General features: G+C 42.7%; 2 protein-coding genes across 2 annotated transcripts; one reads left to right on the top strand and one right to left on the bottom strand.

Annotated features, from left to right (window-relative positions):
- Positions 1-1,401: 1,401 nt before the first annotated feature.
- Positions 1,402-10,297, bottom strand: LOC128380153 (hyaluronan and proteoglycan link protein 1-like). The gene is made up of 5 exons (XM_053339859.1): positions 10,195-10,297; positions 5,680-5,843; positions 4,839-5,037; positions 2,698-3,000; positions 1,402-1,691 (listed from the first exon to the last, which is right to left on the bottom strand). The coding sequence occupies exons 1-5, from the start codon at positions 10,295-10,297 to the stop codon at positions 1,402-1,404; spliced, it is 1,059 nt and encodes a 352-aa protein (XP_053195834.1).
- A 48,911-nt stretch (positions 10,298-59,208) lies between these two features.
- Positions 59,209-63,178, top strand: cetn3 (centrin 3). The gene is made up of 5 exons (XM_053339883.1): positions 59,209-59,332; positions 59,576-59,711; positions 60,932-61,046; positions 61,122-61,313; positions 63,030-63,178. The coding sequence occupies exons 1-5, from the start codon at positions 59,316-59,318 to the stop codon at positions 63,071-63,073; spliced, it is 504 nt and encodes a 167-aa protein (XP_053195858.1). The 5' UTR covers positions 59,209-59,315; the 3' UTR covers positions 63,074-63,178.
- The last annotated feature ends 8,320 nt before the right edge of the window (positions 63,179-71,498 follow it).

Here is a 71,498-nt window from a genome sequence, read left to right as displayed (position 1 = left end):
TAATTTCTGCTGAGTCTGTTCTGCTCGATGCCACTACATTTTTCACACTGGTCCTTTAAATTCCAAATGTCCACCCACTGTGTTGGCCGCTGCTGCTGCTGCTGCCAGCTCAGCCAGCAGAGAGGAAAAGCAGAGTGGAGCAAGAAAGCCTGTGAAGGAGGGCTGAGGTCACAGATTGGGGCTATTCCTGGCTCTAATCATTCACTATAAGAAACTATGTAGTATCAAAAATAGCAGTTTATCAAGGCGCTAGATAGATAGTGTTTGTGTGTGTGTGTGGATCTACACTGTGTGCCTGTAGAAGCTAAGTCATGCTCTGGAGTCTAAGTTCAAGCCAAACAGAGATGCAGCCACGAGGTCTAATTAGCTGTAAAACTGCAGAGTAACAACACTCTCCAGCACAGAACTGCTTTTATTGATGCCAGGCATTTTTTTTTCTACTGCTGCATAGGCTGAACTACTGTTTGCCCCCTCTTGGCATCTTCTATATGTTCAGTGCAAAATTTCACATCTTTTTTATTTTATTATTTTTTAGGCTTGTGGAGTTCTTGTTCTATGTTTTTATGTAAACCAAAGAGACTTGGATAGACAGTTTGGCCAAAAAGACAAAAAATAATAAATCGTAAATATTACTATATATCAAAAAATAGTCATTAACAGATTTCTAGATAATCACATTCTACGTACTTAGAAAACATAAACAATGCTAACAGTTGGATTTTTCCTATTTCTTACTCATTTTGGTGACGAGACTGACACATTGGTATAAAAACGTAAAATACTGGACGGTATGATGAAAGTACAAACTACCAGTCGTAGCACCTTGTAAAGTTTGGACAGCAAAGATCGGTTTAGTATCACAGGTCAGATCTAATCTAATCTTCCTTTTCCGTGTGTTTTCGGCGGTGTTTTCATGGCTTTCGTTGTTGTTCCAGGTCCTGAACAAAAAAAACTTAGATAAGTGCCCAAAAAGTATCAGTCCAACCACAAAACTCTCAGCTCGGATGTGTCGCTCCTTGTTTCGTGCCCAGTTCGTTCTTGATTGACCGTATTGTTGTGGCTGTGTGATATCTTCCAACCCTCAACCCCTCCCACACAATAATCCCCCTCCCCTCCAACCCCCCCAAAAGGCATTGATTAAATAATATGAACCTTAAATATGTGTAAACTATCCCTTGTAGAATATCAGGTCCCAGATTACAAAGCAACAACATGACTCTGTCTTAATGTTTCCATGAAATTAAGCATCACAGTTTGAATGTGTTTCTTCATACCTCCTCTGTCTCTTTTTCACTCCACTAGTGTGTTCACTAGTGTGTGTGTTTTTGTGTGTGTGTGTGTGTGTGCATGCTAATGTGTGTGTATGTGTGTGTCTGCAGGTTGTCAGTATGTGTTTGCAGCTCAGTTGTTGCCCTTGAAGCAGTAAACTCCGTACAGCTTGTGCTTTTTGTCGGGGAAGCCGCTGAACCTCACGGCGGCTTCTGTGGGACTGCAGCGTCGGCGCGGGTTGGCGATGGGATAACGGACGCTGCCGTCGGCCAACCAGCCGGCGTCGCAGCGGTCGAAGCCCAGTAGCTTCCAGGCGGCGTACATCTGGCCAACCTTAGCGATCTGAGCGCCGTCTTTTTGACAAGCACTGACCGCCTCGTCGTAGGTCAGCTTGGAGGGGTGGATCAGGTAGTAGAACCGACCTGGGAAGACAGAAGAAAGGACGATAAGCACAAAAACACATGAAGGCAAAACTATAAAAAAACAGTCAAAACAACTGGAATTCATAACGTGACAGTGGTGCTAAAGGAAAGATGAAAGGTTATAACCAAAATTAAGTTCCATTCTTTGGAAACAATCAATATCCACAGAAAAAATCATTAATATCAGGTCAACAGACATTTAGACTTGAAGGTGGACTAACTCCATAATCCTGCTGTCAGGTTGTTGAAATTCATATTGCTGTCCTTTACCAACATTAAAATACTTCCTGCATGCAAACTGCAAATTAAAGAGTCATATGAAACATCTTATAAATATATCTACATGTGCAGCCATGTTTTGTAAAATAGTGAAAGTGAAAAATGTAAAATATAAGAATGTCCATTTTTGGAGGGAGTTGTTACAGCCACATACATCCCATGTACCCACAAAGTCCCTGGTTCGAGTCTGGCAAGGAACCTTGGTTACATGTCATAACCATCTCTCTTTCCCCTTGTTTCCTGTTGGCCTGACTGTCCAATAATAAGGGCAAAGAAACACCCCAAAAAATAAAAGAATGTCCTATTTTTTGTGTACTTTATGTTAACAATTTTCCAATCACAGCCAACCATTAAACACGCTGGTAGTAAATTCAAGAGAAAATTCAATGAGCTTCACTTTCCTTTTAGTTTACCTTTACTTTCCATTTGTAATGCATTTCAAATCTCTGGAAATCTCTGTTTGCACATAAAACAATGCTGTTGGTGAAAATACAACCACATTTTTAACCAAAAATCTTAAAAGGAAGTCTGGAAACATAAAGCTTTCTCTTGCTAGTTGTGAAGCCGACTGCAAAGCTTTACTTCTATTAGCAACTGTTTTTTATGGCCTGATCCATCAGTCTGCTGGTTTTTATTGGACTGTTGTCTTTAGGAGGAACCTTAAATAAAGGCTTAAACACACACACACACACACACACACACACACACACGGGTATAATGTCCTCACCTTTGTAGTGTGAGGTGAAGCAGAACACGTCGTACTGGTTCTTGTCTTTGTCTCTCACGCCGTAGTTTCGGATGCCCGGCACCGTGTTCTTGCCTCCGCAGGGTTCTCTGGGGGTGGTGATGGGATACTGGACCGAGCCGTCATTCAGCCAGCCGGCATTGCACCAGTCCAATCCTCCTCGCCAGGCGTCATACAGCTGGTCGAAGGACGCTACGATGGCGTCCTGGGAACGACACGCCCGCTCCGCGTCGTAGAAATTGAGGTTGTAGCGACCCAGACGTGGGAAGTATGGGAAGAGAACACCTACATGTAGAAAAAGAGAGCAGAATAGGGGTTAACATGTGTTCCATTTAGAAATGTACTTAGCTGACTAATGGCGCTTTTCCACTACACAGTTCCAGCACTACTCGGCTCGACTCAACACGGTTCCAGGAACGACCTTTTCCATTACAAAAAGGTACCTACTCAACGTGGGCGGGGTCGTCATAGCAACGGCTCAGCGAAACTGCTGTGACTTCGTTTTATACGCGACACAAACACATAAACAATGGAGGACATGGAGGCGATGGTGTACTTGCTGCTGTATGTGTCTTTCTGTCACACACAAAGCAAGAAAATTGAGCTGTATGGCTGTAACGCTGTTGCTGGTATTTAAAAATGGCGGGTTTGATTCTTGTGTGGGACGGCTCATGACTCTTCCAGCGACAACTCTTCTGACCAATCCGGCAGGGTGGCCGGCAGTCTGATGACGTCATATTTTAGTATCGGCTCGGCTCGCTTGGAACCTCAGCAGAGCAGATACTAAAAAAGTACCAGGTACCAGGTATTATCCCTAGTGGAGACGCAAAAAAACCGAGTCGAGTCGTGCTGGAACTGTGTAGTGGAAAAGGCCCATAATAAACATGAGCATATCCTCTGTGTTACACTTCAAGAATAGAAATGTACAAGTAATTGATATTTTATCCACACACAATAAACAGTGACCTGTTTGTGACTTCATGACCTCAAAGTACTCTTCATGACCTCAAAGTACCGTACTGACACAAATCTTTAAAGCAATTGCAGTTCAGCAGCCAAGATGCCACTTAAACGCTCTAAAGTGAGTCTACACTACACGCCTGTTACACACGATAAAAGAATGATGGGTATCTAATGAAGTACTCAGCTGGTATCAGTATCACTTTAAGGAGACTTGGATTGGTGCTTGTACCATAATTTTTTCAACTATACCCAGCCCTAATGAACTCATACTTTACAAAACTGTGCCACCTCTAAAGAAACTGACTGTAAGACACCCTGGACTCATCCTCTGAGGTTGGTATCCTGGTGTTTAACTGAATGAGTGAAAGTAAAACCAGGTCTCACTGTGCAAACACAGCTGCTCCCCTGTCCCAGTCTGGTGCCAGCATGTTTGACTTCGGGCAGTAATGGCTGATGTCTCCGGCTGCTCTCAAACATAAAGAAGCTGCTCTGACACCAACGTACACGATGTTAAGAGAACATCTGACTTTCCCCCGAGCGCTCTCTGCTCACGTTGCTAATTTTAGCCCAACTGCGGCCCGTTACAGTCCGGTACAGTTTAACAGTCTTTTTATTTTTAGACATTACAGCCACACATTCTCATTCTTTGACATTTTTAAGAGACATTACACCAAAGGTGCCAAACTCATTTTCATTCAAGGGCCACATACAGTCCAATTTAATCTCATGTGGGCCGGATCACTAAAAGGAAGGAAGGACGGAAGGAAAAGAAGGAAGAGAATACAGGAAGGACAGATGGAAGGAAGAGAAGATCGGAAGGAAGGAAGGGAGGGAAGATCGGAAGGAATGCAGGAAGGAAGGAATGAAGGGAAGAAGGACAGATGGAAGGAAGAGAAGACAAGAAGGAAAGAAAGGAAGGAAGGAAGGAAGGGAAGATCGGAAGGAAGGGAAGATCAGAAGAAAGGAAGGAATGAAGGGAAGAAGGACAGATGTAAAGAAAAGGGAAGATCGGAAGGAATGAAGAAAGAAAGAAAGGTAGGAAGGAAGGAAGAGAGGAAAAGAGGAAGAAATACACTGGGCCGGATTGGACCTCTCGGCAGGCCGGTTCTGGCCCACGGGCCGCATGTTTGACACCCCTGCATTACACTAAAATATCACACCTTCCAGGTCAAGTGCCACCACCGTCGTTCCGTCTTCCAGCCCGTCGATGACTTCACATTTATATTTCCCATAATCCTCCAGGGTGATATCTGTGATGACCAGAGACGCGTCCATCGGAGAGGATCCTTGTAGGTGGACTCGTCCGTGAAAACTGCCGTAACTCCTTTTGTGGAAATCCATGGCGACAAAAACGTCCACCTAAAGAACGATGGAGAGAGGTCAAGATGCTATCGAAATGTCCTGGAAGATTTAATATGTCCACAAAGACATTCACATATATAAAGTTACTGTTGAAAGCCTCCTGACTTTACTTTTAGAGCAGAGGTGTCAAACTCATTTTCATTCAAGGGCCACATACAGACCAATCTGATCTCATGTGGGCCGGATCATTAAAAAGATGGAGGGAAGGAAGGAAATAAGAAGGGAAGGAAGGAAAGACAGGCAAAAGGAAGGAGGGAAGAAGGAAGAAAGGAGGAAGGACAGAAGGAAGAAAGAAGGGAAGGACAGAAGGAAGAATGGTAGGAAGGATAGAAGGAAGAAAGGTAAGAAGGAAGAAAGGTAGGAAGGACAGAAGAAGAAAGGAAGGACAGAAGGAAGAAAGGAAGGACAGAAGGAAGAAAGGGAGGAAGGAGTTTATTCCTTCCTTCCTTCCTTCCTTCCTTCCTTCCTTCCTTCCTTCCTTCCTTCTACTTGTCCTTCTACTTGTCCTTCCCCTTTTCTTTCCTTCCTTCCTTCCTTCCAATGGTCAGGCCCACATTGGATCAAATTGGGCTGTATGTGGCCCTTGAATGAAAATGAGTTTGACACCTCTGCTCTATAATGTGTAATATAGACTTTAACCTCTTTCAGGTAGTCTGAGGTCAGCTTGGTCCACTTGATCCTCATCTTACGATTGGGTGCCAGCGTTTGGTCCCTTTGAATCTTGCACGGTAAGGTGGCGTTCCCTCCTCGCCTCGACACCACCTTCGATTGTTCTGCCATCACTGAGAGTCGAGGGCCGTTCTCTGCAACACAGGCACGACATTACACACACAAAATTACTGACTGTTACTTTTAAATAATCTACTTCTTGCTTCGTGATGCCTCGTCGGCCCACAGACTTTACATTGTGATTTATCAGCTTGAGGAAAGTTTTATGAATATTAAACCACCATGGGTCAAAAATTCATGACATAAAGAGTCATAATTGAGCTTGTTTGTAATTCCAGGTCTCCTATCAATGGTTTGGGCTGCAGGGTGATTCTTATATTAATACCAACTATCACCAATACCAACTATTACCATCTGCCAAATGTTACAGAGCCCCCATATGCAAGTTTTAACAGATTTAAATATTCATTTATCCCTACCTCCATTAGAATAATAAATAAGATTATGTAAACTGGGTGAGGTATGCATTACTGTCATGTTGATGCTCTGCTCTGATTGGTGTAGTCCCCTTACTGTTACCTTGTATGGACATTTGTGGGAATGTGCAATATGTGTACTTATTATATTTATGTATTTATTGAGGCAACAGGTAGCATTGTATGGGTTGAGCATAGCCGAGTGGTCTTATCCTGCATGTCATTCCTACCTCTCTGCCTCCTGTTTCCTGTCTCTCTCTACTAAATATACTATACCAAAAAATATACTTAAACAAAAAAAACAGGTAGCATTGTATTATTTATTGTTGTGCAAATGTGCAACCTTACTTTTACTTTCTTTGTTCTTTTTAACTATGGCGGCAGCTTGTCTCAGCACTTAAAGACAAATTTCCCTTCAGGGACAATAAAGTATCTATCATCTATCTATCTATCTATCTATCTATCTAGAGCACCAAATGTGGATTCATCCGCCACTGAAAGTAGTCCCTAACAAATGCAGCTTTTTCTCACAATCCAAGAAAACCTATTTAAACTGCTTTATTTTATCCAAACCAAAAGATACGAAATCAATAAAACAAAGAAAAGCAACATTTTCCTCACATTTCATTTTATGCTAGAACCAGCAAATGATTTTTAATATTTCAAGCAAAAATTACAATAACTGAAGTAGTTTTCTGCCTTCTGCCCTCTATCTATCTGCAGTACTGTGAGTGACCACTAGGGGGAAATTGGCTGCAAGGCTAAATAGCAGCATTGTATCCAGTTCTTGTAATAGATCCAGGAGTGTAGCCAATGTGTTAGCATTAGCCTGCCGAGCTAACAATCAAACAATCAGTAATGGATGAAATAAAGTCAAAACTTGCAAAGAGGGAGCTTTTTAAAATCCCCAATGATTCGAGGAAGGCTGCTGCATTGTAATCAATAGTCAATAAAGTAAATGCCAGAAAAATTATTGGCAATTATTTTGATTGACGATTAATCATTTTTTAAGCTAAAAATAATGCTTCACAGTTACAGGTTCCAGCATCTCAGACTTACAGTATATACAGTTTCTCTTTATCACAGTAAACTGAATATTTATGGATTTTTAACTTTTGATCAGGCGAAACAACTGAAGAGGTCACCTTGGTCGCAGAGAAGTTGTCATGGGTATTTGACCCTTTTTTGGACATTTCATTTTATACACCAAATGTTTAATCAATTAATCCGAAAAAATTGCAACATTAAGTCAATAATAAGAAAATAATAGTTAGTTGCAGCCTCGTAGGAAACATGATGACCTTCTAAAAACCTCCAACCTTCCTCCACAACTCCTAAAAGCATCATTTTGTGCCCGTCTGTTCTGGATTATAAATATTTGGACTGTTGACTGTTGAAGCTCAGCAGGAGAAGCCGTTCATCTGGACCATATTCACCTAACCAGACAGATTATTTATTACTTTGAGAGGCTGCAGTGTTCATGCTGGTTGACTGCAGTGTGTGTTCTGCCACTAAAACCTACAGCTCAGATTCAGATTCATTTTATTCTTTGTCCCAAAAAGGCACTTACTGTAGTCTGCAGCAGGAATACAGATTAAAACACAACAACAAATGTATTGATTGGAATTAAAAACATGAATTTATAAAAGGGGAAAAAAACTAATAAATACAAATAAATAAATACGTCCAAGCCAGGGACGGGTGGGGGGACCAGTGCGCTCAATGCTTGGATGGAAAGAGGGATAAAGGAATTGTTCATCAGTTATAAGGCTTTCTGTTTGGTGCTGTGTCTTATTCTATATTCGCTGTTGTCAGATAATTAGTTTTTTGGGTGTGAGAAAGCCTTTTTATATATAAAGTAATCATATAACCTTGTCTATAAGGACCTTGGGTTGGGTCTGAAAGGTGTGGGTATGGGCCTGGTTCAGGTCTTTTTGAATAAGCACCCAAAATACTAAACAATCCCGATAACATCAGGTTCATCTCAGCTAATTATCTTGGATCTGTGTGGTCTCTGCTTCGAATCGATAATGATTATCTCCACTGGAACTATTAAATGTCCTATTGCCTGTCAACCTGCCAGCAGAACATCTTGAGCTTAAATGAGAATATAAATAGTGTGTGTGAGAGCATTAGTATGTGTGTGGGACTGTGTGGATGCAGCGTGTCCACATTTCAGTCAAACCCGCTGCGTCCTGTTCAACCTCCATCAGTAACAGTGTGTTCAGACTCCCTGCCTCCTCCCACGCTGTCAGACCACCGCAGCATTTCTGCTGCATAAGCATCTGAGCTTATCAGTTCACCTGACCAACCAGCTGACGGCACATTGATCCTGCTGTGTGGAAGTGTGCTTGTCAGAAGGAGAGCGAGCGTTTCCTTTACACTGCACCTAAAGGGACTCCCTGAATCATCACAGCGCTGTCTGTCACTAACAGTCTGCAGCATCATATGTGATGTGGCAATGTGTCTTCTGTTCAGAGAGTTTAAGGTTTACTGTCACTGAAACTCTGACAGTCAGTCAGTTAGCTAGTTAGTTAGTTCCTTAGTTGTTTTGGTTTGTAGTTAGTCATTGGTTTCAGGTTAATAGTTAGCTATTACTGTTTGTGAGTAAATGGTTACTTTTTTTAAATGTAGAAGTTAGTTAGCTAGTTAGTCAGTTAGTCAGTCAGTTAGCTAGTTAGTTAGCTAATTAGTTAGTCAGTTAGCTAGTTTGTTTGTTAGCTAGTTAGTTAGTTAGGTTCTCAGTCAGTCAGTCAGCCAGTTAGTTAGTCAGTTAGCGAGTTAGTTCGTTAGCTAGTTAGTTCGTTAGCTAGCTAGTTAGTTAGCTAGTTAGGTTCACAGTTAGTTAGGTTCACAGTTAGTTAGCTAGTTAGTTAGTCAGTTAGCTAGTTAGTTTGTTAGCTAGTTCGTTAGCTAGTTAGTTTGTTAGCTAGTTAGTTAGTTAGGTTCACAGTTAGTCAATTAGATAGTTAGTTAATTAGTCAGTTAGCTAGTTAGTTACTTAGTGAGGTTCACAGTTAGTCATTGGTTTTAGGTTAATAGTTAGCTATTATTGTTACTTTTTAGTTATTATGTAAAAGTCAGTCAGTTAGTTAGTTAGTTTGTTAACATTAGTAAGTTGGCTATTTTAGTTAGTTTATTTTAGTTTTAACTTAATAGTTTGTTAGTTAGTGGCTTCTGTTCATTTTTGACAAGTAGTTAGCTATTAGTTATGTAGTTATTATTAATTATTAATGACTGGTGAGCTTATGAGTTAGTTGGCTATTTTTAGTTAGCAGTTAATCTTTTGTTTTTAGTTAATAGTTTTTAGTTTATTTTAGTTATAATGTGGAAGTTAGTTGTGTAGTTAATAATTGGTTGCTAGTTAGTCATTAGTTTTAAGTTAATAGTTACCTTTTAGTTATTATATAAGTCGTTTTTATTGTACGAAACAAAATGTTGTGTGGTTTTTTGGTAAAAAAGGACAACATGAATCAAATCAAACTTCCTATATCACAGAGACACAAGTGGTAAAATATCATCTCCACCTCTTAACTCAATTATATACGACACAATTATCTTTTAACATTGCGAGTGGTTCTTTATCATTTTAATATACGGTCATTCACTTTCTGTTTATACAGCAGCCTCCAGTTATTGATTACATTAATAAACACTTATATCTGCTTATAGCTACATTATAGTGTGTTAACGACTTATATACTGATTATAAATGTTAAATAGGTGATCTTGCAGGTATCTCTTGTGTCTTCCTTACATTTTTTAAGACTTGACATGTAGAAACTTTTCATGTGTGAGTGCTGATAGCCACATGAGATAACTCTGCTGTCCTGCTGAGCGAATGACCCGCCCACATAGCAGCCTTATCACCGAGATAAACCGAGGAAACTAATGACACTGCAGAGTGAGTGTCATGAACGAAACACAGCGAAAGACACAGCAAAAGAAAAGAAAAGGTCTCGTGTGATTCGGCACTAAAACAGAAAGAGAACCCAGCCTGTGTACTCACCGACGACATAGATGGTTCTGGAGTGCTCCAGCTCAGGATACAAGGAGTCTAAGTTGTCTGCTACACCGAGCGAGATCAAAGCACAGATCAGCACAGGAATCATCTTCACTCACCAAAGAGGGGGTCCGATCACTGCAGAGACAGAGAGAGGAGGTGGTGGTGGTGGTGGGGGGGGGGGGTTATGTACAGTAAAAAGGTCCTTTTAAGAGTAGTTCAGTCACATCGGAGGAAGTTCAGGTTATTACAGGCATGATCAGTATAAGCTAGTGTTTCTATCTGCAGTGCTGTTTCTGCCTCTGAGGAGCTCTGATTTTACTGTGTGAGTGCAGAACAGGCTGCATCCTCATGACTGGACATCTACACACACACACACACACACACACACACACACACACACACACACACACACACACACACAGTTTAAAAATCAAAGTTGTAACACAGATACAAGCAAACTCATCATAGAATCAGCACATAGATCAGCATCACTGTCCTCTGTGTTCATACCGGACGTCCCATGAGCAGCTACATGCTACAGAGGACTACACACACACACACACACACACACACACACACACACACACACACACATACATACATACACACATACATACACACACAGTTTAAAAATCAAAGTTGTAACACAAATACAAGAAAACTCATCACATTAGCATCACTGTCCTCTGTGCACATACTGGACGTCCCATGAGCAGCTACATGCTACGGAGGACTACACACATACACACACACACATGGTACAGCTGCAACACACACACACACACAGTTTAAAAATCAAAGTTGTGACACAAATACAAGAAGACTCATCACATTAGCATCACTGTCCTCTGTGCACATACTGGACGTCCCATGAGCAGCTACATGCTACAGAGGACTACACACACACACACACACACATGGTACAGCTGCAACACACATACATGGTACAACTGCAACACACACACATGCATGCAAGCACACAGCACCAGAGTAAACACACATAAACATAAACACACATATATAAATACATACTGTGCAGTAAATAGTCTGTGTCATCCAACAGAGCGAGAAGGCAGCATGTCCCGATGACACTGACAGTCCACAACTTGAGGGGGGAGGACTGTGGCACAGTGCAGCGTCACCCCTCCACCCACCCACACCCCCCCACCCCACCTCATGCTTCATTCACACACACACACACACACACACACACCTCGCTGCAGCACATCTACACATTCTGATCCCCCCCCCAAAAAACAGGGATTCACCTCCACTTGAGATGCAATTTATGGAAGTCCAAAGATGCCAATATTAAAAATTAAAAAAAAAAAAATACAATTATAATTATACTATTAATCTAAATTTCAGTATGTAAAACTGAAAATTGACAAACACTCCGCTGACTAATGAAAGTTTAATTTCCGTGCTGTGTTGCTGGATGGTTTTCCTGGCAGCTGGATTCAGGTGAGCTGAGCTGCCAGCTGGCTCGAGACCATGAACCCAGTTTCCAAATAAAGCTCAAAACAAGAAAAAACCCTGATGCTTGTTCCATAAACCTGCTTCTGTTCTGTGTGGAAGTACAATGAAACACAAGTACAACTGTATAACTGACAAGAACCAATAAATTAAAGAGTCGATTAAATCACATATAGCTAGATGATATTATATTAATGATTCCTTTAAAGCAGAGGGGTCAAACTCATTTCTGTTACAGCCAAATTTGATCTCATGTGGGCCGGATCAATGAAAAGATGGAAGGGAGGAAAGGAGGAAGGGAAAAATGATAGGAAGGAAGGAAAGACAAAAGGAAGGAAGGAAGGAAGGGAGGGAGGGAGGGAGGGAGGGAGGGAGGGAGGAAGGAAGGAAAGGAAGAAAGGAAAAGAAGATGATGAAAAGATGGAAGGAAGGACCGAGGGAAGAAGACAAGGAAGGAAGGAAGGAAGGAAAAGAAAGTTAAGGAAAGATGGAAGGAAGGAAGGATGGAGGGAAGGAAACAGAAGAAAAGAAGTAAGAAAGGAAGGAAGGAAAGAAGGACAGATGACAGGAGGGTAGGAAGGAAAAGAAAGGAGGGAAGGAAAGACAAGGAAGAAAGGAAAAGAAGATGAAGAAAAGATGGAAGGACAGAGGGAAGGAAACAGAAGGAAAGAAGACAAGGTAGGAAGACAAGGAAGGAAGGAAGGAAGCAAGGAAGAAAGGAAAAGAAAATTAAGGAAAGATGGAAGGAAGGAAGGAAGGATGGAGGGAAGGAAACAAAGAAGGAAAGAAGTAAGAAAGGGAGGAAGGAAAGAAGGACAGATGACAGGAGGGTATAGGAAGGAAAAGAAGACAGGAAGGAAAGTGGGCCGGATTGGACGCCTTGGGGGACCGGTTCTGGCCCACGGGCCGCATGTTTGACACCCCTGCTTTAAACTATCCAAAATGTTCCAAAAAAAATTTAAATTAGAGGCATGAACAGTTGTTGTAAGGAAATTTAAAAGATGTTAAACAATAAGTTAAATAATCATTTTAATATAATTTACTGAGCAAATATAACACTTTATAACTGGAATTAGTATTATAGATTACAAGATATAGCTAAATGTGTTGTTTGATGTAACCTCATGATGTTAAATAAGGCCTGTGATGTAAAAAAGCATCAATTTATTCACAGTGTTATGTTAAATATAGTTAAATAAAGTTAAATTATAAGTTCATATAGTTTGTGTTTGTTCATATTGGTGTTGATGATACTCATGATTGACAGTTTTTGGGATTATAAGGGTGAAAATCATTGCAGCAGAACCAGAGATATCATCTTTTTTTTATCACACACATTCATCTTTCTTGTCAAATCCCAGCGCCTACATTACCCACAATGCAACTCAACTCATGCTGGTAGCAGCTAATGTAGCCTGGAGCTGCTAACCTCACTTCTTTCTAACTTTACACCAACAGATTATTTTACTGTTCAAGCTTTAAGTGTTTAAACCCAAACTGAGGTAGCACAGAGTAGACACACACACGCGCACACACACACACACACACACACACACACACACACACACACACACACACACACACACACACACACACACACACACACACACACACACACACACACACACACACACACACACACACACATTTGAATCTATACAAATGGAAAAGTTTTTATTATTGGCAGATTCAAACTTCCATACTATGTTGTTTTCTTTTTAGGCTTGTGTGTGCATTTGAGTGTGACTGTGTGACTGTGTGTGTGTGTGTGTGTGTGTGTGTGTGTGTGTGTGTGTGTGTGTGTGTGTGTGTGTGTGTGTGTCTCTCTCTCTGTGTGTGTGTGTGTGTGTGATAGTCATTCAGATTGATCCCCTCCTCCCTCCCTTATCTTCATTCACTCCATCCCCAAATTGCTGATGCCTCGGCCGCCTCTGCCAGGTGGAGCTCCTGCAGTCAGCAGAACAGCTCTGCAGCGCACACACACACACACACACACACACACACACACACACACACACACACACACACACACATCACTTAGTTCACCCTCCCTGCCTGAAAATAGTCATTACGCATACCAGGACCGAGCAGGACGAGGGGAGGAGGGGAGTGCAGCGATAAGTGTGTGGAGCGAGGGGAGCTGTTATACGTCCTTTTTAAAAAGGAGAATAACTTTGAGTCAGAACATTTAACTCAGGTCACTTTTATTTGTGTAGCTCAAATATTACAAATGTGCCTCAAGGGGCTTTACAGTCAGTACAGCAACATACTGTAACATCCTCTGTCCTTCATGTGAAAGAGGAAAAAACTCCCCAAAAAACCTTCAACAAGGAAAAAAGGCAGAATCTCTCCCAGGACGGACAAATCCAAATTACAGAGCTCGGCATTAAACACAATTAAAATGGATTTGTACTGCTGTTCCCTGCAGGACTGGAGGAGAGCAGGTGATGTGTGAAATGAGAATAGAGGAGAAGAGATGAAGACAGTGAGATACAGCGAGAAGAGAGGGAGGAAAAAAAAGAAAGAGCAGAGAAAGCTGAAGCAGGGAGGGAGGGAGGCTGCAGCAGCAGGAATGATGCAGGAGAGCAGTTTCAAGCTCCATTAGCTCCATTAGCAGGTGTTAACTCACACACACTCAGCTGTTTATGATGGAGCCGTGACACATGGCTAACACATCATCGGTGTTTGTGTGTGTGTGTGTGTGTGTGTGTGTGTGTGTGTGTGTGTGTGTGTGTGTGTGTGTGTGTGTGTGTGTTGATGTGTCCTTTACAGACACAACAGAATTCCTCAGCGTCCATCTGTGTGGAGGGTAACGTGTCTTTATAGGCCAGCTGTGTGTGAGTCACCTATTTGTCCTCAAACAACATGTTGAAGGTTTCCCTCTTAGCCGGTTATTAAAAAGATCTGCAGAAAGTACAGTTAGAGGTACACAAAGCAGTGTGTAGTCGGCTCACATCTCAGATGTCTATGAGTTGTTAACAGCTCCACCAAATACTGATTCTTCCCTCTAAACTTCTCACATGCTTTCATTTCAATAAATGTTCAAATGATCCAATATTTCAGCAAAAATCAAAGATTAGAGAAAAAGTCCAAAAACTGAAATCACATTTGTGTATCGGAACTTTGTTTTTTCTTCTTTCCCATTAATCATCTCAGCAGCCCTCACATTTATCTGCTGACCCTTTGGAGGGGCCCCCACCCCTAGGTTGGGAACCACTGGACTAAACTAGCTAACTGTATATAAAGTAGTATAAACTAGCTAACTGTATATAAAGTAGTGTAAACTAGCTAACTGTATATAAAGTAATATAAACTAGCTAACTGTATATAGTAGTGTAAACTAGCTAACTGTATATAAAGTACTGTAAACTAGCTAACTGTATATAAAGTAGTATAAACTAGCTAACTGTATATAAAGTAGTATAAACTAGCTAACTGTATATAAAGTAGCGTAAACTAGCTAACTGTATATAAAGTAGTATAAACTAGCTAACTGTATATAAAGTAGTGTAAACTAGCTAACTGTATATAAAGTAGTACTGCAGTACTTTTACTGTAATACTGCATACTACATCACTCATAATACTGCAGTACTTTTACTGTAATACTGCATACTACATCACTCATAATACTGCAGTACTTTTACTGTAATACTGCATACTACATCACTATAATACTGCAGTACTTTAAGTCTGGAACACATGAAGGTTTGTTAACGTGGCTGAAATGAATCTGTGGTTGTTTAGCTCTGGAGTAATTTATAAAGTCTAAACTGATCCTGAAGGAGAAGAAAACATCGCTGACTGAAGAGTTTGCCACGTTAAACATCACAATAGGACTGTTTCTTCACTTCTGTCTCTATCTACATGTGTCCGACACGTGTGTATACACAAACACACACGGATAGCAGAGTGTGTGTGTCTGTGTGTGAGTGTGTCTCCATGTGTGTGTGTGTGTGAGTCTGTGTCTGTGTGAGTGTGAGTCTGTGTGTGTGTGTGTGTGTGTGTGAGTGTGTGTGTGAGTGTGAGTCTGTGTGTGTGTGTGAGTGTGAGTCTGTGTGTGTGTGTGAGTGTGAGTCTGTGTGTGTCTGTGTGTGAGTGTGTCTCCATGTGTGTATGTGTGTGTGAGTCTGTGTCTGTGTGTGTGAGTGTTTGTGTCTGTGTGTGAGTCTCTGTGTGTGTGTGTGTGTGTGTGTGTGTGTGTGTCTGTGTGTGTGTGTGTGTGTGTGAGTGTGTCTCTGTGTGTGTGTGTGTGTGTGTGTGTGTGTGTGTGTGTGTGTGTGTGTGTTTTGGCCTGTCCACAGCTCCAGGCAGGGATTGGGAGGAGTCCTGTTGGTCTCTCCAGGACAATAGATTACTTCAATTCAGGGCCCAAAGAAACCCCCCAAACCCCCCCAACCCCCCCCCCCCCCCAACCCCCCCCCCCCCCCCCCCTCCCCTCCTCCCCCCTCTACGGCACAGAGCAATGAGATAAATCAGCTTTAAATACAAACACAGCTTTTTGTAATTTGTTGACACTGAGAAAAAAATAATAAAGAAAATAACTGTCAGATTGAGCGATAATGAAAATAAACTGGAGCCTTAATGCTTTGAGCTGCTGCTGCTAGGATTCAGATGCTCAGATACAATGGGGAGGGGGGGGGGGGGGGTAAATATAGTTCACTATGTAGTAACTCAGATATGATATGAGACACAGACACATTATAGTTTGATATCTAATAATGTAGCAAATACCTTCCCATTAACCCTCCTGTTGTCCTCAGGTCAAGGAAGGACAGAAGGAAGGAAGGAAGGAAAGGAGTAAGGATGAAAAGAAGAGGGAATTTAGGAGAGAAGGAAGGGAGGAATTTAGGAGAGAAGGAAGGAAGGAATTTAGGAGAGAAGGAAGGAAGGAAGGAAAGGAGTAAGGATGAAAAGAGGAAGGAATTTAGGAGAGAAGGAAGGAAGGAAGGAAAGGAGTAAGGATGAAAAGAGGAAGGAATTTAGGAGAGAAGGAAGGGAGGAATTTAGGAGAGAAGGAAGGAAGGAAGGAAAGGAGTAGGGAGGGAGGAAAGGAGGTAGGAAGGAAAGGAGTAAGGATGAAAAGAGGAAGGAATTCAGGAGAGAAGGGAGGAAGGAGTAAGGAGGGAGGAAAGGTTGAAGGAAGGAAAGAATGAAGGAAGGAAGGAAAGGACTAAGGAGGGAGGGAGGAAAGGAGGAAGGAAGGAAAGGAGTAAGGATGAAAAGAGAAAGGAATTTAGGAGAGAAGGAAGGAAGGAGTAAGGAGTAAGGAGGGAGGAAAGGTTGAAGGAAGGAAAGGACTAAGGAGGGAGGGAGGAAAGGAGAGAGGAAGGAAAGAAGGAAGGAAGGAAAGGAAAAGAGTAGGGAGGGAGGGAAGGAGGAAGGAAGGAAAGGAGTAAGGATGAAAAGAGGAAGGAATTTAGGAGAGAAGGAAGGAGTAAGGAGGGAGGAAAGGTTGAAGGAAGGAAGGAAGGAAGGAAAGGACTAAGGAGGGAGGGAGGGAGGGAGGAAGGATGGAGGGAGCAAAGAAAGAAGGGTGCAGAGGATGAAGGAAGGAAACATTAAAGAAAGAAGGAAGGAAGGAAAGAAGGAACAGTCAAAAGAGAGATGGGGTCAATTTGACCCGTGAGGACGACACAAGGGTTAAAATCATAATAAAAACTGAATCAGATACACACACACACACTCACACTCACACTCACACTCACACTCACACACACAGACACTCACACACACTCACACACACAGACACACACACACACACACACACACACACAGAGAGACACACACACACACACACACACTCACACACACTCACACACTCACACAGAGAGACACACACACACACACACACACACACACAGAGAGACACACACACACACACACACAGACACTCACACACACACACACACACACACACACACAGAGAGAGACACACACACACACACACACACACACACACACACACACAGCATAACTATTAATAAGCATCATATTTATAAGATACGGTCACATTCCTGTCTGCTTGGTCAGAAAAGTCATTTTTGGCAGAAATGGAGAATAATAAAAGTATGAATAAATGTTTTCACAACAATCACGAGGGTCTAACGTGGCAGCGGTTAACTTTCATACTACTTTACGTTGTAGTGTAATAAATAATTTCTTTAGGGGTTTATTTTGTGTTTTATTCTCTTTTTACTGCATTTGTTTTAGACTTGAGTGTCATTTAAAAGAACTGTATGAATTACAATGTATTATTTATAGAGCTGTCAGCGTTAACGCGTTAATCGTGATTAGATTAATGCAATCCATAACACGTTAATTTTTTAAAATTGCATTTTAATGTTGCAAGCCTTTTTGTCCCTTCTCCTCCCCCGTAGACGGCTCCTCTAGCTGTAGCGCTATGCTTTGAAGTGGCCTCCTGCAGTAAACCTACCGCGCTGATGGAAAGTAAGAGAGCTACTGGACTTTTGAACGGCTTGTTTAACTTTAAAACACTTCCAGACGCTTCAGTTGACAAGTCAAAAGTAAAATGCAACCTGTGTCAAACGGAGTTTAACTACCACCGGAGTACGTGGAGTTTGAGTTAGCACCTCCACTCTAAACACCCAGGTGCAGCCAAGCCAGCCTCAGCTCCACCAAAGGACCATTTTGGAGTGTGGGAGTCGCAGCAGAGCCGTGATTGATTCCCAGTTAAGACACTCTGGTAAGAAATGCTTTACATTATGGGCTTAAAACTGCCTTCAAATGGAAAATAACAGGATTTTAAACATGCTATTCAAAACGCGATTAATTGCGATTAACTATGGAAATTATGCGATTAATCTCAATTTAAAAAATTAATCGTTTGACAGCCCTAATTATTTAACATATTATTTTCATATATTACTAAGAAGATCTTTAATGTATAAGACTGGTGTTATTCTGTTATTCTATACACTTATTATTATTCTCAATACTTTGAAGTATTGTCCTTCCATCTGTCCTTGCTCCCTTCCTACCTTCCATCCATCTATCTTCCCTTCCTTCCTTCCTTCCTTCTTTTCCTTCCTTCTTGTCTTCTCTTCTCTTCCTTCCATCTGTCCTTGCTCCCTTCCTTCCTTCCATCCATCTGTCTTCCCTTCCTTCCTTCCTTCCTTCTTTTCCTTCCTTCTTGTCTTCTCTTCTCTTCCTTCCATCTGTCCTTGCTCCCTTCCTTCCTTCCATCCATCTGTCTTCCCTTCCTTCCTTCCTTCCTTCCTTCCTTCCTTCTTTCTTTTCCTTCCTTCTTGTCTTCTCTTCTCTTCCTTCCATCTGTCCTTGCTCCCTTCCTTCCTTCCATCCATCTGTCTTCCCTTCCTTCCTTCCTTCCTTCCTTCCTGTCTTCTCTTCCTTCCATCTGTCCTTGCTCCCTTCCTTCCTTCCTCCCATCCATCTGTCTTCCCTTCCTTCCTTCCTTCTTTTCCTTCTTGTCTTCTCTTCTCTTCCTTCCATCTGTCCTTGCTCCCTTCCTTCCTTCCATCCATCTGTCTTCCCTTCCTTCCTTCCTTCTTTTCCTTCCTTCTTGTCTTTCTTTTCTCTTCCTGCCATCTGTCCTTGCTCCCTTTCTTCCTTCCTTCCAGCTTTCCTTCCTGTATTCTCTTTCTTCTCCTCCTTCTTTTCCTTCCTTCCTTCTTTCCTTCCTTCCTTCCTTCCTTCCTTTTAACGGTCCACCTGAGATCAAATTGTTCTGTATGTGGCCCTTGAATGAAAATGAGTTTGACACCTCTGATTTAGAGTATCAGCAGACTCCTTTAACGATGAGGTCATGTATGAATGCTTGAGCCTGGGTGTAACTGTGAAAGCAGGGTAGAGGTAGAGGACCTGCAGGATCCTGGCTGAGTTTGAACCTCACACATCAGGAGAAGAACAAACCTGTCGAGTTAAACCGTCATAAAAACGACGTACAGCTGGAACATTTAGAAGTTTCCATTCCTTTTTTGGTGATTCCTCTTCATTTGGTCTCTATAGTTTCTGTTAACAACAGCAAAAAAAAAAAAAAAAGAAAAGAAAAGAAAAGCTTGGCACAGTAAAGTGCTCCATTAGAGCCAAGTTTACATGACCTTTGACCTCTTCTCCAAATAATAAACACTTAGCAAGTTCGGGATTATCTCGGGTAACTTTCAGTCCCCTTATTTAGCATTTATGAGCAGTGTGACTGAGTCAAGCTCCAAAAAGACTGGATCCTACATTTCCCATGATGCAACTCAGCAGCATCAAGCTCCAGTTAACTTTAAGCATTAATAATCACTATATAAAGAGATTAAAAAGTAATATAAAACACTATAATGAACATAAACCTCTTTACATTTATACCTGCTCAGTAACAGTAGTCAGTTTGTTTAACCCAGGGTTGTCAAACATGCGGCCCGTGGGCCAGATCCAGCCCACCGAGGGGTCCAATCCTGCCCACTTTCCTTAGGGAGGGAGAAAGTAAAGGAAGGAAGGGAGGAAAGAGAGAAGGAGGGAGGGAGGAAAGAAAGAGAGAAGGAGGGAGGGAGGAAAGAGAGAGAGAAGGAGGGAGGGAGGGAGGAAAGAAGGAAGGAAAGGAAGGAAGGAGGGAAGAAAGGGGGATGGAGGAAGTACAGACGGAAGGAAGGAAAGGAGGGAAGGAAGGAACGAACAGTCAAAACAGTCTGGGTCAATTTGACCCGGGAGGACGACACGAAGGTTAAAGTAGCTGCTCAGACTGACTCCCATTCAAAAAAAGCCTCAACTTCTCTTTACAGAAACTAAGTCAAACATTGTTTTTAATGAGTCATTCTGGTCTCAATCTCTAACTTCAGGCCCTTTAATAAGTCAGCTGATGGTCATTTAGGAAATTATTGCTCTCTTAATAAGATTTGAAGACTTTGATATCTGTCCTCAGAGCGTTGATTGACAGCTGTGATTGACAGGAGTCGAGCTATTGTTGCAATATTTCCCTAAATGTAATGCTATTGAAATATTACATCTGCCATATTAGCACAATTTAGCAAGAGTAGCTAAAGTACTAGATATATAAAGTTAATTTTCTTTCTGTATCTGATTCTTAGCATCCAGAAACAAAACCTTTACTCTCTACTGCCCCCTGCTGACCGCATGTTTAATTGCACCACACTGGTTTAGTTTAGTGTTTTTATTCTGTCGTAAAATCCTTCTCTACAGAAATAAAAACATTGTAAACCACATATAAAACAAAGTGTTATGCATAAAAATGAAGCACGGCATAAAATAGAAAGACTTAAAGCTATAAACTCTATAATCTGTTTACTGAAATACTAGAATCACCAATAAAAAGCTCAATGTCTCACACGAAGCCTCGCTGACTCACTCAAATGATTCACTGTTTGGAGGAGCTTCCTGTTTGTATTAATGAATATATGCTTTCATTTAACGAGCTCAAGAAAGATAACAAAGCAAGGATTCAAGTGCAGTGTTGAGAGACCCTCAAGGATTTCACAAATTGCTCTCTGAGGTTACAGTCGGGACATTTCTCTGGTTGATTCTCACATTCTTTCAAATGTCAAAGAAACCCACCGCTCTATTCTGGTTCATTTCTCTGGTTTAATTCTCTCTGAAACACACTTTGTTTCTTCTCTTTGTCACTTTCTGGCCTCTGATGTACCTGAAACTGAATCTGACACAGCAGGTTCTCATTTACCCTGTTTTATAAAACTCAACGCTGGTACCTCACAAACAGAGTTCAAAGAGCTTCATTGTTTTATTAAAGAGGACAAACTCAGCACATCTCCAGCTCTATATTAATATTCTGAGTCTCTACTGGAATATCTTTACATGATTTCCAGTTAAAAACTTCTTATTTATCTTCTACTGGTCCTTTATGCAGCCGCTCAGTTCAGCCTCTGTCTGAGCTCCTGTCTCTTTAAGAGTGGAAACACCTTAGCAACCACCTTAGCAACCACCTTAACAACAAAGATTCCGGAATGGATGGTCGTTGCTAACGAAGCGTTCAGAGCAGGTTGAAGCCCACATGGAAACACCTTAGCAACCACCTTAGCAACCACCTTAGCAACCACCTTAGCTAAGTAACAAACTAATAAACTATGTAACGAAGTAATTAACTATCAAACTAAGTAAGTAGGTAAGTAAGTAATGAACTAACTAAGTAAGCATCGAAACTAAGTAAGCAAGCAACGAACTAGAAAACTAAGTAGGTAATTAACGAAGTCTGTTCTGATTGGTCGGCTTCAGGAAGCTTCTACATAAACTAGCTGTACTAGCAGGATTTCAATACTTTTTCTCCTTCTTTACTCCAAAAGTTCAACTTCTTAAATAAATCACATCCGTACATGTTGGAGCTGAATCACAACTGAGATACAAGAGTGGAAACACCTTAGCAACCGCCCTAGCAACCACCTTAGCTAAGTAACGAACTAATAAACTAAGTAACGAAGTAATGAACTATCAAACTAAGTAGGTAGGTAAGTAAGTAATGAACTAAGTAATAAACTAACTAAATAAATAAGCAAGTATCGAAACTAAGCAAGTAACGAACTAGCAAACTAAGTAAGTAATTTACTAACTACTGAGATATGAGAGTGGAAACATCTTAGCAACCGCCCTAGCAACCACCTTAGCAACAAATATTCCGGAATTAATGGCTGTTGCTAATGAAGCGTTCAGAGCATGTTGAAGGCCACATGGAAACACCTTAGCAACCACCTTAGCAACCAGGGGCTACAGAACGGACACCCATTTGTGGGCATGTGCAAGAAGTTAACGTCAGCTTGTCAACTGATTAAAACATTAACACAGACAATGACTCATTTTACCAACTAAAAACCACAACTACCACCAATGAAGAGTCATGTGTGATCACTTCCTGTTAGCTGTGATGACACAAGTTGATTTGACCATTTCATGTGGAAAAGATTTCTTCAATTTGCATTAATTATTGCGACTTATTGCAAAACCAGCGTCTCCCTGAAGGGCCTGAATGAAGTATTGGCTCACAACTGTACAAACTAATGTTTCAGGATTTTAGGATTTTAGGATCTTTTTCTCCTTCTTTACTCCAGATGTCAACTTTTCTAAAAACAAGCTAAAGGACAAACTCCACCCGTTCATGTCATATCAGTTTCCAACATGTAAACAGTGTTGATTTTAACTGGAACAATCACATTTAGTTTTCTTTTTTTTTATTGTGTGAAAGCTCTGTGGTAATACACCTCTAACATCTGGTCATATGAAAACTTATTATTTCATGTAACATCATCTAAAATCTATAAAAGAAATTAAACAGATAAAAAGGTTTCTACTATTTTGTCCATCCCATGAACACAAATAAGGTAAAATATTAATATTAACCCTCCTGTTGTCCTCGAGTCAAGGAAGGTAGGGAGGGAGGAAGAAGGAGGGAAGGAAGGAAGGAAGAAGGAAGGAAAGGACAAAGGAAGGAGGGAGGGAGGAAGGAAGGAAGGAAGGAAAGGAGGGAAGGAAGGAATGGAGGGAAAGGAGGGAGGAAGGAAGGAAGGAGGGATGAAGGAAGGAAAGGAGGGAGGGAGGGAGGAAGGAAAGAAAGGAGGGAGGAAGGAGGGAAGGAAGGAAGGAATGGAGGGAGGGGGGGGGAGGGAGGAGGGAGGAAAGAAGGAACAGACAAAACAGACGGGGTCAATTTGACCCGGGAGGACGACACAAAGGTTAAATCACCTTTCTGACGATGGTCAACTAAAACTGGAAATGTAGAAGCTTCATAAAAGTAGAATTTATGTTGGAGCTGCTGTGTTGGATTACAATAGAGAGCACAGATGTTCCTAATAAAGGGCTCAGTGAGTGTATCACCCAATCCTAAAATTAAAAACTAGGAATCAGGCTCTTTTTATGACACATAGGCGGCTGATACTAGGCGGCTTTGATTGAGCTACTTTAGCGTCTCCATGTAGATATTTATGTTTTATGTTTATTTTTCTGAACAGAGCCTTTCCCTCTCTGACATGACTGACCCAGAAACTCGATCCAGACCTTGACATCATGTTCTTTCTGTCTTTTTCAACATATATCAGTGTTAACGTCACGTGTAATGAAATCCATACGTGTATCTGAGCGCCTCCAGAGCTGCTGTGGCCTCTGCTGTGACATCGCTTAAAAATAAAAGGGGCACACCTCTCTCCGCTGTGATATACTGTCGGCTCTTTTATGTCCGGTGTCCTTTCTGTCTGTAAATGTCCCCTTGGGGGTCTCTCAGATTTTAAGGTTTTGGGTGTTTCACAGCTCGTTTAGTTCTCCCTCTGAAGCAGGTTTCACGAGGGTCGAATGTTGGCTCGTTGCCTCTGCTGCTCCATCATAAATATCTGTCAACAACGGCCTCAAACCTGTGAAAGTCTGCCGTGTTACTGAGAACCGAGGAGGTCTCCAGGGACAGATGAGGCTGATCCTAAAACATTAGTTTGTACAGTTGTGAGCCAATACTTCATTCAGGCCCTTCAGGGAGACGCTGGTTTCGCAATAAGTCGGAACAATTAACGCAAATTGAAGAAATGTTTTCCACATGAAATGGTCAAATCTACTTGTGTCATCACAGCTAACAGGAAGTGATCACACATGACTCTTCATTGGTGGTAGTTGTGGTTTTTAGTTGGTAAAATGAGTCATTGTCTGTTTTAATGTACAGTTGACAAGCTAACGTTAACTTCTTGCACATGCACACACATGGATGTCCGTTCTGTAGCCCTGGTTGCTAAGGTGGTTGCTAAGGTGTTTCCATGTGGCCTTCAACCTGCTCTGAACGCTTCGTTAGCAACGACCATCCATTCCGGAATCTTTGTTGCTAAGGTGGTTGCTAAGGTGTTTCCACTCTCATATCTCACATGACTCTTCATTGGTGGTAGTTGTGGTTTTTAGCTGGTAAAATGAGTCATTGTCTGTTTCAATGTAGAGTTGACAAGCTGACGTTAACTTATCGCCTTCCAGTGAATATCAGTCCGTCTCCACAAATATGCAAATAACTCAACAAATGGCCAAAGCACCCACCTAGTACTGTAGATATACTTTTTAATCCTCCAGGTATAAACAAGCATGGAAGCAAGTATGTTACTAATGATGCTGGGTCAAAGCTAACCCTGTCTTCTCTTCCTTCCTTCTTTCCCTCAATCTGTCTTCCCTTCCTTACTTCTTTCCTTCCACCTGTCCTTCCTAACTTTCTTAGTTCCTTCCTTCTTTTCCTTCCTTGCTTCCTTCTTGTCTTCTCTTCCTTCCTTCTCCTCCTTCTTTTCCTTCCTTCCTTCCATCTTTTCTTCCTGTATTCTCTTCCTTCTCCTTCCTCTTTTCCTTCCATCCTTCCTTCCTTTTAATGATCCGGCCTACATGAGCTCATATTGGGCTGTATGTGGTCCTTGAATGAAAATGAGTTTGACTCCCCTGGTGTAGAGACTAATAATGAGTCAGAATATGGACAGCATGTAAAGGGTTAAGTGCCTAGAAAACACATTGATTTGGAGTTGAAACAGCCTTGGATCAGAGAGGTGAAGCATGCTGTCAGGACAACCTGTCTGTAGGACGGATGTGATTTCTGTGTCTGACAGCAAACTGAACGATCACAGATAAACACAAAGTAGTGATATCAGGATCTTCTCGTTGGACGGACAGTTTCAGTCGCTGTAGATAAAACCAATCAGACTTTAACTGAGCTGCTATCTAACAGGAAGTGATGAAGACTACAGCCGTGCAGAGCTCTGGAGAACATTTCAGGTCACCTGGATGACGCTGATGCTCCTGCAGGACAGATAAGACGTTTCTGCTGAGACTCAAATAATCAACACCATGAAAGTCATTTAACGTCTGTGTTTCCTGTCGCTTCTTTTCATGACTCTACTTCTTCATTTTAGTCTTCATTTAGATGTTTTGCCTTAGTACACATAGAGAAAGTTTCATTATTTAGTCTCACAGCTGTTAACCCTTAAACAGGCAACGTGCACCAGGAGATACACACTCTTTAATCTTCCTGTTGTCCTCCCGGGTCCTTCCTTCCTTCATCTGTCCTTCCTTCCTTCCTTCCTTCATCTGTCCTTCCTTCCTTCCTTCCTTCCTCAGATCTAAGTTCAGCTGTTAGGGTAAATGTTCCCTCCTTCTGTCCTTTCTTCCTTCCTTCATCTGTCCTTCCTTCCTTCCTTCCTTCCTTCCTTCATCTGTCCTTCCTTCCTTCCTTCCTTCCTTCATCTGTCCTTCCTTCCTTCCTTCCTTCCTTCATCTGTCCTTCCTTCCTTCCTTCCTTCCTTCCTCAGATCTAAGTTCAGCTGTTAGGGTAAATGTTCCCTCCTTCTGTCCTTTCTTCCTTCCTTCATCTGTCCTTCCTTTCCTTCCTTCTTCCTTCCTCCCTTCCTTCCCTTCCTCCCTCCTTCCTTTCCTTCCTTCTTCCTCCCTTCCTTCTCTTCCTCCCTCCCTTCCTTCCCTTCCTCCCTCCTTCCTTTCCTTCCTTCTTCCTCCCTTCCTTCTCTTCCTCCCTCCTTTCCTTCCTTCTTCCTCCTTCCTTCCTTCCCTCCTTCCTTCCTTCCTTCCTTCCTTCCTTCCTTCCTTACTTTAGGTGCAAATGACATAACTAGTAAGGCCTGTTTTAAGGGTTAAAAGAGTTGGCTGGTCAGTTTCTGTATTTATCTGAATGTCAGCTAATCTCATGTTTGGATCCAAATAACAATGAACTGATCTACTAACAAGTCTGATATATATTATTCAGTCTCACCGCTGCACTGGGTTACATGTTTCTTTATTATGAAGAGTTTGGTCATGTTTTCAGTCTCTGTAGAGTAGTTCTGTGTAAAGCAGACGCTACTGAGCATGTGCAGAAAGGCAGCTCAATTTACAGCTTCACTCGCTGGTTGTGCTTCATATTACAACCTCTCAAATGTTTAATGTAGTACAAACTAGTTAAGTATAAATTCAAGATTCTCTTCATTTGTTTGGTTGACTATAATATGTTTAATTTGTTTTTATATCACTATTATCATTATCATTTATTTATTTGTTAAATTGCTCATAAATGTTCATGTATGAGGTATGCCATCTCATTTTCAAAGACACACAAAGGGCGGCTGTGGGCAGGAGGTAGAGCGGTCGTCCTCCAATTGGAAGATTGGTGGTTCGATTCTCGGCTCCTCCAGTCCACATGTCGTGGTGTCCTTGGGCAAGACACTTAACCCCTAATTGCTCCCGTTGCTGTGCCAACGGTGTGTAGATGTGTATGAATGGTTAGATCCCCCTGATGAGCAGGTTGGCACCCTGCGTGGTAGCCCCTGCCATCAGTGTATGAATGTGTGTGAAAGGGTAATATGACATGTCATGTAAAGCGCTTTGAGTGGTCGCACAGACTAGAAAGGCGATATATAAGTACAGTCCATTTACCATTTACAAAGGGTTAATCATCAAATTCAATAAAAAAAGATGAAAATAGCAAAAATAAAAAAGGAGTAATCTGCATCATTAGTTGAACTAAAGCTGCCTTGTACTGTAAATCTCATGAAGCGGTCCTCCCTCCCTCCCCTCCCTCCCCTCCATCCAAACACCAGTCTTATTTTGGGCGCTGTGGTGAACCCCCCCCCCCCCCCCCCCCCCCCGTAATAAAGTCAAGTGTGTTTCCAGGTCTTTGCTCCGCTCGCTGTTCTCAGGCTGATGGGAAATGATGCAGGGGAGATGCTATATTCAGCATCTCTCTGAGAACAGGAGCAGAGTGATGTAACAGGCTTCAGCAGCTGCTCTGGAAAAGCACACACGGGTGGGTGGGGGTGGGCGGGTACCAGGTACCAGGTACCACATGGAAACACCTTAGCAACCGCCTTAACAACCACCTTAGCTAAGTAATGAACTAATAAACTAAGTAACGAACTAATGAACTAACTAAGTAAAAAAAAAGTGTTCAAAATAAGAAAGAAAAGGCTTCAAACTTTAACCCTTCTGTTGTCCTCGAGTCAAGGAAGGAAGAAGAAGGAAGGGAAGAGGAAGGAAGGAAGGGAGTGAGAAGGAACAAAGGAGGGAAGGAAGGAAAGGAGGGAGGAAGGAAGGGAGGAAGGGAAGAAGAAGGAAGAAAGGAAGGGAGTGAGAAGGAAGGAAGGGAGAAAGAAGAAAGGAGAGAAGGAAGGAGGGAGGAAGGAAGGAGCGAAAGATAGAAGGAGGGAGGGAGGAAGGAACGAAGGAAGGAGGGAGGAAGGAAGGAGCGAAAGAGAGAAGGAAGGAAGGGAGAAAGAAGAAAGAAGGAAAGGAAGGAAGGACGGAGGAAGGGAGAAAGGGAAGGAGGGAAGGAAAGGAGGGAGGGAGGGAGGGAAGGAAAGAAGGAGGGAGGGAGGAAGGACGGAATGAACAAACGAAACGAGAAGGAAGGAAGGGTGGGGTTAGGGTGGATGGTGGGGGGGGGTACCAGGTGATGGGTGGGGGGTACCAGGTGATGGGTGGGGGGGTATTTACTGTACACACGGGGCCAAGGATAATCTAAAATAACTTGGTTGCCTCGTTGCTCAGCACGTATGTTTTCCTGTGGCGGGTTCAAACCGGTTCACTCAATACAAACACACTGTCACACACACACTGCTACACACCTACACACACACCTCAGTGTGAAGAAACACAACTTCCTGTTCACTCACTAGACCGTCCTGCTGTAGGAGAAGTCTTTAAAGTCTTATTTTAGTCATGAAGCTTCTCTGTTGTCCAAAAACATCAATGGGTCAAAAACCAACTGCATGGATGACAAGTTCCTTCATTACCTTCAACACACACACACACACACATACACACACACACACACAGGGACAGACACACACACACACATATACACATATACACACACACACACACACACACACACACACACAGGGACAGACACATACACACACACACACACAGGGACAGACACACACACACACATATACACATATACACACACACACACACACACACACACACACACAGGGACAGACACATACACACACACACACGCACACACACGCACACACACACACAGGGACAGACACATACACACACACACACGCACACACACACACAGGGACAGACACATACACACACACACACACACACACACACACACACACAGACAGACAGACAGACAGACACACACACACACTGTACTTTATTTTGACTCAACACACACACACACACACACACATACACACACACATACATACACACACACACACAGGGACAGACACACACACACAGTACTTCATTTTGACTCAACACACACACGCACCGGCATACACACACAAACACACACACACACACACACTGTCCTGCTGCCAGAAATACTCACTCATAGACATCAACTGTAGATTCATCCACCGCTGAAAATAGTCCCCAAACAAATGCTCTATTTCCACCCATCAAGTTTTCCCAAATTAAGCGTCCAAATATCTAATTTAACCGTCTGGCTCAAGACCGACACACACAGGAGCATTTTATTATAACAATGACATAAGAATAAAGATGTTTTATGATGTGACAGCGCTGTGGTTCAGATCTGGTGAGGTTTAGTTTGGGTTAGAATGAGCTAAACCTACTACTTCCCTAAAGTTAGGCCACCTTCGTCGTCATGGTTACAGTAATAACTAAGTTGGTTAAGGTTCAGGGACGATCATAGTACTGTCTGTGTTTGGTAAATTACTGAGCCTTTTCTTGTTTTACTCAGGCGGGGAGTTCTGGTCCTCTGAAATGAAGCCAACCAGGAAGTAACTTAGAGCTGCATTCTATCAAAAGGCCACCAGGGGGCGACCGTCTCTATACAAGTCAATGGAGAATTCACCAACTTCTCACTTGATTTCTAACCTCAGTAAACGTTTTCAAAATGTGTTTATGGTCTCAATCGCTAGTTTAAAGCCTTCTTCAATGCAGTATGATGTTCATTTGGGACATTTTGGCCTCCCTGATTTTATATGTGACGATAAAGCAGGGTATGCATTAGGGCGTGGCTACGTTCTGATTGACAGGTTGATTGACCAATGTCCTCGAGATCCAGCCCTCGCTACCATAGCAACCTTTGATATTAACCTTCCTGTCGTCCTCCTGGGTCAAATTGACCCCGTCTGTTTTGACTGTTCCTTCCTTCTTTACTCCCTTCCTTCGTTCTTTCCTTCCTCCCTCCTTTCCTTCCTCCCTCCTTTCCTTCCTTCCTCCCTCCCTCCCTCTCGCTTTCTTTCCTTCCTTCCTTCCATCCTTCCTTCCTCGCTTCTTTCTTCTTTCCTTCCTTCTTTCCTCCCTTCCTTCCTTTCATCTGTCCTTCCTCCCTCCCTCTCTCTTTCTTTCCGTCCTTTCTTCCTTGCGTCCTCCCTCCTTTCCTCCCTGCCTTCCTCCCTCCTTTCCTTCCTTCCTTCTCCCTTCTGTCCTCCCTCTTTTCCTTCCTTCCTTCCTCCCTCCTTTCCTCCCTTCCATCCTTCCTTCCTCCCTTCTTTCTTCTTTCCTTCCTTCTTTCCTCCCCCCTCCATCTCTCTTTCCTTCCTTCTTCCTTACTTCCTTACTTCCTCCCTCCTTTCCATCCTTCCTTCCTCCCTTCCCTTCTTCCCTCCCTCCTTTCCTTCCTTCCTTCCTTCCTTCCTTCCTTCCTTCTTCCCTCCTTTCATTCTTTCCTTCCTTTCGTCTGTCCTTCCCCCCTCCCTCTCTTTTTCTTTCCTTCCTCCCTTCGTTCCTTCCTCCCTCCCTCCTTCTTTCCTCCCTTCCCTTTTCCGTCCCTCCTTTCCGTCCTCCCTCCTTTCCTTCCTTCTTCCGTCCTTCCTCCCTCCTTTCCTCCCTTCCTTCCTTTCATCTGTCCTTCCTCCCTCCCTCTCTCTTTCTTTCCGTCCTTTCTTCCTTGCGTCCTCCCTCCTTTCCTCCCTGCCTTCCTCCCTCCTTTCCTTCCTTCCTTCTCCTTCTGTCCTCCCTCTTTTCCTTCCTTCCTTCCTCCCTCCTTTCCTCCCTTCCATCCTTCCTTCCTCCCTTCTTTCTTCTTTCCTTCCTTCTTTCCTCCCCCCCTCCATCTCTCTTTCCTTCCTTCTTCCTTACTTCCTTACTTCCTCCCTCCTTTCCATCCTTCCTTCCTCCCTTCCCTTCTTCCCTCCCTCCTTTCCTTCCTTCCTTCCTTCCTTCCTTCCTTCCTTCTTCCCTCCTTTCATTCTTTCCTTCCTTTCGTCTGTCCTTCCCCCCTCCCTCTCTTTTTCTTTCCTTCCTCCCTTCGTTCCTTCCTCCCTCCCTCCTTCTTTCCTCCCTTCCCTTTTCCGTCCCTCCTTTCCGTCCTCCCTCCTTTCCTTCCTTCTTCCGTCCTTCCTCCCTCCTTTCCTCCCTTCCTTCCTTTCATCTGTCCTTCCTCCCTCCCTCTCTCTTTCTTTCCGTCCTTTCTTCCTTGCGTCCTCCCTCCTTTCCTCCCTGCCTTCCTCCCTCCTTTCCTTCCTTCCTTCTCCCTTCTGTCCTCCCTCTTTTCCTTCCTTCCTTCCTCCCTCCTTTCCTCCCTTCCATCCTTCCTTCCTCCCTTCTTTCTTCTTTCCTTCCTTCTTTCCTCCCCCCCTCCATCTCTCTTTCCTTCCTTCTTCCTTACTTCCTCCCTCCTTTCCATCCTTCCTTCCTCCCTTCTTTCTTTCCTTCCTCCCTCCCTCCCTCCTTCTAGTTCTAGTTCTCAGTTAAAAACTCAAATATGAAGGTTAGAAACTTGGCAGAAATGAATCAAACTGAACTAAAAGGCTACAAAGGGTTAAAAAGAACTGACACACTCTCAACCCCTCACCCTAAATGCCCCCTCTCTCTCCCTCCCCCCCCCCCCCCTCTCCTCGCCCCCCGATGCCCCGCTGTGAGGAGGTAATTTACGATGCCTGCTCTGACCTGCAGAGTTAACCTCATACAGTTAAAAGTTAATCTGCTTCTCTTCTGGAAGGAAGGCGGTTTATATATTAGCTTTCTATCTTCTCTTTATATCCTCGTCTCAAGGTGTCAGAGGTGAGAGCCACACAGGTCAAAGGTCAGCAGAGTTCACGGTCTGGTGGTGTGTTTGATATGAAGCAGGTTAATAGTCTGAGCTCCAGGGTTGAATCTCTTGGGTCTCATTTCATGGCTTCCTTACTCTCTAAACGGTGTGAAATTACATATAACTCATTGTTCTTTAGCTACTTTTATTAAATGCAGCAACTTGAACTTTAGAAAGTGTAGTTCATATGTTTGGAAAAGTGTAATTATCTGCAGTGTTATAGATATTATAAATATAAATTCATTGAGTCTGAGCTGTTAGCAGATGTTTGACTTATTTTACCAGTAAAGTAAATGGAAGTATGAGAACCTTAAAGAAACTATTCATCCATCCATCCTCTTCCACTTATCCTGGTCGGGTCTCGGGGGCAGCAGCCTAAGCAGGAAGCCCAGACTTCCCTCTCCCCAGCCACTTCGTCCAGCTCTTCCCGGGGGACCCCGAGGCGTTCCAAGGCCAGCCGAGAGACATAGGTTAGTCTCTCCAGCGTGTCCTGGGTCTTCCCCGGGGTCTCCTACCGGTGGGACGTGCCCTGAACACCTCACCAGGGAGGCGTCCGGGAGGCATCCTGATTAGATGCCCGAGCCTCCTCATTTGGCTCCTCTCGATGCGGAGGAGCAGCGGGTCTACTCCGAGCTCCCTCCGGATAACTGAGCTTCTCACCCTATCTCTAAGGGAGAGCCCAGCCACCCTACGGAGGAAGCTCATTTCATCCGCTTGTACCCGCCATCTTGTTCTTTCGGTCACTACCCAAAGCTCATGACCAGAGGTGAGGGTAGGAACTATTCAAGTCTTCCAAAAGTAAGATGAGAAGAATAAAACCACTCGTACTGGGTATCAGTATGTAATACCTCTAAGGCAGGGGTCTTAGTTCAGGGTTCACATAAAGCCCAGTTTGATCTCATGTGGGCCGGATCATTAAAAAGATGGAGGGAGGGAAGGAAGGAAGGAAATAAGAAGGGAAGGAAGGAAAGACAGACAAAAGGAAGGAGGGAAGAAAGGTAAGGACATACAGAAGGAAGGATGGACAGACAGACGGAAGGAAGGAAGGAAGGAAGGAAGGAAGAAAGGAAGAAAGAAAGGACAGATAGAAGAAAGGGAGGAAGAAAGGGAGGAAGAAAGGGAGGACAGATAGATGAAAGGGAGGAAGGACAAAAGGAAAAAAGGAAGGTAGGAAAGAAGGTAGGAAGGACAGATGGAAGGAAGGAAGGAAGGAAGGACAGATGGAAGGAAGGAAAACAAGGAAAGTGGGCCGGATTGGACCCATCGGTGGGCCGGTTCTGGCCCGTGGGCCGCATGTTTGACACCCCTGACTTACACAAAGACAGCAGCAGAAGTTAAGTGGATGTCATTGAAGACTTTAACAGGAGCAGACTCAGTGTTAACACATCAAAGAAGTAGTTCAGCTGTTGACTTGAAGCAGGTGATCAACTCTAACCTGGTTTTATCCAAAGCTCTAAAACACACCTACGAGCAGCAGCAGCTCTAACCCTAACCCTGATCAACCTGCAGACAGGAAGATACTATGTAGTCCAGGGGTGTCAAACATGCGGCCCGTGGGCCAGAACCAGCCCGCCGATGGGTGCAGTCCAGCCCACTTTCCTTCCTGTGTTCATTTCCTTTCTTCCTTCTGTCCTTCCTACCTTCCTATTTTCCTTCCTTCCTTCCATCTGTCCTTCCTACCTTCCTTTTATCCTTTCTTTGTTCCTTTCTTCCTTCCTATCTTTCTTCCTCCTTCCTTTTACCTGTCTTTCCTCCCTTCCCTTCTTATTTCCTTCCTTTCTTCCCTCCCTTTCTTCCATCTGTCCTTCATTCCTTCCTTCCATCTTTTTAATGATCCGGCCCACATGAAATCAAATTGGTCTGTATGTGGCTCTTAAATGAAAATGAGTTTGACTCCTCTGCTGTAGAACTAAACCACTGCTGCTGTTCATGCTAACACTAACCCTCGTTAACCTTCCTGTCGTCCTCCCGGGTCAAATTGACCCCGTCTGTTTTGACTTGTTCCTTCCTTCCTTCCTTCCTTCCTTCCTTCCTTCCTTCCTTCCTTCTTTCCTCCCTCACTCCTTTCCTTCCTTACCTCCTTCTCTCTTCCTTCCCTCCCTCCTTTCCTTCCTCCTTCCTCCCTCCTTCCTTCCTCCTTTCCTTCCTTCCCTCCCTCCTTTCCTTCCTATCTATCAATCCATCCATATGTGTATTCCTCCGCCACTGAAAGTAGTCCCTAACTAATGCAACTTTAACTATTGTGCACATTTTATCACAATCCATGAAAACCTATTTAAATTTAAACTGCTGATTTTATCCAACAGTGCTGAAGCCGAAGATATGAACTCAATAAAACAAAGAAAAGCTGCATTTCAGAAGCTCAAAGCAGCAAACGCAAAAGTTACAATTAACTGGTTATCAAAATCCATCATATATCCATCTCCATCTATCCATCTATCCATCCAACCAGCCATCCATCTATCTATCTATCTATCTATCTATCTATCTATCTATCTATCTATCTATCTATCTATCTATCTATCTATCTATCTATCTATCTATCTATCTATCTATCTATCTATCTATCTATCTATCTATCCATCCATCCCTCCCTCCCCCCCCCCCCTCTCTCTCTCTCTCTCTCTCTCTCTCTCTCTCTCTCTCTCTCTCTCTCTCTCTCTCTCTCTCTCTCTCTCTCTCTCTCTCCATCCATCCCTCCCAGCCTTCAGTCGTTCATCCTTTGATCATGTGACCGGTTCATCTGAGGCTCGTCAGTGTGAGCGGAGAGACGTGTGGAGGCTGAATAAATGTTTTTACTTCATTTATAATTTCTGCTGAACTCGTCAAAGTTTGGAGGAAAACGTGTCCTCACCTCATGAAGCTGTTTGCTACACAAATAATCATGAAAACACACACACAGACAGACACACACTCACACACACTCACGGAGACACACTCACGGAGACACACACACACACACACAGACTGACACACACACACACACACACGCAGAGACACACACACACACACACGACACACACGCAGAGACACACACACACGCAGAGACGTACACACACACACGTACACACACAGAGACACACACACACATACAGACAAACACACACACACACGCACGCACGCAGAGACACAGACACACACACACATACACACACACACACACACACACACACGCAGACACACACACACAAACAAACATGCATACAGACACACACACACACACACACACACACACACACACACACACACACACACACACACACACACACACACACACGGACTATTTAGGGCAACATTTCTCTTTTAAGCTGCAGCCAGTAGATTTGCAAACATTACTCAACAGCAACACAAACTGCTTTTCATGCAGCAGATAAAGAAAGCTCTTTATAATGAACATCTGAAACACACACACACACACACACAGAGACACACACACACACACACACACACTCACACACACACTCACAGACACACACACACACACACACACACACACATTCATGCTGATGTGAACACGCAGGCACGACTTCATTCAACCTGTTGTTTCCTGAACATCGCTCAATCACTCAAATTGAAGTTGACTGCGCAGGATTGTGTGTGTGTGTGTGTGTGTGTGTGTGTGTGTGTGTGTGTGTGTGTGTGTGTGTGTGTGTGTGTGTGTGTGTGTGTCTGTTCCTGTGGATGTTTGTGTGTGTGTGTGTGTCTGTTCCTGTGGATGTGTGTGTGTGTGTGTGTGTCTGTCTGTCTGTCTGTCTGTTCCTGTGGATGTTGTGTGTCTGTCTGTCCGTCCGTGTGTGTCTGTTCCTGTGTGTGTGTGTGTGTGTGTGTGTGTGTGTGTGTGTGTGTGTGTCTGTGAGAGAGACTGCAGAGAATCAACCCCCCTTTTCATCGGGAGGCTGCTGACATGGGCCACTGCAGTGTGTGTGTATGTGTGTGTGTGTGTTGGGTGGGTCGGTGCATGGGGTAATGGGTGGGGGTGTGGGGGTGTGGGGGGGGGGGGTCAGGGTGGAGCCGCTAAGTCTAAGCCGGCACACAGAGAAGGGTTGTTGGGGCTGGAAGTCTCTCTCGGCTCTAAATCACTCGTCCTCCGCTGCACAACACGGTCGACCACAGCTATGATAACTCTCTGAAATACGATCGACCCCCCCCCACCCCCACCCCCCCCGGCAGACGAGACGAGGGGACGAGGAAGTGTGAGGAAACCTAGAAAAACCTCAGTTTATAGAGCAGCTGGGAGATGATTTCAACAGAACAACGTCAATCAAATCATTTTCATTAAAGGGCCAATCTGATCTCATGTGGGCCAGATCATTAAAGAGATGGAGGGAAAGAAGGAAGGGAGGAAGGAAGGGAGGAAGGAAGGAAGGAAGGAAGGAAGGAAGGAAGGAAGGAAGGAAAGACAGGCAAAAGGAAGGAGGGAAGAAAGGTAGGAAGAAGGAAAGGAAAGAAGGAAGGTAGGAAGGACAGAAGGTAGGAAGGACAGACAGATGGAAGGAAGGAAGGAAAGAAGGTAGGGAGGAAAAAAGAAAGGAAGGGAGGAAAGGAGGAAGAAAGGAAGAAAGGAAAGACAGAAGGAAGAAAGGACAGAAGGAAGGAAGGACGGAAGGAAGGAAGGAAGGAAGGAAGGACAGAAGGAAGGAAGGAAAAAGTAAGGAGGAAGGAAAGATGGAAGGAAGAAAAAGAACACAGGAAGTAAAGTGGGCCACATTGCTTCCCTCAGCGGGCCGGTCCTGGCCCACGGGCCGCATGTTTGACACCCCTGGTTTAAAGGCTCCAAACTACTACAGATGCTCCATAATGTTTAGATATAATACATTTAAATTAATGCACCATTCCTTAACCCTCCTGTTGTCCTCAAGTCAAGGAAGGAAGGGAGGAAGGAAAGGAGTAAGGAGTGAGGGAGGAAGGAAGGAAGAAGGAATGAAGGAGGGAAGGGAGGAAGGAAGGAAGGAGGAAAGAAAGGAGGAAGGGAGGAAGAAAGAAGGAAATGAGGAATGAAGGAGGGAAGGAAGGAAGGGAGGAAGGAAGGAGGAAAGAAAGGAGGAAGGAAAGAAGGAAAGAAGGAAAGCTGGAAAGAAGGAAAGAAAGGAGGAAAGAAAGGAGGAAGGGAGGAAGAAGGAAGGAAGAAGGAAGGAAAGGAAGGAAAGCTGGAAAGAAGGAAGGAAGGAAGGAAAGAAAGGAGGAAAGAAAGGAGGAAGGGAGGAAGAAGGAAGGAAATGAGGAAGGGAGGAAGAAAGAAGGAAATGAGGAATGAAGGAGGGAAGGAAGGAAGGGCGGAAGGAAGGAGGAAAGAAAGGAAGAAAGAAGGAAATGAGGAATGAAGGAGGGAAGGAAGGAAGGGAGGAAGGAAGGAGGAAAGAAAGGAGGAAGGGAGGAAGAAAGAAGGAAATGAGGAATGAAGGAGGGAAGGAAGGAAGGGAGGAAGAAAGAAGGAAATGAGGAATGAAGGAGGGAAGGAAGGAAGGGAGGAAGGGAGGAAGAAAGAAGGAAATGAGGAATGGAGGAGGGAAGGAAGGAAGGGAGGAAGGGAGGAAGAAAGAAGGAAATGAGGAATGAAGGAGGGAAGGAAGGAAGGGAGGAAGGAAGGAGGAAAAAAAGGAGGAAGGGAGGAAGAAGGAAAGAAAGGAGGAAGGGAGGAAGAAAGAAGGAAATGAGGAATGAAGGAGGGAAGGAAGGAAGGAAGGAAGGAAGGAACAGTCAAAACAGACGGGATAAAAGTAGATTTTATGAAAACTATTTTAAAGTCATCCATGTTTCCTCCTGTAGCTGACAGACGTCTTTACTTCAGAACCTCAAGACTCATCTTTGTTTGAAGTGTATTAAAATGAGCAGATATCACTCAGGACGTAGTTAGCTTAGCTTAGCATAAATGACTGGAAGCGGAGGGAAACTGCTAGCCTGCCACCTACCAACACCTCTAAAGCTCATAAATGAACATGTTGCATCTCATTAAGTTGCTTTATAATGGTCCAAAACTCCACAGTAAGCTTTTAAAATGATTATCAAATGTCAAATGAGGAAGGAACGAAAGAAGGGAGGAAAGAGGAAGGAAGGAAGTGGGGAAAGAAGGAAATGAGGAAGGAACGATGGAAGGGAGGAAAGGAGGAAGGAAGGAAGGGAGGAAGGAAGGAAGGGAGGAAAAGAGGAAGGAAGTGAGAAAAAAGGAAATGAGGAAGGAAGGAAGTAACGAAGGAACGAACGAAGGAACGAAGGAAAGAAGGAAGGAAAGAAGGAACGAACAAAATGAGGAAGGAACAAGGAAGGGAGGAAAGAGGAAGGAAGGAAGTGGGGAAAGAAGGAAATGAGGGAGGAACGAAGGAAGGGAGGAAAGGAGGAAGGAAGGAAGGAAGGAAATGAGGAAGGAAGGGAGGAAGGAAGTGAGGAAAAAAGGAAATGAGGAAGGAAGGAAGTAACGAACGAAGGAAGGAAAGAAGGAACGAACAAAATGAGGAAGGAACAAGGAAGGGAGGAAAGAGGAAGGAAGGAAGTGGGGAAAGAAGGAAATGAGGGAGAAACAAAGGAAGGGAGGAAAGGAGGAAAGAAAGAAGGAAGGAAGGGAGGAAAAGAGGAAGGAAGTGAGGAAAAAAGGAAATGAGGAAGGAAGGAAGTAATGAATGAAGGAAGGAGGAAAAGAGGAAGGAAGTAAGGAGAGGAAAGAAGGAAGGTAGGAAGGACAGAAGGTAGGAAGGAAGGAAAGACAGGCAAAAGGAAGGAGGGAAGAAAGGTTGGAAGGACAGAGAGACAGAGGGAAGGAAAAAAGGAAGGTAGGGAGGAAAAAAGAAAGGAAGGAAGGAGAGGAAAGAAGGAATGAGGAAGGAAGGAAGGAGAGAAGGAAGGAAGGAAGGAAGGAAATGTCATATTATAAAGTTATACTATAAGAATAATATGCTTAAATATGTAAGTTATGGGTAATTAATTAATTCATCTGTCTTTCACATTATTATTTACTTTTATTTTGGTGATGAAAAATGTTAAAAATGATGTCACACTTCTTAATGACTCTTAGCTTAGACTCTTAAAGTTCATCAAATGTGTTTTTTCGTCACAGTTTGCTTTGATGAAAATGAACTCTGGCATTCATTCATGTTCTCAGAGGAGAAAAACTAACAGTAAGAAAAGCCCCCCCCCCGCGGCGGCCCCCCCCCCCTCGCCTCCCCTCCTTCACATGAGTCAGCCCCCAAAATCACTAAAATCCACTCTCCTGCCAACAGTCAAACACATTACTGGAAATAATCATGGAGATGTAGACATAGATGTTTGACCTGCTGTGAATCAGGATCAACTCTGTGAATTCCTACATTTCCAGCAGGACAGTGAACGCAGCACTGAGACTCACAAACATGAACATTACACCACATCAAACCTCTGAGTGTCCCAAAAACTGGAGAACAATCATGTCAAACTGTACAAATAAATCAGAATTGAGGCCAAACAGGTCATTTAAGGCAAATAGTAGAAACATTAAGTCAATAATGAGGATTTAAAATAAATAAAACTCATGTAAAGTAAGAACAGTGAACCAAATAGTGACTTTTAAGTACATACTGATATCTTATATTAGAGATAAAGTGATTTAAATAAAGTAGTTTTGGACTCAAACCACAACCAAATTACAGCAACATTGATTTAGACATTTTTAGTCCTTTGCTGATTATTAATATTCATGTTTAATCTCAGAAAATTACAGTTATTACGGTAATAGAGGTATAATTGCTGCTGTTATAGTATTTTTTTTAAATGCTGTGAATCAGGATCAACTCTGTCAATTCCTACATTTCCAGCAGGACAGTGAACGCAGCACTGAGACTCACAAACATGAACATTAAACCACATCAAACCTCTGAGTGCCCCAAAAACTGGAGAAGAGTAATGAAATCTGAATTAATGCCAAACAGGTCATTTAAGGCAAATAGTAGAAACATAAAAATGAACTATGAAGCATCATTAAGTCAATTATGAGGATTTAAAATTAATAAAACTCATGTAAAGTAAGAACAATGAACAAAATAGTGACTTTTAAGCAAATACTGATCACTTATATGAGAGATAAGGTGATTTAAATAAAGTAGTTTTGGACTCAAACCACAACCAAATTACAGCAACATTGATTTTGATATTTTTAGTCCTTTGCTGATTATTTATATTCATATTTAATGTCAGAAAATTACAGTTATTACGGTAATAGAGGTATAATAATTGCTGCTGTTATAGTATTTTTTTTTAAATGCTGTGAATCAGGATCAACTCTGTGAATTCCTACATTTCCAGCAGGACAGTGAACGCAGCACTGAGACTCACAAACATGAACATTAAACCACATCAAACCTCTGAGTGTCCCAAAAACTGGAGAAGAAGAGTAATGAAATCTGAATTAATGCCAAACAGGTCATTTAAGGCAAATAGTAGAAACATAAAAATGAACTATGAAGCATCATTAAGTCAATAATGAGGATTTAAAATTAATAAAACTCATGTAAAGTAAGAACAATGAACCAAATACTGACTTTTAAGCAAATACTGATCACTTATATTAGAGATAAGCTGATTTAAATAAAGTAGTTTTGGACTCAAACCACAACCAAATTACAGCATCATTGATTTAGATTTTAATATAAAGACATTTTTAATCTTTGCTGATTATTTATATTCATATTTAATCTTAGAAAATTACAGTTATTACAGTTATTACGGTAATAGAGGTATGATTGCTGCTGATATGGTATTTTCTGTATTTTAATAGTTGCTATCTGCTCTTTTCTGTTTTATTAAGCATTTATTTGGGTTTTCAATACTGTACTCTGACTTATAGATCTCATTATATGTCAATTATTCTGATAAATGCATCATTAATTGACCCATTTTTTTCTCATCAATCCAACAAAAACGCAAAGTGCCAAAAACCAATCAGTAAAAGCGCATCTATCACTTCACCGATAGAGGAGGAGAAGAGCCTGAAATCTGAAATCACCCCTAAAACAACTCCATAAACATGTTTCTCTCCTTTTTTTTTTAATAAGGATAATTAAAGTTTTGTTTCTTACCTTGCTCAGTGCGTTGTGCGTTGTGTCACTCCGGCGGCCAAGAAGCGGACTGAAGCCCAAAATGCTCACGCGCGTAAAAGGTAGGAAGAAACAAGCGGTGTTGGATGTTTGTTTCTTCTGTGTCGGATCCAACCAGAGACTCTGCTGGGAGCAACAAGAGTGTGGCAACGAGCAGACACACTCCTCCTCCCTCTCTGTGTCTCTCTCTGTGTGTGTGTGTGTGTGTGTGTGTGTGTGTGTGTGTGTGTGTGTGTGTGTGGAAACGTTGAATCTGCGCCAAAACTCACGCAGGTAAGAAATTGCGTAAAAACCTCCCGTCAGACTTCCAATCTGCTGGTTCAGGACTGTGTCACCTGGTTTGGCAGCTGGCAGCTCGCAGCTCATCACAGGACTTGTGGGTCTGATGTCTCGTGACCCTCATTTTTAGGCAAAGTCCCAAAAAAAAAAGGAGGTACCCAGCCGATGTTGCTCAATCTGTGATGAGTCAACTCAGCACATCTCTGCCTCCTCGAGCTCCCTAATACTGTAAGATATCATGTTTAACCCTTAAACAGACAACGTGCACCAGGAGATACAGACTCTTTAACCTTCCTGTTGTCCTCCCGGGTCCTTCCTCTGTCCTTCCTTCCTTCCTTCCTTCCTTCATCTGTCCTTCCTTCCTTCCTTCCTTCCTTCCTTCCTTCCTCAGATCTAAGTTCAGCTGTTAGGGTAAATGTTCCCTCCTTCTGTCCTTTCTTCCTTCCTTCATCTGTTCTTCCTTTCTTCCTTCCTTCATCTGTCCTTTCTTCCTTCCTTCATCTGTTCTTCCTTCCTTCATCTGTTCTTCCTTCCTTCCTCCCTCCCTGCTTTCCTTCCTCGCTCCCTCCCTCCCTCCTTTCCATCCTTCTTCCTCCCTCCTTCCTTTCCTTCCTTCTTCCTCCCTTCCTTCCCTTCCTCCCTCCTTTTCTTCCCTCCCTCCTTTCCTTCCTTCTTCCCTCCTTTCCTTCCTTCTTCCCTCCTTCCTCCCTCCCTCCTTCCTTTCCTTTCCTTCCTTTCTTTAGGTGCAAATGAAATAACTAGTAAGACCTGTTTAAGGGTTAAAGAGCCTGGAAGTCTAAAAGCCTTAAAGTGTTTATTACTGTAGGTTAAATATGTAATGTAATATAATATATAATGTACCCGGGAGGACGACACAAAGGTTTAACAGACTTTAAAACTGTGAATTTGTCCTTTAACCCTCCTGTTGTGCTCAGGTCAAGGAAGGAAGGAAGGAAGGATGGAAGGGAGAAAATGAGGAAGGAACGAAGGAAGGGAGGAAAGAGGAAGGAAGGAAGTGGGGAAAGAAGGAAATGAGGAAGGAACGAAGGAAGGGAGGAAAGGAGGGAGGGAGGAATAAAGGGAATAAAGGAGGGAAGGGAGGAAAGGAAGGAAGGAAGGAAAGGGAGGAAGGATGGAGGAAAGAAGGAAGGGAGGAAGGAAAGGAAGGATGGAGGAAAGAAGGAAAAAAGGAAGGTAGGAGGGAGGGAGGAAGGAAGGAAAGAAAAAGAGAAGGAGGAAGGAAGGACAGAAGGAAGGAAGGAAGAAAGGAAGGAACAGTCAAAACAGACGGGGTCAATTTGACCCGGGAGGACGACAGGAAGGTTAAATTAAAAAAAAGGGGGCGGGGGGGGGGGGGGGGGGGGGTTTGAAAGTGTCCTAAATAGTCTAAAAACTTCTCCGATTGGACTCACCATGTTTATATTTCTACTTTTGAAAACAGCTGCTCCAACACAGAAATGAGAAATGTGTTTTATGATGACTCAGTTACTGAACTGACCCACCAGCACATTGAGTTAAGTTTTCATTGTTTGTCAGTTATTCTCAAATGCTCTCGGTTTCTTTGCCAGTTAAACTTTTTTTTTTTCACCGAAAGTTTAAAACATTTTGAGGAGTGGACGACTACAAATGTGATGAACTCCCTCATGTGATGTCACTGAAGACTCTTAGTTTGAAAATCTGGGCTAGAGGAGTTTGGAAGAGTCTGTCCTCCCGCCCAAAAATGAGCTTTAGTTAGTTTGAGTGACAGCTGCCATCTAGTTGCCATGGTAACAGTGAGGTGGAGCAGCTGTGTGGACTCATTTGGATGGAGATATTAACCCAACAGTAACCCGACTTTGCTTCCTGTTTCCAATCACAACCACTTTTTTAAAAAAAGAGAGAGAGATACGACATTCGTCCTAACCAGTTAAACTTTAGCACTCAAACTTTCGGTGAGTTTAAAGTCAGCAGGAAGTCAGATCAGGTCCACTCTTCAAAATGTCTCAAAGAGGAAAAGCTTTGTGAAGTACGACTACAAATGTGACGTGTATCTGATAATCACTTGAGACTGAAGACTCTTAGTTTGAAAATCTGACCTAGAGGAGTTTGGAAGAATCTGTCCTCCAACGAAAAACATCACAATAAATCGTAATGCCAAATGCCCAAAAACGAGCTTTAGTTAGTTTGAGTGACAGCTGCCATCTAGTTGCCATGGTAACAGTGAGGTGGGGCAGCTGTGTGGACTCATTTGGATGGAGATATTAACCCAACAGTGGACTTTGCTTCCTGTTTCCAATCACAAGTAACGACAATCGTCCCCTACTAACCTTTAACCCCGGGGTTAGTATTGTAACCATGACGACGGCGGTGGTGGTCTAACTTTAAGTGGTAGCTTTAACCCACCTCATGTTTTTCTAACCTTAAAGTGATCATTTTAACTCAAGCCATCGTCTTTACTGAAACCTAACCAGACTTTTACTGATTAACAGTGATGTGTTACAGTTTTCTAAAAGTCCTGACAGATCATTTCCTGCTTCTGCGTGTCATTCTGGAGTCACATGGTCAAAATTTGGTAATTCATTTTGGAGGACTTGATAACTGACTATTCTCTGAGCTCCTTGTAGTTGAACTTGTGGTTGCTCACAGCATTTTAACTGTAAGGCTGAAATGAGGTGAATTCAAATCAAAAATCTTTCATAACCCGAAGATTAATAATTTGAAGACTTTGAAAATGCATTTGTGTAAAAATCAAATCATTTAGATGTGCCGGAGTATCAGTATCACTTTAAAAGGTACTTGGATTGGTACTGGTAGCGTCTTTTGTTAAACAAGATGTTTTTATTGTAACCATGACGATGATTAGGGAACCAGTCCTGCCCAGGTGGGGAGTTCTGGTCCTCTGAAATGAAGCCAACATGGAAGTAACTTAGAGCTGCATTCTATCAAAAGGCCACCAGGGGGCGACCGTCTCTATACAAGTCAATGGAGAATTCACCAACTTCTCACTTGATTTCTAACCTCAGTAAACGTTTTCAAAATGTGTTTATGGTCTCAATCGCTAGTTTAAAGCCTTCTTCAATGCAGTATGATGTTCATTTGGGACATTTTGGCCTCCCTGATTTTATATGTGACGATAAAGCAGGGTATGCATTAGGGCGTGGCTACGTCCTGATTGACAGGTTGATTGACCAATGTCCTCCAGATCCAGCCCTCGCAACCATAGCAACCTCCCCGCTCCGCCCATGGCTCCGCCTCATGCCCATATAAGTAGAATCCGTGTTTTTACTTTTCCCAGCATGCACCTGAAATTTTCAAGATGGCGCTGCCTAGATTAGAAACTATTGGCTTCCGAGCAGCAGTCCACAAACCAATGGGTGACGTCACGGATGTTACGTCCATTTCTTATATACAGTCTATGGTCTCTGCCTGTCAGTTGGAAACCAAATCTCTCACATTAAAGTCCAACATTTTATTAATCCAGACTTTCTGTCCACATGCATTTCGTTCATCTCATTTTCTCCTTTGCTTTCGTCATAATTACGACGGCCTCTAGAGGGCGATACCTCTGCAATGTAAACACACTCCTTACTAAAATAAATAACGCTGCTGTTTTCAAACACTGAGAGCATGAGCTTCCTCGCCAATCATTCACCAATCAGCCGTAATCACCGTGCTGCTCCAGAGAAGTCAAACTCATTCTGGACACAAACCATTTCTCTATGTTTAGTTTTGTCTTGATGTAATTAGGAACCGTTCCCAGTTGTTGGGCTGGTTCTCCTTTCAGACGAACCACATGTCTCACAACTTTCACAACCAGAGAATTAATTACACTCATTATCACCATCACCTCCTCTTTCTCTTTCTCCTCCATCCATCTCTGCTCATCCTCCTCTCTCCTCTCTCTGTCTCACCGTCATCTCATTTACAACATCTCACTCTTGCTATCTGCACATTTCTTTTTCTTTAGTGCTTCTCAAATCAGCACATCTGTTGTTTTGGGGATAAAAAAGAGACGTTACAGTAAAGAGTCGATTAGAGGCTGAGCTCAATGTCAAACTGTTTAATCTGTAAAATAAACACCAAACCTCACAGCTTGTCTGGATTATTAGGAACATAACTAAAACTGTCAAATCACTCATGATTAGAGTCATGAATATGTTAGCTGTAATCTTTTAGTGTTACTCTAGAGACACTGTCAGTAACACATAACTGATAAATTAGAATAATAAAAGGAGTCCTGAGACAGTTAGAGAAGTCAGAGCTGTGAACCCTTGTGTGGTATTTGGTTGCAGACCTGGTATTTGTTTTTTGGGGCGTGTATAGTATTTACTTAATCTTCAATTTAGACTTCCAGACTGCTACTGCTTTGATGTAACCCATCATATGTGGGTGGTTTCATACTGCAATTTCACACCACTGCATTTTAATGGGAAGCTAATAACACTGCAAAAAATAAATCTCTGTATAACTGTATCTCTAGAAAATATGATGTAATGTAGAAAGTTTGATACTTGATGGGTTTTCTGTACATTACCAGCTCTATATTAATATTCTGGGGCTCTACTAGAATATCTTTACATGATTTCCAGTTAAAAACTCCTTATTTATCTTCTACTGCTCCTTTATGCAGCCGCTCAGTTCAGCCTCTGTCTATTAACAATCAATCAATCTTTATTTGTATAGCGCCAAATCACAACAGAGTTATCTCAAGGCTCTTTCCACATAGAGCAGGTTCTAAACCGAACTCTTCAGGTTTTAACTTTAAAGAGACCCAACATTCCCACATGAGACACAGTGGAGAGAAAAAACTCCCTTTTAACAGGAAGTAACCTCAGAACCAGACTCAGAGTGGGAGAACATCTGCCTCCACCGGTTGGAGTAGAGAGGAGAGAGAGGAAGGATAGAGGGGAGAGAGAGAGGGAGAGGAAGGAGAGGAGAGAGAGAGGGGAAGGAGAGGAGAGAGAGAGGAAGAGGGAGATGAAGGAGAGGAGAGAGAGAGGGGAAGGAGAGGAGAGAGAGAGGAAGAGGGAGAGGAAGGAGAGGAGAGAGAGGAAGGAGAGGGGAGAGAGGAAGAGGAGGAGAGAGAGAGGAAGGAGAGGAGGGGAGAGAGGAAGGAGAGGAGAGGAGAGAGGAAGAGGAGGAGAGAGAGAGGAAGGAGAGGAGAGAGAGAGGGGAAGGAGAGGAGAGAGAGGAAGAGGAGGAGAGAGAGAGGAAGGAGAGGAGGGGAGAGAGGAAGGAGAGGAGAGGAGAGAGGAAGAGGAGGAGAGAGAGAGGAAGGAGAGGAGAGAGAGAGGGGAGAGGAGAGAGAGGAAGAGGGAGAGGAAGGAGAGGAGAGAGATGAAGAGGAGGAGAGAGAGAGGAAGGAGAGGAGAGAGAGGAAGAGGAGGAGAGAGAGAGAGGAAGGAGAGGAGAGAGAGGAGAGAGGAGAGAGAGGAAGGAGAGGAGAGAGAGGAAGAGGGAGAGGAAGGAGAGGGGAGAGAGGAAGAGGAGAGAGGAAGGAGAGAGGAAGGATAGAGGGGAGAGAGAGAGGGAGAGGAAGGAGAGGAGAGAGAGGAAGAGGAGAGAGAGAGAGAGGGAGAGGAGGAGAGAGAGAGAGAGGGAGAGGAAGAGAGAGAGGGGAAGGAGAGGAGAGAGAGAGGAAGGCGAGGAGAGAGAGGAAGGAGAGGAAGAGAGGAAGGAGAGGAGAGAGAAGCACATTGAAGGTCCGGGACTGGAATCTGTCATCCGGACGTCTACAGGTCCAGATTACCTGTGAGACTCCAGGGAAGAAGTTTAGCTTATTGAATGCATTAATAGAATATGAATGTTAATGGATATAGATGGATGGATAGAGAGAGAGGGAGGAGGAGACAGGAGCCCAGTGCATCATGGGAGTCCCCCGGCAGTCTAAGCCTATAGCAGCATAAGCTAAGAGCGCTAAGAGCCCTAACGATAAGCTTTATCACAAAGGAAACAGGCCATTTTAGCTCCTGTCTCTTTAATTAATGTGCTTATTATTGTGTAGATTTGGGAACTACATATAACATTGTGCACCTGTAGTGTTAGTAATTGCTTAGACTGGTGGAGTAATGCACCATAAAACGATGAGGTGATGAATCAGGTTAGTTGACAGTTTTCTGTTGTCCTACGATAGCAGTGGACATTAAAGTAGACAGGTTGGACTGAAGAAGCTGTCCCTGTGCTCCTTTCCCATGACCTGACCTGAGAGTAGTTTTAATTCAGTAACGAGCGAGTTAATAGTTAACACACGAAGAGTAACTAGATAAGTGAAGACGTTTCACTTTTCAGACTCTGTTCTTATCAATTTAAGATGAAAAAGGGTCTTAGGGTCTATCAATCAAACAGAAACTGGGTTTGATAAGAAAATAAGAAGATATATTCATTCAAGATTTAGTGAATTTGTTGAACTGTCCCTTTAGAGCTCCGGGCCGTAAAGCCAAACGAGCCGCATGCCATTGCTGCCGCTCACGCTGCTTAAAACGACTCCATTAACTGCACCATTGTTGCGGTCAGTGAGCTTTATCAGCAGAAGGTTAAAGTAATAAAGAGTTGAAAAGGTCGGCAATCAGGCCGTCACGCCTGAAGAGATGGTTTGTCAGTCAGAGAGTAAATCTTGTCGTGGACTTAATGAGTTTGAGCAGAAATAAACCATCGTGTCATGTGACGACAGCAAGACTGGAAGGCCGAATAACAAACCTGTGATTCCTGCTTTAAAAACACATAATCGTCCATGTATACTAATCCTGGACTATTTAATGCTTCATGGATACCCTAACATTCATCTGCTGCTTTCAGGCTTTCCTGGTGCCTACATTACCCACAATGCAACCTGACCACCAACATTTCAGTTAGAGATTGAAGTGTGTGATGCTAGTAGCGGTTAATGAGATGCTATCCTCCAGCCTCTCTTCTCTCTTACTCCACACTTCCACATTTCTTTCATTTTCAAACTAACCCAACCAATCCATTATTACCAATGAGGTAATTTATTAGATTTTACACAGCAGCAAAAAGGGCTTTATACTATTTTTTTACACTGAGAAAATCTGGAAACATGAACTGAGGTGGCAAATCAGGACCTTTAAGACCTGATGACGGTTATTTAAAATGGTAAAATTCTGCAAAATTAATTCATTGCAATGAGAGCTGTCGGTGGATTCGCTGACATAAAACTGTTCCAATTTTTCACATCAGGTTCAACTTTGGTGAACTTTGACAGTTGAGTTTGTGGCATTGACCGATAGCTATCTTCACAGTGTTGACCTTTGAGATACCAGAGAGAAAGAACAAAATAAAGGAAGCTATTGTAGATAATATGAATTAATAGGTTTAATGCCACCATCACCTCCTCTAGTGAGTATAAACTTAACGGTACAGATGCATTTTGTCCCATTAACTACATGAACTTATTGAGACCTTTTCCCTTCTTTTTATTTAACATTATTTTTGGGGCATTTTTTACCATTATTATTAGACAGTCAGTGGCATAGAGGCCAACAGGAAATGATCCAAACTCAAACCAGGGACGTTGCAGGTATGTTTCATGCCGTTTAACACCTTGTCTACGGGGCGAGTGTAGTCTCCAAGCCTCTATAGCACCATGTATTTAAAGATGAACAGATGAATCTTGCTGTGCCCCTCTCTGTTTTGGCCTTTGGTGAGATCAAACACTGATGCTGGATGATAAGATCTGGCTAACAGGTGGAGTTTCAGTTCAGCCCAGTGGGGGTTGGATGGGGTTGAGGTCAAGACTCTGAGCTGACCAGTGAAGTTGGGAAAAACCAATTCTTTGCACAGAGGCATTGAGGGTTATTATTACAGAGTAAATGTGCCGAAAGCTTGAGGGACTTAAACAGGAAAGAGTCAAACAAACACAAAGCTGGAAGATTTGTACAAGTCCTTCCAGTTACTACCATCAGGTCACTGCTATGAAGTCCCCTTGGCCAAAAACCCCTAAAAACACACACCGGACCTCCTTCATTCCCACTGCCATAAGCATATCATGTGTACTCTTACATACCCACCTTGTATTATATTCTGCCTAAGTCATTTATGCTGTATGCTTGATTATATGTCTGAGTTTTGAGCCATGTATAAGATGATTTTCTGTCATGACTTCTGAATCTGAAGACACTGAGGTTTAGGTGAAACCAGGATCCCAAACCAAAGGTACACAAACGTTGGTGGACAGGAGTGTATGGTCATACTTTTAGCCCTAAAGTGTATTTTCATTACATTGAAGATCTTTTTTTATTTGTTTGTTTGTTGTAAGCCACTTCATTTTAGTAGTAGAACTGAGCAGCCAACCAGCATCAAATCCTGCAACTTTAAATGCACTCAAACACACACACACACACACACACACACATATATACATACGTGTTCAGAGTGTGTGGACAGGGGGTCTTTGTGCTGGTTCAGGGTGCGGTTCAGAGGTTTAATGACATGAACACACACACACATGCCAAACACTGAGACGTTAACATGCTGCAGCCCCACCCCAACAACTCTAATGACCTATAGTAAGAAGAAGCATTCACAATTCATGTTGTGTAAGAACCAAGAATGAAGCATTTTTTAGTCGTCTCTATTATTTACGTCATGTATCTTTAAAAGGATTGTTTATTTATTTCCTTTGCAAACCTTGAAGCTCATTATATCTCAGCAAAGACTCATGTAGACCTTCAACAAACCTTCAGCGGTGGAAGAAGTACCACAGTGTAAAAATACTGCTTTACAAGTCAAACTCTTGCATTCGGATTCTTAAGCAAATTGAAAGTGGGAACATGTCTAATTTTACTAAGAGCCAGTTTATCCAAAGCAGTGGAGCGATGTGTGTTAAAGGACCAGATGAGTAACGTCATTGTTAGAAGACAACTCTGCAGAAGACTCAGTCAGCTGAGGTGATTTAAGATGTGAGAACACTTTACATGTTTACTGGGCAGCAAATCTGAATTAAAAGATAATTTGAATCAAACACTTTAATGGTCAGTAACATGCAGAGTAACAACAATCAATATTTAAAGCATAAAAACCAGGCCCAGGTTATGACCTCTTAGGCTGGTCCCAAAAATTAAGTTATGGACTTATCGTACAATGACTTAAATGTCGACATCATGTCTAAATATCGACTTATCGCTTATATGGAATTAAAGGTAAATAACTTTGTCCTGGCCCATAATGGCAGTCTGCATTATTACTCTCTAATCCCACTTCCTGCCCCCTTGGGTTAGCATTATTAGCATTAGCATTACTATGCTATTATATTATCACTATATCGGTGGTATAAAGTGATTTCAAATGGCAATAATATTATTTATCATGATTTCTGAGCCAGATCCGGCCCGCCGAGGGGTGCTGTCCAGCCCTTTTCCTTCCTGTGTTCTTTTCCTTCCTTTCATCTGTCCTTACTCTCTACCTTCCTTTTTTCCTTTTTGTTCCTTCCTTCCTTCCATCTGTTCTTCCTTCCTTTCTTGCCTCTGTTCTTCCTTCTTTTCCTTCCTCCCTTCTGTCTGTCCTTCCTTCACTATCTGTCTTTCCTACCTTTCTTCCCTCCTTCCTTTTGTCTGTCTTTCCTTCCTCCCTTCCTCCCTCCCTTCCTTCCTTCCTTCTTTCCTTCCATCTTTTTAATGATCCGGTCCACATGAGATCAAATTGGTCTGTATGTGGCCCTTGAATGAAAATGAGTTTGACTCTTCTGACCTAGGACCTCTAATGGATATATGAAATAGTAAACTAAAAGATAAGTTGTGAAATATATAAAAGTAATGGATACTCACTAGAAATAGTTCAAACAGCTTAAATAGAGAGCTAAATATAATGGATAAATGGGTGAAATATCTGGCTATAAAATGGTAGTATTAGTAAACCTGATCAATCTGACCTATGTCCAAAGTTAAAGCACTACTGTTTCATATATTAATAGTGTTAAATATCATCCAGTTTGTAATAATTTAAAGTTATTTCATGCTGGTGTTCATCTGATGGGTCTGTGCGGGAGCGTCCACAAACTACAATATAATAAAATTGTTCTTCAGTGCAGTGTTTGACCTCCTCTGAGTGGAGTTCAGCTTCTGAATCAAACTCTGTCAGAGCAAATACAGAAGCTCCTTTCTGATGTCGGCACCTTAAACAGCCTCCAGCAACCCCCCCCCCACCCAATCTCCATCAGCCCCCCCCTCAACCCCCCAAACAGAGCCGGACACACACAGTTTACACCACATGCACTCCGGTCGGCACGCTCACCTGTGGCTTCCTCAGAGAGCTGCCTGTGTGCAGCCGGCTCGGTCTGGATAAGGTAAATAGTCGCTCCGCTCATTATGCCCCCTCCTCATGTTTAGCTCAGCAACAAGAGCTGGGTTCAAGGCCAGAGGTTTGGGGGGTGGGGGGCATGAAACTGTCCCTCTGTCTGAGAGCCTGAGGTCTGACAGTTCAAACACAGGACACACAGGGTTGACCTCATGTGTCTCTGATGTCAAAGAGGTCACGTTTAACCCGACACCATTAAAATGAAGCAAGAGATTATTTTACAGAAGGAGTGTTGAAGCCCATTTTTCAGTGCTACAGTTAGTTTGTTGTTGAAATTTGATAGATATAACCTCTGAATGTCTTCAGCCTCATAAATATTACATCATCCTCCATGAATCCTTTTCACTGCTCTGCATTTACATGTACAAAGATTCATTGTATTATTTATCTTAGCATTGTGAGAATGTGTGAGATTTACATTTTTACATATTTTTTTATACGGTATTTCAATCATTTTACAATTTTTTATACACTACAAGTACTGTGTATGTGTCAGATAAACTTCTAAATCCAGACTTAGCATCTTAGTGTATAACATTTTTTTTTTAAAATACACAATATTTGAGATGATGTGATACTCCCCCATCCCCCCAACATCTTTCAACACCACCTTTAATTTTGTCCAGCTGTGAAAAGCCTCTCCATTACTTTTGTGCTTTGTGGAAGAATAGAGTCCATTTATAATGAATCCTGTCTGCTAACTGCTCCAGTGTTACTGCTATAACACGACCTGCTAGTCAGGGTTAGTTTTGGACACTGGTTTGGTCTTGTTAGTGTTTCCATCTCTGAGCTTTCTGTTGTATTTGGTGGACATTTGCTAACCATCTGACCTGTTGTTAGACTCTGTGTCATGCTTATTAAAATGCATGTGTAGCTGATTTAATTCATTTAAGCACTGATTTTATAATCTATGACCCTTTTCTAGTATAACTGCTTCTTTTTGTTTCATCAGTCGTGTTTTATCTTGTTTAAGCAAAATATGTCTCGTCAGTTAAGAAATGAGAATCAAAAAATCTCATTTAAAAGTAGATCTGATTCACAAGGTGAGCCTGAACCTGAATCTGAGAAGTCTGTCATGTGGAACTGAGCATGTGGATCGAAGGAAGTGAAGAATATATTTATTAACCAACTCAGGAACAGGATGCAGAGGTCCAGGCAGGCCAGACTAAACAGGACAGAACAAAACCGAACAAATAATCCAACCAGACTGGACTGAAAACCAGGATTTGAATACAAACTGGACTAATGAAACAGTAAGGAACAGGTAGTAGGACAGGAGGACAGGAGGGCAGGCTGGGAGCTGATTGGCTGAAGAAGACACAGAGCAGGGAGGCTATAATGAGACTGATGCAGGACAGCTGTGAAGCATAGCAAAAGATCATGGTTTGGGTTAAAATAATCATTTAAATGATAGTTATTAAATTAGGCAACCTTTGTCATTATGGCAACATAAACACCATGACAAAAAAATGTGCTGACTTGGGGTTTGATTTATGACCCTTTTTATAGATTATATCCATCCACCCAACCTGCCACCTCCAAACAATTTGACCATTATTTAGACGCTGTTTGTGGCTCAAAGGTGGTGCAGGCACAAAATATACTTCCAACACAAATATATTAGTCTGAAAGTTGTGCTGAGTATCACAACAACCAAAAAGAAGGAAAATTCATGTTGAATCCTTAGATTAAATTTCACGAAATGATGTGAGACTAGGTTGCACCACCAGGTCAACACTACAAAGTCCAACTGGCCCAGAAAAACTTCAACAAAACATCTTTCAAATGTGTACTATCGAGCCTCGTCAAAGGAAGATTTCTGTTACTTTGTGAAAGACAATAAAGTTATCTTCTCTTTTCTTATCTGTCTTTGAACTTAAAAGCTTGGATGGAGACTTTTGTTTAAGTGCTGATTTGCCACTATAAGTACAAATAGGCCCAATGAAAAAGTTTGATGTTGTGATATTTGGATTATTTGGAGTAATGAGGACACTGGGTCTGGATCGGAAGGTCAGTTTTTCAAAGCTGATAAACTCTATTAAACTCTGTTGTATCGGACAGATTTCAGAGGCCACGTGACATGAGAAAGGTTTTTTTTGGTATTTTGGTAAACCTACTTTTTGAAGAAGAAGAAGAAAATGATCAGTTATCATTGTGTTAAATGAAAAAATGGAACATGTTTGTACACAAACAGTCACACCCTGCACGGCTTTTAGTAGACTTGAGGGAAATCATCTTGGGTGTGGTTGAATACTGCACTGTGTTTTTAACAAAGACAGAATGGTTGCTGAAGTTTATATGAGAGTTACAGGGAACAAGAAAAGTCATGTTACATGGTGGTGGAAGTGTCATCAGGTCACCATGTACTCAAGTCAAATTCTTAAATCCATTGATCGTGTGTGTCTACCAAACAGGAAGAGGAAGTGTAGATGGAGAGAAGAGACTTTGAGGAGTCTCTTGCGTTTTTCCTGGGATGAGATAGAAGTTTTCTCTCAGCCTCTATCTCAGCACACACATGTGAGACAGGAGACGGACTCTCAGATAAGCAGAGACCCAGCGGCTCCTACTTCACACCGCTGCTGATGACTCTCTGTGGGAAACACATGATAGAGGCCAAAAGGATGTCATGGGTCAACAAGGGAAGAGGAAAGCCTTTGAGGTGGACGATGTTGATTAGCAAACAGCTCCGGAAAATGTTGTTTTAATGCTTGTTTCCATCCACTGCTGCTGTGTGAATATTAGGAGTTGGTTCATCAAGATAACGGTGGCGCTAATTCTCCAGTCGGTGCCATTGAACCATTTCGGAAGAAGAGGACCCAACGAGATAGGTACTTTAGGTGGGGTTGGTACTAATATCAGATTTGGTCCGGGGGGCAGACACCCTCCCTACATTTAAGAGTAGGCTTAAAACTTTCCTTTTTTGATAAAGCTTATAGTTAGGGCTCTTTGAGCTCTTAGCTTATGCTGCTATAGGCTTAGACTACTGGGGGACTCCCATGATGCACTGAGCTCCTCTCTCCTCCTCCCTCTCTCTCTATCCATCCATCTATATCCATTAACATTCATGTACTATTAATGCATTCAATAAGCTAAACTTCTTCCCCGGAGTTGTCTGTGCTTTCTGGTCTCACAGGTAATCTGGGCCTGTAGACGTCCGGATGACAGATTCCAGTCCCGGACCTTCTAGCTTCATTGTTGATTTTCATTGTGCTTCTCTCCTCTCCTTCCTCTCTCTCCTCTATCCTTCATCTCTCTCCTCTCAACCCCAACCGGTCGAGGCAGATGTTCTCCCACTCTGAGTCTGGTTCTGCCTTAGGTTTCTTCCTGTTAAAAGGAAGCCGTTGAGTCTGAGCCGTTTAGTCCAATCACACTTCAAAAAGATCTGCATTATTAGGTTGTTTTATCCCCATTCAGATTATCCGGAGGACTAAACCAGAACTAGGCGGCTCCGCTAGCGAAAGTTGCTAGTGGGTTTGCTCTATGGGCCCAGTGATGTGGAAGCAAAAGAACATTTTTTAGCTTAATGCGTCACTGAGCAGCTTTCATAAGAATAAATAGGGGCCTCGCCTCCAACGTTATATTCAGTTCTCCATGGATGGAAAGTTCATCCACCCAACCCACCACCTCTAAACATGGAAATTTGTGCCTTTTTATAGACACGTCTGTTACTCAATGGTGGTGTAGGCATGAAATACACTTCCAGTTCAAATATATTAGTTTGAAAGTTGTGTTGATTGATGTAGATTCAATTTCGTGGCTGTTTCACCCAAACAGTCATTTAAAAAGTCTCTGATCAGCTTCTATTGAGCTTCATCAGTGTCTTTTTAGTGTCAGATTCCCTCTTAGTGTTTCCATTCCTTCCTTCCTTCCTTCCTTCTTTCCTTTCCTCCCTGACACATTTACAGTCTGTTTAGCATCATATCTCCTCTTAGTGTTTCCTGTTGAGCTGTGGTGGAAGTATAGTAACAAAAAGACTTTGCTACTAAAAACACTGTAACGTTGAAACATAGAAGATGAAGATTTGACTCATCTTCCTCCTCCTTTCTTTCTTTCTTTCTTCATCTTCTTCCTTTTTCTTTCCTACTTTATCTTTCTATCTTTCTTTTCTCCTTCCTCGTTTTCTTTATTGCTTTCTTTCTGTCTGTCTTTGCTTCTTTCATTCTTCATCTTCCTCCTTTTTCTTTCCTACTTTATCTTTCTTTCTTTTTTCTTTCTTCATCTTTCTCCTTTTTTGCGGTCTTGCTTCCCTCCTTCCTCCCTTTTCTTTCTTTCTTTCTTTCTGTCTTTTTTCATCTTTCTCCTTTTTTGCTGTCTTTCTTTCTTTCCTCCTTATTCTTTCTTTCTTCATCTTCTTTCCTTTTCTTTTTTTCTTTCTTTCTTTCTTCCTTCATCTTTCTCCTCTTTTGCTGTCTTTCTTTCTTTCATTTGGACGCTGAAGCTTCATATTAGCTTCAGAAGGAGGACTGTGGATTTAGTCCTCCATCACTTCCATTGTAAGTGCATTATAAAGGGTCTTCTAATGGTCAGTATGAACAGGAGGAATCATTACACACACATAAACACACTTCATGTTCATTTGGCCTCCTGACTGTTGTTTTAAGACACACCCGAAAAACTATGAGCCTGTCCTTTACGGTAATTCTGCCTTAAACTGTGCCAATTGCCACTTAGCTGACATAAGTTGAGAGTATGTATTATGGCTGTAGACTCATAGTTTTGTTAAATCTTAGGTAAGGATTTAGCTCCTCTGCCTCTCCAGCCTGACCAGAGGTGGACCGGCAGCACAAGAGGCCTCTGTGTGTTGGTGGAGGTGAACTCAGTCCTACCAGAAACCCTCTCTGTTAGCCTTTTGTGACATTTTAAGTGAACGTGTGTGTGTATGTTTGAGGTTTGGTAGATGTATTCATGTATATGTGTGTGTGTGTGTGTGTGTGTGTGTGTGTGTGTGTGTGTCCAGCTCTATTCAGCTCTGTCGGTCTGGGCTGGAAATGTGTGAGGCGGTTTTGGAGTGAAGTGCCATTTCCTCAGAGGGGAAAAACAAGGTGGGCCAGTCACTCCTTAAAAACCCTTTTATTCACAACATCCTTTAAACATGAACACGTTGCTGGGGAGTGTGTGTGTTTGCGTGTGTGTGTGTTTATGGTTATTTTTAGGCCACAACCCTCCACTGTCTGACTCTCAGCTGTGAGCCCATTGGTTCCTACTGAAGCTCACAAAAGGTGTGAAGTAGAACAGCAACAATGAATCAATTAACCATCAATTATTTTTGATAATTGATTTATGTTTTGAGTCATTTTTTTAGAGAAATTCTGTGATTTTTAGTCCGCTATGATGGTTCGCTATGATGGTAAACTGAATATCTTTGAGTTGTGGACAAAAGGAGACATTTGATGGCATCAACAATAAAGTTGAGTCGAATTTGCACAGATTTGCATTGTTTTTGAATCGTGATTGCATCATGATTGAATCACGGTAGGAAGATAAATCCTATTGTACTGAATTGTTAGATGCTTCATGGGAATCGTTATTGTATCGTACCGTAGCCGACATATTGAGATGCATATCGTATCGTCCTGGGGATGGAGATTTCCATCCCTAGTGGAAACATGATGTTATGTTAATATTCAAGAAGTAGAAATGAAAAACATTTGGTTTTCTTGTATTGTTCTGTGTTTAACAACAAAAAGATTGTTCAAAAGACTGAAAAGGACACAGACATGATGAACACTTATTTATCACAGGAAACCATTTTATTAGTTTTCTTCCATGTGAAACTTTTTCTTTTCAAACCGCATTTGGAAAATGAAAGTCAGTCATCAGAAGTAGTTATATTCTATTATTGTGTATTATTTTAAGAATATGACAGGAAAATAAAGACTAATTTGTTCATTAACGTCTCAATAACTTCCCAACCTTTCTGAATATAGCTCATATGAAATAAGTAACACTTATATCTGATCCTGTATCTATCTCTGTTTTTAATCCACCTAAATAGAATATTACTTAAATTGATATTAATTTTATATTTAATTTTTATTTATTTATTTATTTGTGTTTTGTTTAATATTGTTGTCTGGCTGTTTGTATGTTTGAAGAAGTCAATAAAAACATGTTTTTAAAAAAGACTCAGTAATTCCCTCAAACAGCTGACCACTGTGGTATTTAACAAACAAACAAGCAAACAGGAGGAAAAAGTGCGTTCGTTGGGAACTATTTTCAGCAGTGGATGAATCCACATTTGGTGCTCTGGTGAGTATTTCTGGTGTTTGTGTGACTGACTCAAAATAAACTACAGTGTGTGTTTTCATGGTGATGAAGGAACGTGTCACCCAGGGCAGCGGTGTGGCTCTCTGACGTGTTTTTAATAGTTTTTGAGCAATGACGGACAAATAAGATATATCAGGCTTTGATAACACACACTGTACTTCTTAGTAGATGAGTTCATTGTTGGTTTGACATGTTGACAATAAGAAAAATACAGAATATTTAACTTTAACAGCCTCAGACTCACAGTAACCAAGGAAGCAAATGACTCCCACCTTCACAGCGAAGACACATCAAATAGTAAGAGAATATACTTTCACTTCTACCCTTAGGGAGGCGCTATATGCATGAACGAGGCACCAACATATGTACAGCAAGCCTTTCTCAATGCTGAATGTATGAATTTAACATCAATTGTGTGTAGTACTTTGTCTCTAGGCAATTGAATCGAAAGCAACTGGACTTGTTATATGTGATAGTTAACATATAACATATAACATTAACATATAACATTACCGTATCATTTTTGCCCAGAGATAACTATGACCTGGACAAATGAGAACATTCACAGACACTTAGTACTTTCTATTTTTAATGTATTCATGTATTTATAGTAAATCATGTTACTGTGTCCCTGCCCATTTATCCTGTTTGTTTTTAACACAGCATGTGGTGAATACAAATTAACTAAATAACTAATTAAACAGAAACAGTGACTTTGCTTATTCCAAGGCAAACATGCAGCCTTTAAATGAGGAGAATCATGCAGGAAAGTCTTGGAAACGACTTTAGTCTTGACTGAATAATGCATGAGGCCTGAGGACACTGGCCTGCCTGGGAAACAAGAGCTGGATCAGAGGGTCGATTTACCCCCATCACTTATCAGTTATTCAGTGTTGTGATAACTGCAGTACCAAGAAGTAGCCACCAGGTGTCAGTGATGCTACAGTCTGAACATTTAAGTTTACTGCAGTGTTGGTATTGGATACTAAACTAGTCTGTATTCTCCAGGACTTTCTTTTAAATGTAGTTATTACCACAGTAAATACTATTCTTCCTGAGTTGGGATTGCTTGTGTAACAGATATAAAGTCTCTATAAAGTAAAACAAAAAACATAAATTTTTCATTATCTTACACTTGACCAGAAAGCAGCTGCAAAGTTTTATTTTTAATGTAATGTCTTTATTATTTCAAAACCCGTTGACAAGCTTCAGCTGCTTGATAATGAGTTAATAATTATAATCAGGTGTGTTAGAGTGGAGAGAGATAAGTAAAACATGCACGGCAGCAGCTCTAAAGGAGCAGGGTTGGAGACCATTGTACTATACTGTGCAATGGCTCAAAATAATACAGAAGTGCTGATATTAAAAATAGTAAAAACAGTAAATAGTAAAACAGAGGATTTTTTTTTTTTAAAAACACATCAAAACTAAAAAATAAACTACTAATATGACATAATACATTACATAAAAAGATAATAACAACATGTAAAATAAAAGTTTAAATAAATAAATATTTATAAAAATAATTAAAAAGCGTGGTTTGATATATATTTTAATCAGATGTTTCAGAAAAAAGTAAAAAACTACTCAAAATGTAAAAATAACGGCTGCGTGACGTAGTTGTGACGTACGGCAATCAGAGACGGCTTTATTGTTGCCTGGTTACCAGCGACCAATAGGAAGCTCCGGTGTGAGCGCGCACAAACGGATCTGTTGCTGTTTTACTTCCGCATTGAAATCTGATTTTTAACCTTCAAATAAACGTTAAAATACGGTTTATTTAATCTTATTAAGGTTTAAAATCTTCCCAGGATGAGTCTGTCTCTAAGGTAAACTATCAGTCTCTGCTTCGTTTAGCTCCCCGGAGTTAGCATGTTTATATCAGAATAATCATTTTAATGTGTTTAATGTGTTAGTTAGTGATTATCTGTGACGCTTTTAATGTTATCTTACAATGAGTCTACGTGTTCATGTATCTAATATATCTCATAGTAAGCTGCTGTTGTGTTTAAAGCGTGTTTAAGCTGCTGTTGAATCTAAATTAACTTTAACTGTCGCGTTTTTATCCTCAGAAATGAACTTTCAGCGGATAAAACGAAGCGTAAGAAGAGACGAGAGCTCACCGAGGATCAGAAACATGAAATCAAAGAAGCTTTCGAGCTGTTTGACACCGACAAAGACAAAGAAATAGATTATCATGAGCTGAAGGTGAGCAGAGAAACGTTACAGAGTCCACAAGAGACAGAAAAACCCTTAAAAACCCTAAAAAAAACCCTATAAAAATGTAATTATAATGTACAGATGAATGTGTTTTTATCATTGTTCTCTGTGCTTCATCACCTGTCTGTCAATGTCAGTGGTGGAAAGTTACTGAGTAAGTACATGAAGTATAATTATGAGGCATTTATGCTTTACTGTAGTATTTTAATGTGATGCTACTTTCTACATCTCAGAGGCAAATATTGTGCTTTCTACTCCATTACATTTATTTTAATAAGCAGCAAACATTAGAAAATACACATTTAAATACAGTTAAAGAGTTAAATAGAAAATAAAAGTGAGTTTAAATGGAATAAAATCTCTGCAATCGTCCTTTTAAACTGCAAGCTGTCAATCATCATCAGAGCTTATCCATAAAGCAGAGGTGAAGAATAAATATATTTACTAAAATACTGTTCTTATGTACAGTTTGAGGTACTTGTACTTTACTGTAGTACAGTTGAGGTACTAGTACTTTACTGCAGTACAGTTTGAGGTACTTGTACTTTACTGCAGTACAGTTTAAGGTACTTGTACTTTACTGCAGTAAAGTTTGAGGTACTTGTACTTTACTGCAGTACAGTTTAAGGTACTTGTACTTTACTGCAGTAAAGTTTGAGGTACTAGTACTTTACTGCAGTACAGTTTGAGGTACTAGTACTTTACTGCAGTACAGTTTGAGGTACTTGTACTTTACTGCAGGACAGTTTGAGGTACTTGTACTTTACTGTAGTACAGTTTGAGGTACTTGTACTTTACTGCAGTACAGTTTGAGGTTCTTGTACTTTACTGCAGTTCATTTTGAGGTACTTATACTTTACTGCAGTAAAGTTTGAGGTACTTGTACTTTACTGTAGTACAGTTTGAGGTACTTGTACTTTACTGCAATACAGTTTGAGGTACTTGTACTTTACTGTAGTACAGTTTGAGGGACTTGTACTTTACTGCAGTACAGTTTGAGGTACTTGTACTTTACTGTAGTACAGTTTGAGGGACTTGTACTTTACTGCAGTACAGTTTGAGGTACTTGTACTTTACTGCAGTACAGTTTGAGGTACTTGTACTTTACTGTAGTACAGTTTGAGGTACTTGTACTTTACTGCAGTACAGTTTGAGGTCCAGAAGTCCAGATTTCCCTCAGATGTCATTTAAGCATCTATGACAAACAGGTGGCGATGCGAGCGCTCGGCTTCGAGGTGAAGAAAGTCGATGTTCTGAAGATCCTTAAAGACTACGACAGAGAAGGAAACGGGAAAATCACATTTGAGGATTTTAATGAAGTCGGTAAGTTTGTCTCCCCTTTAACAGGCGTTACAGTTAAGTGATGAACTGTATGAATCATTTTAAATCTCTCCGCAGTGACCGACCGCATCCTGGAGCGAGACCCGAAGGAGGAGATCATGAAGGCCTTTAAGCTGTTTGATGATGATGAATCAGGAAGGATCAGCCTGAGGAACCTGAGGCGAGTCGCTCGAGAGCTCGGAGAGACCGTCGGCGACGACGAGCTGCGAAGCATGATCGACGAGTTCGACACTGACGGAGACGGAGAGAGTAAGTGATCGGATGCAACCTTGATATGACTTTAACATTTAGACAGGATGAACATGACCTGAGGAGGTGAGGGAGGAAATAGAGCTGAAGATGAGGCAAAGATACTGTGTGAGGAAGAGGAGGAGTCATAATTCAGTCAGATCTGAACAAACAGACATAAAACACACATTGATGTCATTCAGTGTGATTTATACTTCATGAGGATTTCATTATCTTTGATCTCCATCTGAAATAAACCTCCATAAAGCCACTTAAAAACCTTAACTGGGTATCATCACATGTTGAAGTTGTCTTCAGTATCACAGTAATCAACAGTAGCCGCTAACAGCTGATTCACTTTTAAAGGAGACTATTTGACTAAATGTGATTAAATCAGGTGTAAAATGTGTCTGAAATAGAAGAGCATCAACCTGCCTGCAGCTGACATCACAACAACACGTATAATGAGTTTTTATGGGGTCTTGCTCTTTTGATGGTTTCATTTTTTTCTTTTCTTTTCCATCATTTTGGTTCCACAATAAGTCCAGATACTCACTATGGATAAGTCAAGAGTTTAGATCGCACATAAATTAGTAATTTTATAATTAGATAATCGATCTGCCCATTTTTCTGCTGTTTATATCTTTAGTTATTACTGTCTTCTATCATACTGTCATACCTTGATGATCAGGAAATAAATGGGTATTAAATTGCGTTCTGTGTGACGTAAAAGTCTTAAATTGAACTTGTTGAACTTTGCAGAAACTCTGTCAAACACATAGCTTCATGTTTCTCTTTTACCATCTAGTAGTAGTAGTTGGATAAATTTCATTCTCATTTTTATTGAGCTTAAGCTGAAAGGAGACCTGCTGATCTGGACTAAGGACACATGTAAAGTCCTGCAGGGTTCAGTGTTACCTGTAAGTCTCCCTAACGGCCACTAGAGGGCAGACAGACTATAATACATGCTGATGTGTGTTTGTCACTTTGAGGACCTGTGAGAACAAACACTGAATAATGAATCCAATACAATCTTTCGTTTGGAATTTAAGGAATTTAATTATTTGTATTTAATCTTTATTTGTAGACTGTAGGTACTGTTACCAGTTAAAGACAAACTAATACATCAATAAAACCGAAATGAGAGAGTATTTAATGTTCATGAAGTTACAGAGAGGTAGAATCAGCTTTTAATCTATAATAAAAAATAACTATAAAGGAGCTTTAACCCTCCTGTTGTCCTCGAGTCAAGGAAGGGAGGAAGGAAAGGAGGGAGGAAAGAAGAAGGGAAGGGAGGAAGGAAAGGGGGGAGGAAGAAAGGAGAGAGGAAAGAAGAAGGGAAGGGAGGAAGGAAGGGAGGGAGGGAGGAAGGAACGAGGGGAGGAAGGAAGGATGGGGGAAGGATGGAGAAAGGAAAGGAAAGGGAGGAAGGGTAGGAAGGAGGATGGGAGAAAAGAAGGGAGGAAGGTAGGGGGGAGGAAAGAAAGAGAAGGAAGGGAGAAAGGTAAGGAAGGAAGGAAGGAAAGAAGGAACAGTCCAAACAGATGGGGTCAATTTGACCCTGGAGGACGACACAAAGACTCTTTTTTAATGTGGCGCTTGATTCAGACTGAACTTCCTTTAACTTTATTTCTCTCTCTCTCTCTCTCTCTCTCTCTCTCTCTCTCTCTCTCTCTCTCTCTCTCTCTCTCTCTCTCTCTCTCTCTCTCTCTCTCTCTCTCTCTTCCCCCCCCCCAGTAAACCAGGAGGAGTTCCTCTCCATCATGACGGGAGAATCATGATGAGCTCCGAGCGAGTCTGAAGAAGATTTTACCGACGCTGACGACAAACTGAACGTCTCTCAGAGCGACGCAAAGCTTTCTGTCGAGGGTCTGAAACCGACTTCAATTTATCCTTCAATTAAAAACACCAGAGGATCATCGGACCACGTCGTGTTTCCAGAAGCCGAGCTGTGAATCAGACAATGTAGATATCATGTTGGTCTTTACTTTAACCCTCCTGTCGTCCTCCCGGGTCAAATTGACCCCAGCTCTTCTTTCTTTCCTTCCTTCCTTCCTTCCTTCCTTCCTTCCTTCCTCTTTCTTTAATTTTTTCTTCGTTCTTCCCCTCCTCCCCGCTGTCTTTGCTCCCTCTTCCTTCCTTCCTTCCTTCCTTCCTTCCTTAATTCCTTCCTCCCTCCCTCATTCCTTCTCTCGTTAATTCCTTCCTCCTTTCGTCCTTACTCCTTTCCTTCCTTCTCTCCTTAATTCCTTCCTCCTTTCGTCCTTACTCCTTTCCTTCCTTCTCTCCTTAATTCCTTCCTCCTTTCGTCCTTACTCCTTTCCTTCCTTCTCTCCTTAATTCCTTCCTCCTTTCGTCCTTACTCCTTTCCTTCCTTCCGTCCTTCCTTCCTCCTGTCCTTCCTCCCTTCCTTCTCTCCTTAATTCCTTCCTCCCTTCCTTCCTTCCTCCCTTCCTCCCTTCCTTACTTCCTCCCTTCCTTCCTTCCTTCCTCCTGTCTTTCCTTGACCCGAGGACAACAGGAGGGTTAATGTGCTATAAGTGTGAATTCACCTCAAAGTGCTAAAGTGTGTAACAGTGTGTAACCATTTCAGACTTTGATAGATTTGATGTCCTTAGTCTCCTCTGATGTCTGATTTTCACTTTCTGATCAATAACTGTTAAATGTTTAATTAGGGGCCAATTAGTAATCCAGTAACTATTTCTATTGTTCCTGAAGTGATTCTCTCAGTGTATTTTTAAAGAGAACGCCATCAAGTGAATGTTTGAATGTGTTTTATTTATTTTGTATAAAATAATAAATCAGTTTGCCAGGATATACACACGTCTGGTTTTAGCACTTTATGATTCTACCGTACCGTTACCGTCTTCTTCCGCTTATCCTGGGTCGGGTCGCGGGCAGAGAAACCCAGACTTCCCTCTCCCCAGCCACTTCGTCCAGCTCTTCCCGGAGGACCCCGAGGCGTTCCCAGGCCAGCCGAGAGACATAGGTGGGCTGGAGAGGAGAGGGGAGGGGGAGGGGAGAGGAGAGGAGAGGAGAGGAGGAGGAAAGGAGAGGAGAGGAGAGGTGAGGGGGAGGGGGAGAGGAGGAGGAGAGGAGAAGACCTGTGGGTTGTGGAGGAGAGGAGGAGAAGACCTGTGGGCTAGAGAGGAGAGGGGGAGGGGAGGGGAGAGGAGGAGGAGAGGAGAAGAGAGGAGGAGGAGAAGACCTGTGGGTTGGAGAGGAGAGGAGGAGAAGACCTGTGGGCTGGAGAGGAGAGGAGGAGAAGACCTGTGGGCTGGAGAGGAGAGGAGAGGGGGAGGGGAGGGGAGAGGAGGAGGAGAAGACCTGTGTGTTGGAGAGGAGAGGAGAAGGCAGGGAGGAAGGAAAGGAAGGAAAACAAGACAGGAAGGAGAGATGGAAGGAAGGAAAGAATGAAAAAAGAAAGAAAGAAAGGGAAGACGGACAGATGGAAGAAAGGGAGGAAGGAAGGAAGGACGGACAGAAGGAAGTAAGGAAGGAAAGAAGGAAAAAAGAAAGAAAGAAAGAAAGGGAAGAAGGACAGATGGAAGAAAGGGAGGAAGGAAGGAAGGAAGGAAGGAAGGAAGGAAGGATATGATTTGCCCAGTAAAGGGTTAATGCTACTCCAACGTAGACACATCATCCCATTAGCCGTAAGTCTAAATGTGGCTCCAAGCTAACGTACGCTATTACCGCTAACCATAGAGCAATCAGACCCCGCTCCGAAGAACAGATGGAAGTAAGGAAAGGAAGGAAGGAAGGGGGAGGAAAGAAAGAGAGAAAGAGGGAGGGAGGAAGGGAAGAAAGAAGGAAGGAAGAAGAAAGGGGGATGGAGGAAGGAAAGGAGGGAGGGAGGAAGAGCAAATGGAAGTAAGGAAAGGAAGGAAGGGAGGAGAGAAGGAGGGAGGGAGGAAGAACAGATGGAAGGAAGGAAAGGAAGGAAGTAAAGAAGGGAGGGAGGAAGAACAGATGGAAGGAAGGAAGGAAGGAAGGACGGAGGAAGGAAAGAAGGAAGGGAGGAGAGAAGGAGGGAGGAAGGACAGATGGAAGGAAGGAAAGGAAGCAAGGACGGAGGAAATAAGGAACAAGGGAGGGAGAAAGGAAAAGAAGGAAGGGGAGAAAGAAGGCAGGGAGGAAGGAAAGGAAGGAAAACAAGACAGGAAGGAGAGATGGAAGGAAGGAAAGAAAGAAAGAAAGGGAAGAAGGACAGATGGAAGAAAGGGAGGAAGGAAAGGAAGGAAGGAAGGAAGGATATGATTTGCCCAGTAAAGGGTTAATGCTACTCCAGCGTAGAAACATCATCCCATTAGCCGTAAGTCTAAATGTGGCTCCAAGCTAACGTACGCTATTACCGCTAACCATAGAGCAATCAGACCCCGCTCCGAAGAACAGATGGAAGTAAGGAAAGGAAGGAAGGAAGGGGGAGGAAAGAAAAAGAGAAGGCGGGAGGGAGGAAGGGAAGAAAGAAGGAAGGAATAAGAAAGGGGGATGGAGGAAGGAAAGAAGGAAGGGAGGAGAGAAGGAGGGAGGGAGGAAGAACAGATGGAAGTAAAGGAAGGGAGGAGGGAAGGACGGAGGAAGGAAAGAAGGAAGGGAGGAGAGAAGGAGGGAGGGAGGAAGAACAGATGGAAGTAAGGAAAGGAAGGAAGGAAAGAAGGAAGGGAGGAGAGAAGGAGGGAGGGAGGAAGGACAGATGGAAATAAGGAACGAGGGAGGGAGAAAGGAAAAGAGGAAGGGAAGAAAGAAGGCAGGGAGGAAGGAAAGGAAGGAAGGATGAAGAAAGGGGGATGGAGGAAGGAAAGAAGGAAGGGAAGAAGGAAGGGAGGAGAGAAGGAGGGAGGGAGGAAGAACAGATGGAAGTAAGGAAAGGAAGGAAGGAAGGACGGAGGAAGGAAAGAAGGAAGGGAGGAGAGAAGGAGGGAGGGAGGAAGAACAGATGGAAGTAAGGAAAGGAAGGAAGGAAAGAAGGAAGGGAGGAGAGAAGGAGGGAGGGAGGAAGGACAGATGGAAATAAGGAACGAGGGAGGGAGAAAGGAAAAGAGGAAGGGAAGAAAGAAGGCAGGGAGGAAGGAAAGGAAGGAAGGATGAAGAAAGGGGGATGGAGGAAGGAAAGAAGGAAGGGAGAAGAGAAGTAGGGAGGGAGGAAGAACAGATGGAAGTAAGGAAAGGAAGGAAGGAAGGTAGGGGGGAGGAAAGAAAGAGAGAAGGAGGGAGGGAGGGAGGAAGGACAGATGGAAATAAGGAACGAGGGAGGGAGAAAGGAAAAGAGGAAGGGAAGAAATAAGGCAGGGAGGAAAGAAGGAAAAAAGAAAGAAAGAAGGACAGATGGAAGAAAGGGAGGAAGGAAGGAAGGACGGACAGAAGGAAGGAAAAAAGAAAGAAAGAAAGAAAGGGAAGAAGGACAGATGGAAGAAAGGGAGGAAGGAAAGGAAGGAAGGAAGGAAGGAAGGATATGTTTTGCCCAGTAAAGGGTTAATGCTACTCCAGCGTAGAAACATCATCCCATTAGCCGTAGGTCTAAATGTGGCTCCAAGCTAACGTACGCTATTACCGCTAACCATAGAGCAATCAGACCCCGCTCCGAAGAACAGATGGAAGTAAGGAAAGGAAGGAAGGAAGGGGGAGGAAAGAAAGAGAGAAAGAGGGAGGGAGGAAGGGAAGGAAGAAGAAAGGGGGATGGAGGAAGGAAAGAAGGAAGGGAGGAGAGAAGGAGGGAGGGAGGAAGAACAGATGGAAGTAAGGAAAGGAAGGAAGGAAAGATGGAAGAAGGCAGGGAGGAAGGACAGATGGAAGGAAGGACGGAGGAAATAAGGAACAAGGGAGGGAGAAAGGAAAAGAGGAAGGGAAGAAAGAAGGCAGGGAGGAAGGAAAGGAAGGAAAACAAGACAGGAAGGAGAGATGGAAGGAAGGAAAGAATGAAAAAAGAAAGAAAGAAAGGGAAGAAGGACAGATGGAAGAAAGGAAGGAAGGAAGGACAGATGGAAGGAAGGACGGAGGAAATAAGGAACGAGGGAGGGAGAAAGGAAAAGAGGAAGGGAAGAAAGAAGGCAGGGAGGAAGGAAAGGAAGGAAGGAAGAAGAAAGGGGGATGGAGGAAGGAAAGAAGGAAGGGAGGAGAGAAGGAGGGAGGGAGGGAGGAAGAACAGATGGAAGTAAGGAAAGAAGGAAGGGAGGAGAGAAGGAGGGAGGGAGGAAGGACAGATGGAAGGAAGGAAAGGAAGGAAGGAAAGAAGGAGGAGAGAAGGAGGGAGGGAGGAAGAACACATGGAAGTAAGGAAAGGAAGGACGGAGGAATGAAAGAAGGAAGGGAGGAGAGAAGGAGGGAGGGAGGAAGGACAGATGGAAGGAAGGAAGGAAAGAAGGAAGGGAGGAGAGAAGGAGGGAGGGAGGAAGGACAGATGGAAATAAGGAACGAGGGAGGGAGAAAGGAAAAGAGGAAGGGAAGAAAGAAGGCAGGGAGGAAGGAAGGAATGAAAGGAAGGAAGGAAGGAATGATATATAACAAATATAATGATTTGCCCAGTAAAGGGTTAATGCTACTAATCAGACGCCGCTCCGAAGAACAGATGGAAGAAAGGGAGGAAGGAAAGGAAGGAAGGAAGGAAGGAAGGAAGGATATGATTTGCCCAGTAAAGGGTTAATGCTACTCCAGCGTAGAAACATCATCCCATTAGCCGTAAGTCTAAATGTGGCTCCAAGCTAACGTACGCTATTACCGCTAACCATAGAGCAATCAGACCCCGCTCCGCCAGACTCATGTATTTATAGAAACCTCATCAACACAGATGATTACAAAAGAGTGTGTGTGTGTGTGTGTGTGTGTGTGTGTGTGTGTGTGTGTGCGTGTGTGTGTGTGTGTGTGTGTGCGTGTGTGTGTGTGTGCCAGGGGTGTTAAACATGCGGCCCGTGGGCCAGAACCAGCCCGCTGAGGTATCCAATCCAGCCCAGTTTCCTTCCTGTCTGTTTTCCTTCCTTCCTTTCTTCCATCTGTCCGCCCTTCCTTCCTTCCTTCCTTCCTTCCTTCCTCCCTTTCTTCCATCTGTCTGTCCGTCCTTCCTTCCTCCCTTCCTTCCTTCCTCCCTTTCTTCCATCTGTCCTTCCTCCCTTTCTTTCTTTCTTTCTTTTTTCCTTCTTTCCTTCCTGTCTTATTTGTTTTCCTTCCTTCCTTCTGTCCTTCCTCCCTTCCATCTGTCCTTCCTTACTTCCTTCTGTCCTTCCTCCCTTTCTTTCTTTCTTTTTTTTTTCCTTCCTTCCTTCCTTCCATCATTCCTTCCTTCCTTCCTTCCTTCCTCAACACAGATGATTACTAGCAATACAAAAGAGTGTGTGTGTGTGTGTGTGTGTGTGTGTGTGTGTGTGTGTGTGTGTGTGTGTGCCAGGGGTGTCAAACATGCGGCCCGTGGGCCAGAACCGGCCCGCCGAGGTATCTAATCCGGCCCAGTTTCCTTCCTGTCTGTTTTCCTTCCTTCCTTCCATCCTTCCTTCCTTCCTTCCTCCCTTTCTTCCATCTGTCCGTCCGTCCTTCCTTCCTTCCTTCCTTCCTTTTGTCCTTCCTCCCTTTCTTCCTTCCATCTGTCCTTCCTTCCTTCCCTTCATTCCTTGATTCCTTCCGTCTTTCATTCCTGTCTACTCTTCCTTCTCCTTTTCCGTCCTTCCTTCCATCCTTCCTTCCTTCCTTCCTCCCTTTCTTCCATCTGTCCGTCCGTCCTTCCTTCCTTCTGTCCTTCCTCCCTGTCTTCCTTCCATCATTCCTTCCTTCCTTCTGTCCTTCTGTCCTTCCTCCCTTTCTTTCTTTTTTCCTTCTTTCCTTCCTGTCTTATTTGTTTTCCTTCCTTCCTTCCTCCCTTCCATCTATCCTTCCTTACTTCCTTCTGTCCTTCCTCCCTTTCTTTCTTTCTTTCTTTTTTCCTTCCTTCCTTCCTTCCATCTTTCCTTCCTCCCTTTCTTCCTTCCTTCCATCTGTCCTTCTCATCAACACAGATGATTACTAGCAATACAAAAGAGTGTGTGTGTGTGTGTGTGTGTGTGTGTGTGTGCCACGGGTGTCAAACATGCGGCCCGTGGGCCAGATCCGGCCCACCGAGGGGTCTTATCCGGCCCACTTTCCTTATTCTTCCCTTCCTTCCTTTCCGTCTTCTTTTTCTTTCTTCCTTCCTTCCTTCATTCCTGTCTACTCTTCCTTCTCCTCCGTCTTTTCCTTCCTTTCTTCCTTCCTTCCTTTCTTCCTTCCATCATTCCTTCCTTCCATCTGTCCTTCCTTCCTTCCCTTCATTCCTTTATTCCTTCCGTCTTTCATTCCTGTCTACTCTTCCTTCTCCTCCTTCTTTTCCTTCCTTTCTTCCTTCCTCCCTTCTGTCCTTCCTCCTTTTCTTCCTTCCATCATTCCTTCCTTCCTTCCTCAACACAGATGATTACTAGCAATACAAAAGAGTGTGTGTGTGTGTGTGTGTGTGTGTGTGTGTGTGTGTGTGTGTGTGTATGCCAGGGGTGTCAAACATGCGGCCCGTGGGCCAGAACCAGCCCGCCGAGGTATCTTATCCGGCCCACTTTCCTTATTCCTCCCTTCCTTACATCTTCCCTTCCTTCCTTTCTGTCTTCTTTTTCTTTCTTCCTTCCTTCATTCCTGTCTACTCTTCCTTCTCCTCCTTCTTTTGCTTCCTTTCTTCCTTCCTTCTGTCCTTCCTCCCTTTCTTCCTTCCATCTGTCCTTCCTTCCTTCCCTTCATTCCTTGATTCCTTCCGTCTTTTCCTTCCTTTCTTCCTTCCTTTCTTCCTTCCTTCCTTCCTTCCTCAACACAGATGATTACTAGCAATACAAAAGAGTGTGTGTGTGTATGTGTGTGTGTGTGTGTGTGTATATGTGTGTGTGTGTGTGTGTATGTGTGTGTTTGTGTGTGTGTGTATGTGTGTATATATGTGTGTGTGTGTGTGTGTATATATATATGTGTGTGTATGTGTGTATATGTGTGTATATGTATGTGTGTATATGTATGTGTGTTTGTGTGTGTGTGTATATGTGTGTGTGTGTTTGTGTGTATATGTGTGTGTATGTGTGTATATGTGTGTATATGTATGTGTGTATATGTATGTGTGTTTGTGTGTGTGTGTATATGTGTGTGTGTGTTTGTGTGTATATGTGTATGTGCGTCTATGTATATGTATATGTGTGTATATGTGTGTGTGTATATGTGTGTGTGTTATAGTCATAGAGTCATATAGTGGAAACCACAGGGGGGCGACTTTGAGGTTGTAACTGGGGAGGAACCGGGTGGGTTTATTTCTGGAGTGTGTGTGTTGCTCCGGCGGTCCGGGGACTAACAGCTGAGCATGTGCCAGAGCAAGGGCAAGTCATGATGTCTGTCGCCGCAGTAACGACCAGATGCAGCTTCTGATAATCAACATCGACGCTGACCTTCAAGCACGGAGCACACGCAGTCCCGACACTATACATACTTATAGACCCATGCACCTTCACTGTCTTCTTTTCCTTCTTCCCTTCCTTCCTTCTTATCTTCTTGTCTTCCCTTCCTTCCTTCCTTCCTTCCTTCCTTCCTTCCTTCCTTCCTTCCTTCCTTCTTATCTTCCCTTCCTTCCTTCCTTCCTTCTGTCCTTTTTCCCTTCCTTCCTTCCTCCCTGTCTTCTTTTCCTTCCTCCCTTCCTTCTGTCCTTCTTCCCTTCCTTCCTTCCTTCCTTCTTCCCTTCCCTCCTTCCTTCCTTCCTTCCTTCTGTCCTTCCTGTCTTCTTTTCCTTCCTTCTTTACTCCCATCTGTCCTTCCTACCTTTCTTAGTTCCTTCCTTCTTTTCTTCCATCTGTCTTCCCTCCCTTCCTTCCTTCCTTCCTTCCTTCCTTCCTTCCTTCCTTCCTTCCTTCCTTCCTTCCTTCCTTCTTGTCTTCTTGTCTTCTCTTCCTTCCTTCTGTCCTTCTTCCCTTCCTTCCTTCCTTCCATCTTTCCATCCTGTCTTCTTTTCCTTCCTTCTTTCACTCAATCTGTCTTCCCTTCCTTCCTTCCTTCCTTCCTTCCTTCTGTCCTTCTTCCCTTCCTTCCTTCCTTCCTTCCTTCCTTCCTTCCTCCCTGTCTTCTTTTCCTTCCTTCTTTCCTTCCATCTGTCTTCCCTGCCTTCCTTCCTTCCTTCCTTCTGTCCTTCTTCCCTTCCTTCTTTACTCCTATCTGTCCTTCCTACCTTTCTTAGTTCCTTCCTTCTTTCCT

The sequence above is a fragment of the Scomber japonicus genome, chromosome 19, assembly GCF_027409825.1.
Source record: "Scomber japonicus isolate fScoJap1 chromosome 19, fScoJap1.pri, whole genome shotgun sequence".
In the NCBI taxonomy this organism is placed as follows: Eukaryota; Metazoa; Chordata; class Actinopteri; order Scombriformes; family Scombridae; genus Scomber; species Scomber japonicus.
This window is presented reverse-complemented; position numbering and strand designations above follow the sequence as displayed.

Bases quoted from the DNA above. Each gene is read 5' to 3' on its own strand.
- LOC128380153 (XM_053339859.1), bottom strand. From the start codon at position 10,297: ATGATTCCTGTGCTGATCTGTGCTTTGATCTCGCTCGGTGTAGCAGAC. The intron at 5,038-5,679 runs GTTAAAGTCTAT...ATCGTTCTTTAG, and splicing joins CCTCAGACTACCTGAAAGAG to GTGGACGTTTTTGTCGCCAT. The intron at 1,692-2,697 runs GTGAGGACATTA...CTGTCTTCCCAG, and splicing joins CTTCACCTCACACTACAAAG to GTCGGTTCTACTACCTGATC.
- cetn3 (XM_053339883.1), top strand. The intron at 59,712-60,931 runs GTGAGCAGAGAA...TATGACAAACAG, and splicing joins TAGATTATCATGAGCTGAAG to GTGGCGATGCGAGCGCTCGG. The intron at 61,314-63,029 runs GTAAGTGATCGG...CCCCCCCCCCAG, and splicing joins CACTGACGGAGACGGAGAGA to TAAACCAGGAGGAGTTCCTC.